Consider the following 71,714-nt stretch of genomic DNA (forward strand, 5'->3'; position numbering starts at 1 on the left):
ACACTTGTAATAAACCAGAAATATTCTATTCACTGATGTTTGATGTTGGTGTGAAAAATTTCTCAGGCAACTTCATTCCTGGGCCTCTTCCCTGGAGAACTTCAGAACTTTAACCTTTCTACAACACAGTTTAAGCCCCCGTTCACACTGAGGCGACCTGTCAGGCGACCTGCATAGACTTCAATGTTATGAAGTCCGTGCCGGCCACTCCGAGGTCGCGGTGCGAGCAGCGCGCCGCGACCTGTGAGGGCGCCCCGGGAAGTAGCGTCGCCCCAGTGTGAACGGGGCCTAAAACCACTTGAAGACCCGGCCTTTTCTGGCATTTTTTGTTTAAAAGTTGAAATCAGTATTTTTTGCTAGAAAATTGCTTATAACCCCCCAACATTATATATATATATATATATATATATATATACACATACATACATATACACAGGGCTGCTGTAAGAAATCACAGGGCTCCGTACAGCCTACCTGGCAGCCCCCCCAAATATTTTAAGACGCTATTTTCAATAAAAATACATTATTATTGGCTGACGCAAACATAACAGAGAACCTGTGTGAATTAACCCTTTTTAATTATTTCTTACTTAATAAAAAAAAAAATAATATATATTTTTTTAAATGTTGAAAATGTTTACAATTATTTTATTTTACGATTTTTAAAAATTATTTATTACAATGTTTAATTATAATTTATTTTTTTTTTAAAGGGCAGGGAAGCCTGCAGCGCTGTGGGGGGTGGGGGTGGGAGGGTACAGTGAAAGGGGGTCACACGGGGAGGGAGAGGGGATCAGAAGTAGGCAGGGAAGGGGGATCGGTGTCGGAGAACCAATTACAGGAATGATGACCTGTGTCTGTGTTTCTCCCAGCAGCAGCTGAAAGTCGGTAGGAGGGGGAGAAACTGGCTTTCGGTTGCTGCAGAGAGCAACACAGGGATTCCTTCTATACTTGCCCCCCCCCCCCCCCGCCCGACCGCACTGATTTCCCTTGTTGTTGGGGCCCCCCTATGTGCCCGGGCCCTCTATAGGAGGACTGGTGGTTCCCCCGATCAGTGGCCCTATATATATATATATATATATATATATATATACAGTATCTCACAGAAGTGAGTACACCCCTCACATTTCTGTAAATATTTTATTCTATCTTTTCATGTGACAACACTGAAGAAATGACACTTTGCTACAATGTAAAGTAGTGAGTGTACAGCTTGTATAACAGTGTAAATTTGCTGTCCCCTCAAAATAACTCAACACAGCCATTAATGTCTAAACTGCTGGCAACAAAAGTGAGTACACCCCTACGTGAAAATGTCCAAATTGGGCCCAAAGTCTCAATATTTTGTGTGGCCACCATTATTTTCCAGCACTGCCTTAACCCTCTTTGGCATGGAGTTCACCAGAGATTCTCAGGTTGTCACTGGAGTCCTCTTCCCCTCCTCCATGGTGACATCACAGAGCTGGTGGATGTTAGAGACCTTGCGCTCCTCCTCCTTCCATTTGAGGATGCCCTACAGATGCTCAATAGGCTTTAGGTCTGGAGACATGCTTGGCCAGTCCATCACCTTTACCCTCAGCTTCATTAGCAAGGCAGTGGTTAATCCATGTCCTTAGTCTGCTTGTCTTGAGCAAACTGTTTGTGGGCTTTCTTGTCCATCATCTTTAGAAGAGACTTCCTTCTGGAATGACAGCCATGCAGACCAATTTGATGCAGTGTGCGGTGTATGGTCTGAGCACTGACAGGCTGACCCCCACCCCTTCAACCTCTGCAGCAATGCTGGCAGCACTCATACGTCTATTTCCCAAAGACAACCTCTGGATGTGATGCTGAGCACGTGCACTCAGCTTCTTTGGTCGACCATGGCGAGGTCTGATCTGAGTGGAACCTGTCCTGTTAAACCGCTGTATGGTCTTGGCCACCGTGCTGCAGCTCAGTTTCAGGGTCTTGGCAATCTTTTTATAGCCTAGGCCGTCTTTATGTAGAGCAAAAATTCTTTTTTTTCAGATCCTCAGAGAGTTCTTTGCCATGAGGTGCCATGTTGAACTTCCAGTGACCAGTATGAGAGAGTGAGAGTGATAACACCAAATTTACCATACCTGCTTCCCATTTACACATGAGACCTTGTAACACTAACGAGTAGTGATCAACCGATATCGGTTTTTCGTTGCCGATACCAATATTTTGGCCATTGCATATCGGTATCGGCTGATATTGGCTGATACTGTATTTTCGTACTTAAAAAAAAATGTTGGTTTTATTACTTGACAGGTACTGTTGTGGAGGGATCTGGGAGTCTAAAAGACCCCAAACCCCTCCTCTGCACTTAAAGGCTTTAAAAAAAACACAAAGTTTGGTTTGAATGCTGTCATTTTTTAAAATCTGGCGCTGAGTACATGGAGACTCAATCAGAGCCGAATGCGGCTTTGATCGGGTCTTCGGCGTTCGTGCAGGCTGGTTGCCCGGGTCCCCCTGTGGGACAGGAGACCCAGGCGAGCCGCGGAAGGCAGCAGGGGTGGGGGTGCGCTCCTTGCAATGACAGCCGAGCAGTTTCTCAGCTGCATCGGTTGTCATTACAACAGCCGACCGTTGGCTATGGACGCCGGTACCGGGGTGATGCCTCTAGCTGCAGGCATCACTCCGGTACAAGCACTTTCCCTAAATAGCGGCAATATCGGTAACCTCTGGGGCCGACACCGATATATCAGGAAAAGTGTCCCCAGTACAATTTTCCTCAGGTCAGCCTGTCCCCCAGACAGTACAGTATCCCCCCCCGAGTCAGCCTGTCCCCCAGTAGAATATCCCCCTAGTCAGTCTGCAGTGCTGTATTTTGGCCTAGGCCGACAAGGCCCAGGCCTAGGGCGGCACTTTGCAGGGGGGCGGCAAAAAAGCTACCCCCCTCCACCTGAGATTCTATTGGCCACTGGTTGCTAGAGCCACCACCCCCCTCTCCCTCTCTCACTCACTCACCCCCCTCTCTCTCTTTCACTGTCACCCCCCCTCTCTCTCTCACCCCCCTCTCTCTCACCCCCGCTCTCTCTCTGCCTCCCTCACCCACCCCCCCCCCCCTCTCTCTCCCACCCCTCTCCTGAGATCTCAGGGGTTCATGCTGGGACTTGTAGTCCTTCAATTTTGGAGGGAGTCACATCCGTTAAAAAGGAAGGGGTGGGGCAAATCTACTTAGGAGGGGGAGGGGGGGGTGCCCATTTTTAGTCTTGCCTAGGGCAGCACAAAACCAAAATACACCACTGTCAGTCTGTCTCCCAGTACAATATCTCCCAGGTTAGTCGGTCTCCAGTACAATATTCCCGTGAGTCAGTCTGTCTCCCTGTACAATATCCCCCAGGTCAGTCTGTCCCCTGTACCCAGGGCTGCTGTTAGAAATCGCGGGGCCCCCTACAGACTACCTGGCAGGGCCCCTCCAAGAAAATATTAAAAGATATATTTAGCTAAAATTACAACAAAATCACTATTATCAGACACAAATATAACATAACTCACATAATTCCTGCTAAATCTAAAAAAAAAAAAAACTATGTTAAATAAAAAAGAAGGTGAGAAAAACATACAGGCTGGGCAGTTGGAGCTCAGTGATCAGAGAGACAGAGAGAGAGAAACAAAGTTACAATTTACAAATAAACTCAGGAGCAGAGATAAGTGCTGGGAGGGGGGCCCTCACAGGGAGGGGGATTAGTGAGGGACGACTGTCTCTTTCTCAGCAGATAAAAGCTGATAGCAGGGAGAGGGACAGATCAGATTCAGGTGCTGGAGGAAGATTTCTGTATTTGTTGTCCATCACTAATCCCCCTCTCTGTGTGGGCCCCACTGTGTGCTCAGGCCCCCTACAAGAGGGTTGGTGGTCCCCCCCTATCAGCTGCCCTGCCTGTACCATATCCCCCCTTGGTCAATATGTCTCTCAGTAAATGTTCCCCCGGGTTGGTCTGTCCCCCAGATCAGTCTGTCCCCCAGTACAATTGTCCCCCCAGGTCAGGGATCCAGTGCACTGCTCATCCACATGTCAGAGAGGAGCATCGCTGGGAGCCAAGTCTGTCAATCTGTGTAGAAAGAAGCTGACAGCATAGGGAGCTTGAAGATGATTTACGTGGAGCTGGCTTGCAGATATTACATTACAAGTTCTCCAGACCTGTTACTTTGTAAGTTGCCATTTGTATTTGCAATTTTAAAATAAATGTGTCTTTATTACTGCACTTAGATTGCACCCTCTCATGTTTGCTTTACTTTATTTCTAATACCATTTATTAAAAGTGTTAAAAACTATGTGATAGAAAAAACTCATATTTAGTGGTGCGTCCGGTTCTGGCTCCCTGGATGTAAACTGAAACACAAAAGTAACATTGTTTCATGCACTCTCCAGAATCAGGATGCAAACGTGTATACCTTTCAACAAAGGTGATGTATACATGAGACTGAAAAGACGAAAAAACAGTGATTACAGAAAAATGTATTTTATTTTTACAATAACAATTTACCCATCACCTTTATTATAATATGACACAAACACATTAGTTGTATAAATGGAGACTTAAGTAAGCTCTCACTATATTAAGATACATGACCAACACTTTCTAGGTAATAATGTTTAACCACCTTCCACCCAGCCCTATAATATTACGGATAGGCAGATGTAATACTATATTGGGTGGACATCATATGAAGTCCTGCCAGTCGCACGCCTTGTGCGTGCCCTAGGGGGCTGAGCAGCAAGCGATCTGTGACCCGCTGTGTCCAGGATTGTATGACCAATCACAGTTGTAAACAATGGCTCGTCACCATACTATTTTTGTACCGTTTAAAACCCAGTAACATTTTAATTAAAAAAAAAAAAAAAAAAAAAAAAACAACAATCATGCATAGCAATTGTGCATGATAGTGAGGATCTCTGTGATTGGACACAGTGATCATATGGTACAGGGCCAATCCCAACGGACCTGTGCCATGTGATAGTTGTGGCCAATCACAGCTATCACAATAGTACACAACAGCACATGAATGGACGCCATTCACAAAGTAAAAATGATTGCTTATACAGTGATTACCACTGCAATAAGTAATCACAGTGTAAAAAAAAAAATATCCTGATCACTTCCCCAGAGCAGTACGGTGTCACTGTGGTGACAGTACGTAAAATAAATTATAAAAAAAGAAAAATAAGTTAAAAAATGTAAAAAAAAGTACAAATTATTATTTTTTTTACATACTATCACCAGTCAGTGTTCCTGATGACTGCCATACCAGACATATGGTGACACTGTACTACTCTGATGACAGTATGTAAAATAAATTATAAAAAAGAAAAATAAGTTAAAAAAATGTAACAAAAAGTACAAATTAATTTTTTTTTTATTTTTTTACATACTATCACCAGTCAGTGTTCCTGATAACTGCCATACCAGTCATATGGGGACACTGTACTACTCTGATGACAGTATGTAAAAACAAGATTGTAAAAAAAAAAATATATATATATATATATATAAAACAGGTACATATGTATTTTTTTTTCGGGGGGGGGGGGGGGTGCTAAAAGAGGTGATATGATAGAGGGGAGAAGAGATTTGTAATAGGAGGGGAAATGTTTGGGGGGGGGGGTGATTTGCGCTAGTAGGGATGTGAGGGAGAGGGGGATTTGGAGTGTGGGGGGGGGTGCTAGATGAGGTGATATGATAGAGGGGAGAAGAGATTTGTAATAGGAGGGGAAATGTTTGGAGGGGGGGGGGGTGATTTGCGCTAGTAGGAATGTGGGGGGATTTGGAGTGGGGGGGGACATTTGAGGGGCAGAGTATTTGTGCTAGGAATATTATTTTTTCTTGGGTGGGGTTGTTGGGATTTGAGGAGATAGAGGATTTGAGCTGAGACAGGGAATGGGGGGGGGGGGGTGTCAAGGATTTGTGCTGGAAGGGGAAATTTTTAGCAAAGGGTAGATTTGTTCTGGGAGGAGGGACAATTATGTTTAGAGGGTAAGTATGCATTGGTGCTCAATTTGTTTTTTTGGAGGGGTTTGCTCATACATCTTGAGGGGGGGGGCGAAGTTTGGTATGTAGGCCCTGGGCTCTAGCTGACCTTGTCCTGGCACTGGCTATCAGATTTAGGCTCCTTTCACACTTGTGCGACTTGGGACTGCAAAGTCACATGGCAAGTCGTACTACTTGGGGGGGGGGTTTGCTGATACATAATGCTCATACATCTGGGGGGGGGGGGGGGACAAGTTTGCTATGTAGGCCCTGGGCTCTAGCTGACCTTGTCCTGGCACCGACTATCAGATTTAGGCCCCTTTCGCACTTGTGCGACTTGGGACTGCAAAGTCGCATGGCAAGTCGTACTCCTTGATTTCCAATGCGTCGCAGCGACTTCAAAGTAGTCCCTTCACTACTTGGTCCGACTTTGAGGAGCATAGACCTCAAGATTACAAAGGCATTGCTTCAAATCCAGTCCAAATCGTGCAACTTTTAGGTTGCACAAGTGTGAATGGGGCCTTGGGTGAACTGATAAAACTGTCACTGACTTCAGAGAATGAAACATAGAGCACAATATATTCCTAATTATTATTATTAAGGATTTCTATAGCGCCAGCAATTTACGCAGCGCTTTACAATGATAGAGGGAGACAATACAATAAAATACAAGAGGATTTAGAGCCCATTCAGACTAGCGCGACTTGTCAGCCTGACAAGTCGCGCTCGGTCGCGGTCCATTGAATAGTACAGGACCCGTTCTAATAGGAGCGACACAAGTCGCTCCGACTTAGAAAAAGGGTCCTGTACTACTTTGGGGCGACCTCGGAGCAACTTGCATAGACTTCCATTATGTGAAGTCCCTGCAAGTCGCTCCGAAGTCGTGGTGCACGGGACTGATAAGTCGCCTCCCCAAGTCGTGTCGTGCTAGTCTGAATGGGCTCTTAGAGGGAAGAGCTTACAATCTAATTCCTAATTGGTAATAGTCATTGCTCCATCCCACAGACAGATCACAAAATCTAGGGGCTTGGTGAAGGTGGTGGTGAAGGTGTGGAGGTGTCTGATTGGGTCGCTTAGCTCATAAAAGGAGATCCGCCCGGCCTTATAATCCAGATAGATCCTGAAGTTATGGCCGGTTGGCGTGTGAGGAAATGGTATAAATGTATGTTCATATACTAAATTATAATCATCGCCGTCCCTTCGCAAACACCAGGAATTTTTACTATTCCCAATAAGTGCTCCCTTGTCCATACTGGGATAACACAGCCCGACTCTCCATCCAGTGGAATTACTGGTGTCCACCTCCCAGCAATGCCGCCCTGAAGAAAAACTTCTCCTGCATTGAACCTGATAGTGAATAAATCTTTTGTAAGATTGTGGATAATTTAATGTTACTTCTGAAAAAGTTGCTGTTTTTAAATCACCTGAAATCTGAATATCATTAGCGGCCGTTTCCTCATCAAGGGAAACACCTTCAGGTTTCTGTATACAGATGGGAATATCTTTTATAAAGTCAGATAATTCGTGTAATCTGTCTGTGATGGAACCCTCATAGAAATCACCTTCACTTAGAATCTTTGCGTCCATATTATCCTCCTGCCCGGTATGACAGATCTCCTCTCCTGAGTTCTGATCCTCCAGGACGGTCATTGGGTCGGTGGCGTTACACAATTCCTCAATGTGACTCATCTTCCTGGACAGCTCGTCCTTCTGTATCTCCAGCTGTTGGATTAGATTGGACACCGATTGTGAGATCTTTTCTGTCTGCATGGAAATTTCACCAAGTACTCGCTTCTTTAGTTCTTCCAGCTCTCTCCTGATATCTGCAAACATGGCAGTGACTCTCTCTGTTACACCGGCTGCTTTTATTTCTACGTCTGCCCTTCGTTCCTCCAGACTCCGGACTTGTTTCTCAGCCCATGCTTTATTTGAGGTCACCATCTCCAGATCTTTCCTCAACTTCACTTTCTTCTTCTCAGAGGCCTCATCCAGTGACTCCACCTGGTGTCCTTTGTGTTCTCCAAAAGCAATACAGTATACACAGATACAAACCCTATCCTTGGTGCAGTAATATTCCACAATCTTTTTATGGATGGAGCATATTCTGTTCTCGGGGAAGTTGCTGGGATCGAATAAGAGGTGTCCTGGTGACCTGACATGGACTCTCAAATGTTTGCCACATAGAGAACTTTCACAGTGCAGGCAGGATTTTATAGCCGGTACTGGAGAGTCTACACAGTAAGTACAATAGATTCCTGTATCTTCCCGATGTGGCTCAGAAATGAACAACTTCTCTGCTATGTTACGTAGAGCTCTGGCGTTATACGGTATAGGTCGCACCCAGAACTTCTCTCTGCACTCCGGACAGGAATAAAGTCCAAACTCCTCCTGAGTGTCCAGAGCATGGTCAATACATTCCCGGCAGAAGTTGTGTCCACATTTCAGCGATACCGGGTCCGTATAAATGTTCAGACAGATAGGGCAGCTCAGATCCCCTCTCACATCTGCAGATGCCATGGTAGCCATCACAAATTTTAACAGAAAGATTGTCCAATTTCTGGTAAGCAAGATGAGTAGAATATTGTAGGAGAAGAGTCACCTGGGCTTCACTTGTCCAGCTCACGTTTCAAAGAACCAGTCCATGCACACACTCCAAGATCTCAAATGTTTGAAGAGTTTAGAGAAGTTTGCAGATCTGATCTCACTTTGCAGCAACTCTTGATGGATTTACCGCACTCCAAGGTTGTCAACACGTCTACAAGTCCCCAAATAATAATTTCCTTTGTATCAGTTCAAACAATGATCTCACTTCTCTTTGGGTCATTCCTTGTCTTCTTCAGATCTAGCTCTATTCTCAAAGGGCTCCGCAGGGTTGAATCTTCAACTTCAACTGCTTCCAACCATGATGCAACCTTCCTCTCTGCAGTCAGAAATAGTTTGAATTCCCAGTCATGTGACTGGCGTCCCACCCACAGAGGGAATACTATTACAATCAAGGCTTTATTTCTCAGAGAATAGGTCCATATATTAACATTTTCATTGAAAGCACCCATGCCCCCCACTGCTCCCTGTCCTTGGGAAAGAGAAGCAAAATGGCGGGTGTGACCAGAGCTCAGATCCGCATATCACACAAGTTGCAAGGGGGGGGGGGGGGGTTGGGGGGCTCAGGGCTTTTCTCCCAACTCATTACCCCTCCCAGTATGGAGCTGTTCCCTCACCCCCCCCCCCCCTACAGAGCTATATGCCTTAAAGCGGAGTTCCGGCCAGAAAAATCGATAAAATCGATTTTGGTCCATCTGCATGCTAAGGGGAATCTGAAAAAGAAATGGATAGTGCCGATTTTTTTTTTTTTTTGGTCACTTACCTTATTATAGAAGAAAATATACTCACCTTCCTTCCACTTCCTCCCTCTGCGGCCCGCGCCGTCACTACCGGTTTGCGATGATTCCTGGGAGCTGAACGTCATCGCTCCCAGGAATCAATGCGCCTGCACTGGCCCCGCACGTCACTTCCGGTGCAGGCACGGCATTCCCTGCTAAACAGCTTCTGGGCATGCCCAGAAGCTGTGCAGGGATGCCGTGCCTGCACCGGTGTTCCGTGAAAAAAACATAGCCGTAAAAAATCCATTCCCTCGTCTCTTCCGGTGCACCTACGTCAGCACCTACGTCATTGAACAGCTGAGGGCCTGACAAGTGCGCATGCTCGGAGGGTATGGATTTATCACGGTAGTGTGTGCAACGTTACACTTGCGGCGGTTACATTAAAACAGCTGGGCTGCAACATGAGTCCTCTCCGCTCCTATCCCTGTCACTTCCCTGATCTCAGCTAATAAATATAAAAGCGGATCATGGAGCCGAGATCTCCGTCACTTACATGTCATACAACCCCCCCCCCCCCCCCGCCGCTTTTACATTTACTAGCCGAGATCAGGGAAGGGACAGGCATAGGAGCGGAGATGACACATATTGCAGCCCAGCTGTTTTAATGTAACCGCCGCAAGTGTAACGTTACACACACTACCGTGAAAAATCCATACCCTCTGTGCATGCGCACTTGTCAGCTCCTCAGCTGTTCAATGACGTATCCGGGGCTGTGAGCATGCGCACTGCTACGCTGCTCAGCTGTTCCTGACAGGAAGTGACGTGGGTATGGATTTCTCACGGGGTATGGTTTTCTAACGTTACACCGGAAGTGACGAGTCGGGCCGGTGCAGTGCATTGTGGGACTCCGACGTCACGGAAGAGGACGCGAAGAGGGACACTGCGGCTTCAGCTGCCCACACCTGAGATGACAGTGCTGGAGAAGAACTTTTCAAGGTAAGTATTTCTTCTTACAGGAAAGTGCGACCCGGGACAGTTTAGAGGCTAGCCATTATGGAATGTACTAGCCCGGGGGGTATTTTTTGCTCAAATTGACCCCCGAGGTCGGAACTTTACTTTCTCAATCAACTTTGACGATTCGTAATCCTTATCCTGCTAGCATTAGTAAATAGATAGGAAACCAGATCATATTTACTTGTTTTAACTTTTTTTTTTTACATTTCTTTAGTTACTTCCTGGTTTCCATGCCTAGGCAAATTTTTGTTTTTTTATTATAAATATTTATTGGTTTTGCAAAACAGTGTAATTAACCACTTCAATACAGGACACTTTCACCCCCTTCCTGCCCAGGCCAATTTTCAGTTTTCAGAGCTGTCACACTTTGAGGCTCGGGTCACACTATTGCGATGCGGGAAGGCTGCGAATTCGCAGCCTTTTCCTGCATCGCACACGCACCCCCGGCAGTTCACACTGCCATATGCGATACGCTGGGGGTGTCAATGTAATCTTAACGACACCCCCAGTTTGATCGCATATCGCAGTGCGATCGTGCAGTTCGCACAGGATGGGATCGCACAAGTGTGAACCGCTGTGCGATCCGATCCTGATGCGGCTGCAAAAATGCCTCCTGTGCGTGTTTGCACCGGGTGCGATGCGAATTTAGCCATACAAACTGTATGGCTAAACTCGCACCGCACAGCTGATCGCATGTAATGTCGGAGCAGTGCGCTCCGACATTACATGCGAACCCGGCACTCGCATCAGTGTGAACCAGGTCTGAATGACAATTGCGCGGTCATGCTACACTGTACCCATATGACATTTTTATCATTTTTTTCCCCACACAAATAGAGCTTTCTTTTGGTGGCATTTAATCACTGCTGGATGTTTATTTTTTACAAAAAAAATAAAAAAAATAATGACAGAAAATTTTGAAATCCCCTGAAATCTGTATATTATTAGCAGCCGTTTCCTCATCAAGTAAAACACATTTTGGTTTCTGTATACAGATGGGAATATCTTTTATAAACTCAGATAATTTGTGTAATCTGTCTTTGATGAGATCCTCATAGAAATCACCTTCACTGGGAATCATTGTCTCCATATTATCCTCCTGTCAGGTATGACAGATGTCCTCTCCTGAGTTCTGATCCTCCAGGACGGTCATTGGGTCGGTGGTTTTACACAATTCCTCAATGTGACTCATCTTCCTGGACATCTCCTCCTTCTGTATCTCCAGCTGTTGGATCCGATTGGACAGAGACAGTGAAATGTTTTCCTCCTGGCTGGAAATCTCACTCAGGACTCTCTTCTCAAGTTCTTCCAGCTCTCTCCTGATATCTCTGAACAGGGCAGTGACTCTCTCTATTACGCCGGCTGATTTTTCTTGTACGTCTGTCCTGCGTTTTTGCAGACTCCGGACTTGTTTCTCAGCCCATGCTTTATTTGAGGTCATCATCTCCAGATCTTTCCTCAACTTCTCTTTCTTCTTCTCAGAGGCCTCATCCAGCTTCTCAACCTGGTGTCCTTTGTGTTCTCCCTCAGCAATACAGTATACACAGATACAAGCCCTTTCCTTGGCGCAGTAATATTCCACAATCTTTTTATGGATGGAGCATATTCTGTTCCCGGGGGAGTTGGTGGGATCAGATAAGACGTGAATTTATGGCTGGTCGGCTTGTGAAGAAGGGGTCCACGTTTATTTTCATGCACCTTATTATACTCATCATTATGCTTCTGCAAACACCAGGAATCCTTATTACCACCAATAAATGAATTCCTGCTCATACTGGGGTAACACAACCCGACTCTCCAGGTCTTCGAATTCCTCGTGTCCACCTCCCAGCAATGTCTCCCCGAAGAAAAGCTTCTCCTGCTTTGAACCTGATAACACTTGAATCTTTTTGGAGTTTCTGGGCGATTTAATGCGACGATAACCTGGATGCGGTTTTAAAGTCCCCTGAAATCTGTAGGTTATTAGAAGCGGTTTCCTCATTGAGTAAAACGTTGTCTGCTCGTTGTATCCAGATGGGAATAGCTTATATGAGGTCAGATAATTTGTGTAATCTGTCTGTGATGGGACCCTCGTGGAAATCACCTTCACATGGAATCTTTGCCTCCATATCCTCCTGCTCGGTATGACAGATGTCCTCTCCTGAGTTCTGATCCTGCAGGATGGTCATTGGGTCGGTGGTGTCACACAATTCCTCAATGTGACTCATCCTCCTGGACAGCTCGTCCTTCTGTATCTCCAGCTGTTGGATTCGATTGGATACAGATTGTGAGATCTTCTTCTCCTGCTTGGAAATCTCACTTGGGATTTTCTGCTCAACTTCTTCCAGCGCTCTCCTGACATTTCGGAGCTGGGAAGTGACTCTCTGTAACACCGGCTGCTTTTTCTTCCATAGCGGTCCTTCGTTCCTCCAGACTCTGGACTTGTTGCTCATCCCAAAGCTTGATCTGAGGTCAACATCTCCAGATCTTTCCTCAACTTCTTCTCAGAGGTCTCATCCAGCGACTCCACCTGGTGTCCTTTGTGTTCTCCCTCAGCAATACAGTATACACAGATAGGAACCCTTTCCTTGGTGCAGTAATATTCCATAATCTTATTATGGATGGAGCATTTTCTGTTCCCCGGGGTGTTGGTGGGATCAGATAAGACGTGTTCTGATGACTTGGCGTGAACTCTCAGATGTTTGCCACATAGAGAAATTTCACAGAGTAGGCAGGATTTTATAGCCGGTACAGGAGAGTCCACACAGTAAGTACAATAGATTCCCGGCTGAGAATTGGGGAACGTCTTTGCTATGTTGTGTATGGCTCTACTGTAATACGGTACAGGTCGCTCCTGGAACTCCTCTCTGCACTCCGGACAGGTATAAACCCCAGACGCCTCCTGAGTGTCCAGCACACGGTCAATACAGACCTGGCAGAAGCTGTGTCCACATTTCAGGGATACCGGATCTCTATAAACGTTCAGACAGATGGTACAGCTCAGATCATCTCTCAGATCAGCAGATGCCATTGTAGCCTGCAGGAGGAGAAAACTGAAAATTTGTTAAATTTTATTGACCAGTTCCCTACCGGGCCAATTCTGACATTTCTCTCCTACAAAGAGAAACAAAAAAAACAAAACACAACACCCCACAATCCACACAGTATTTATTTATTTTGTTAGAAAAAAAAATAAAAAAAATATATGACTCAAAACATTACAGTAAACCCCCTTCCATTGCGGGGGTTACGCTCCGGACCCAGCCGCGAAAAGTGAAAATCCGCAAAATAGATTAACCCTATTAAAATGCATTGTAGGCATGATTTTTTTACTGTCACTGTACGTGTAAAAGCATTTTAAGGTCTTTAAACACACTTTTAAAACAATAGAAACTCATTTAAACACATAAAAGATACTGAGAGACAGAGCAAGAGCTATGGAAAACACAAAAATATTTCATTTGTAATGATTTATATAGTAAAATAACATTACAAAAAAAAAAAAAACGCAATATACCGGGACTGCAAAAACTGAACCGCGATGGAGCGGGGGTTTACTGTATATATGTTTTTTTGTTTTTTTTTTCTTTGTAGGAGAGAAAACAACACCCCCACAATCCACACAGTATTTCTTTTTTTTTTTTTTTGCTAGAAAAAAAAAAAAAAATTACCAAAACATGTTTTTTTTTTTTTTAATTTTTTTTTTAATTCTCGAAAGAGACCTTCGAGAATAAAATGGCAATTGTTGCAATTTGTTATGTCACACTGTATTTGCACAGCAATTTTTCAAACACAATTAGTTTGCAAAACTACACTTTGGTAAATGAAAAAAAGAAAACAAATAAATAAAAAAACCCACACACAATTTTTTTTGTATAAAAATGTAAATAGTATAAAAAGGTAGGTTAGGTTAGGCCAATCAAATGGATTCTTGATTTAGAATCGCGAGCACCCGTGGACTGGCGCCAAACTACGGTACTTAATACTTAAAAAACTCCATAGAAGACGCTTTTAAAATGTTTACGGGTTACCAGTTTAGAGTTGCAGAGGAGGTCTAGCGCTAGAATTATTATTTTTCAAATGCAATTAGAAAAAAATACACTTTGATTTTAATGCAGAAAACAAAACACACTATATAACCCATTTTTTGGTAAAATATAAAAGATGATGTTACACCGAGTAAATAGATTAAATAGATACCTTTTAATAAAACAATATTTTAGGTATCGATTTACTCGGCGTAACATCTTTTATATTTTACAAAAGAGAGTTAGAGAGGAGAATTATTGCTTTTGTTCTGATGTCCGTGGCAATACCTCACATGTGTGGTGCGCACTCTGTTTACCTATGCGGGCGCGAGCTACGGATGCCTTTTTTTCTGCATATGGGCATGAGGGGACAGGGACCCTTTTTTTTTTTTTTTTGGATCACTTGTATTCCTATTACAAGGAATGTAAATAACCCGTGCAATAGAAATAAGGCGTGGCAGATCCTCCTAATGGAGAGGTCTGGGGTCTAGAAGACCCCAGATAATAATAATATAATTTAGGATTTATATAGCACCAACAGTTTATGCATCACTTTACAATATAAAAAGGGAGACAGTACATTTACAATAAAATACAAGAGGGCTCTGCTCATAAGGGCAGCAATCTATCCTCTAATCTGGAAAGCATAAACGGAAAGAAAAAAAAAAAAACACATTTTTTTTTTTTTTTAATCACTTGTATTAATATTACAAAGAATGTAAATATCCCTTGTGATAGAAATAAGGCGTGACAGATCCTCCTAATGGAGAGATCTGGGGTCTCTCATGCCTTTTTTCTAGCGCAAGGGATATTTACACAGGAATACAAGTGATTAAAAAAAAAAAAAAAATAATGAAAAGGGACAGTTTAAAAAAAAATAAAATAAAAGTGTTTTTTTTTTTTTTTTTCGTTCACGCTTTCCAGATTAGAGGATAGATTGCTGCCCTTATGAGCAGAGCCCTCTTGTATTTTATTGTAAATGTACGGTCTCCCTTTTTATATTGTAAAGTGGTGCTGTTGGCGCTATATAAATCCGAAATAATATTTATTATTATTATCTGGGGTCTTATAGACCCCAGATCTCTCCATAAGTGCCGGTTCACACTAGGGCGACCTGTGAGGCGACCTGGTCGCCTCACAGGTCGCCGCAGGTCGCCTCCCATAGGGAAGCTGCGGACCCGTTCTAATAGTCGCTCCGACCTAGAAAAAGGGTCCGGAGCTTCTTTGGGGCGACCAGGAGGCGACCGCCATAGACTTCAATGTTATGAAGTCCGTGGCGGCCGCTCCGAGGTCGCGGCGGGCTGCTCGCACCGCGATCTCGGAGGTCGCCCCTGCAAGTAGCGTCGCGGTAATGTGAACCGGCGCTTAGGAGGATCTGTCATACCTTATTTCTATCGTAAGGGATATTTACATTCCTAATAGGAATACAATAAATAAATAAATAAATAAAACAAAATAAATAAAACAAATATAAAATGAAAGGGACAGAAAAATGTTATTTTTTTTTTTTCTTCGTTCATGTTTTCCAGATTAGATTGCAAGCTCTTATGAGCAGAGCCCTCTTGTATTTTATTCTAAATGTACTGTCTCCCTTTTTATATTGTAAAAGTGCTGCATAAACTGTTGGCGCTATATAAATCCTGAGTGATATTATTATTAATGATTTATATAGCGCCAACAATTTACACAGCACTTTACAATATAAAAAGGGCAGTATATTTACAATAAAAGACAAGAGGGCTCTGCTCACAAGAGCTTGCAATCTAACCTGGAAAGCATGAACGAAACAAAAGAAAAAAAAAAAAAAAAACCACACACACACACACACACACACACACACACACACACACACACACACACACCTCAGCTTTCTAGGGGAAAAACAGTGTTTATATCTGCCGTATGCCAGAAATTACATCATGACGTTGCTTCTGGCCTCCCAGGGTCATAGAGATGGCCGGGGACCATCAGCCAGCCAGCATTGTGGTTGTGAATCCGTCACCAGAATGCTGGCTGGAGGAGCTGATGGTCCCCGAACATCAGATCTCCGGTGTTCCGATCGCAAGGGAGAGCCCAGAGAGGCACGGTGGCGGGACGCCCCCTTCCACTGCCTGTAAAAGCAATCCAGCGGCTACTAAGCTGCTAGGATGGCTTTTACATTCCGGCTGAAAAAAAAAAAATAAAATAAAAAAATAATGATATCTGGAAGATGCTTGTAGCTGCAGTCATCATCCAGAGATCTCCATTCAAAGCCTGAAACGTCATGCAGGCAGGAAGTCCTATGACGCATACAGGAGAAGAGTCACCGAAGCTCCACTTGCCCAGCTCACCTTTCAAAGAACCAATCCTCTCACTGCAAGATTTCAAATGTTTGAAGATTCTGCAGATCTCAGTATCAGCTCTGGGTGGAATAGCACGCTCCGAGGTTGTTAAGACGTCTGCGATTCCTCAAAACGATCGCTCCCTTTATATCAGCTCAATCAATAATCGCACCCCTTGTTTTGGGTCATTGATCGCTCTTTTCAGATCTTTTTACTCAGAGACTCTGCAGAGCTGAATCATCAACTTCATCTGTTTCCAACAATGATCAGAGACACCTCACCTGCCCCATCATGTGACCGCTGTCCACCCACAGGGGCAATTAATGCATAGCCTAAGAATTAAAGTGACAGTGACGCAGTATTATAATGTGAATATCTATAGTAATATACAGCTGCTGTATAGAAAGAATATTGATCAGCCACAGATCTGCACACATTGGATTGGATCCGTATCACTCAGCCCGCCTTCAATATTCTTTGACAAAGCAGAGGTAGTAAAGCCACACAGGGGCTGAGATTGCATGCTGTTAACCACTTCTGGACCGGAAGGATTTTCCCCCTTAATGACCAGGCCATTAAGGCACTGCGTTATTTTAACGGACAATTGCGCGGTCGTGCCCCGCTGTACCCAAATAAAATTGATGTCCTTTTTTTCCCCACAAGTAGAGTTTTCTTTTGGTGGTATTTGATCACCTCTGCGATTTTTATTTATTGCGCTATAAACAAAAAAAACAGCGACAATTTTGAAAAATATTTTCTTTAGTTTCAGCTATAAAACATTCCCAATAAAATTTTTTTTTTAAAAAATCCTAATTTCTAATTTCTAATACTCTGCTACATAAAAAAATCCCAAAAAGCGTATTTTAACCACTTCTGGACCACAAAGATTTTCCCCCTTAATGTCCAGACCATTTTTTGCGATTCGGCACTGCGTTATTTTAACGGACAATTGCGCCGTCGTGCGATGCTGTACCCAAATAAAATTGATACCACCAAATAGAACTTTCTTTTGGTGGTATTTGATCATCTGTGCGATTTTTATTTTATGCGATATAAACAAAAAAAGAGCGACAATTCTGAAAAAGAAAAAAATATATATATTTTTCACATTCTGCTATATAACATTATCAAAAAAAAAAGTAAAAATCAGAATTTTAGGCCAATTTGTATTCTGCTACATATTTTTGGTAAAAAAAAATCGCAATAAGCGTATTTGGATTGGTTTGCACAAAAGTTATCACGACTACAAATTAGGGGAAAGATTTTTGTCATTTTTATTGTTTTTTTTTTTCCCTAGTAATGGCGGCAATCTGCAATTTTTAGCGGGACTGCAACATTGCGGTGGACAGATCGGACCCCTAACTGATATTTTTGACACTTTTGGGGGACCAGTGACATTACTACAGTAATCGGTGCTAAAATAATACACTGTTACTGTAAAAATGACACTGGCAGGGAAGGGGTTAACACTGTGGGTGATCAAGGGGTTAAATGTGAGCCTAGGGGCGTGTTTATAAATTTATGGAGGTGTGGCTTCTTGTGAAATGACCATAGAGACATGTGATCCTATATAGAAGGATCACAGGCGCTCTGTGATCATTGCAGGGAGAAGAACGGTCAGATGTGTTTACAACAGCCGACCGTTCTTCTCTATCAGCGGGGAACGATCGCGGGTGTCAGGCGGCAATCTGAGCCGCCTGCCCGGTTCATCTGAGTCCCTGCTGCCAAGTGGGGGAGGAAGCGCGCCGCCGGCGGCGCGCGCTCACCCCCCTAGCTGCAGGCGCGCGACAGATATAGGTCTACATCGGTTTGGAGGGCCGCAGTAAATAGGCGGCGGGCGGTCGAGAAGACATTAAACTCACCATGCAAAAAAAAAAATTGCAGTAAGTGTATTTTGATTGGTTTGCGCAAAATTTATCGTGTCTACTAACTACGGGTAAGATTTATGTCATTTTTTTTTTACTAGTAATGGCGGCGTTCTGCGATTTTTAGTGGGACTGCGACATTGCGGCGGACAGATGGGACCCTTGACTGACATTTTTGACACTTTTGGGGGGGTCCAGTGACATTACTGCAGTAATCAGTGCTAAAAATATGCACTGTTACTGTAATAATAACACTGGCAGGGAAGGGGTTAACCCAGGGGCGATCAAAAATGTGAAATGATCATAGAGATCTGTGATCCTATATATATCATTCCAGAGAGAAGAACGGTCAGCTGTGTTTACAACATCCGACTGTCCTTCTCTCTCAGCGGGGAGCGATCGGAGCCGCCTGCCCCGTGCATCGGAGTCACTGCTGCTGAGTGGGGGTGGGAGCGCGCCGCCCCCTAGCTGCAGGCACGCGACCGATATATACCTACGGCTGTTTGCGCAGGAGGGCCAGCCTGCCACAGTATTTCTGCGGCAGGCGGTCCGAAAGTGGTTAATGGCATCCCAGTCTTAGTCCGTAGGGTTCAATATTGAGTTGGCCCACCCTTTGCAGCTATAACAGCTTCAACTCTTCTGGGAAGGCTGTCCACAAGATTTAGGAGTGTCTATGGGAATGTTTGACCATTCTTCCAGAAGCGCATTTGTGAGGTCAGGCACTGATGTTGGACGAGAAGGCCTGGCTTGCAGTCTCTGCTCTGATTCATCCCAAAGGTGTTCTATCGGGTTGAGGTCAGGACTCTGTGCAGGCCAGTCAAGTTCCTCCACCCCAAACTCGCTCTTCCTTGTCTTTATGGACCTAAAAGCATTTAAAATACCATGATTGATGGTTTAAAATGCTTTTGATGTTTGGAAATGGTGCAGTTGACATCCAGGTAAACGGAAGTGATGTCAGCTCATGGCTTCTGGGTTACCATAGCCTAGAGCAGGGGGTGTCAAACTCAATTTCATTGCGGGCCGCATCAGCATTGTGATCGCCCTCAGAGGGCCGGTTTAATCTGTAGCCCACCACTATCAGAAGTCAAGAGTCCCCCCACCCTCCCTTACATTACAGTGCATCCCCCTCACCATGTGCTGGTTTTGGGAAGAAGCTGGAGGCGGAGCTGCGACGCAAAAACTGAAGGGTCTGGAGGTGGACCAGAGGAGGGGTGGAGTCAGCTGCTGGATTTTGCTGAATGCTGAGACCTGTCGAGGTGGAGACAAGGGGGTGTTGTGGCTGCACAGAGATGTAGGATCTGTAGGAGGAGTTGTGTCCTTCTCTCTGCTGTCAATTGCTGAGATGGGGGGTGGTACAGACAAGTTCTATGCAGCTGCACAGAGGTGTAGGATCTGTAGGAGGAGTTGTGTCCTCCTCTCTGCTGCCAACTGCTGAGATGGGGGGTGGTAGAGACAAGTTCTATGCACAGGGAAGCACAGGATCTGGCAGAGGAGTTCTGTCCTCTCTCCTTCCAACTGCTGAGATTGGGGGGGGTAGAGACTAGTTCTATGGGGCTGCACGGGGAAGCACAGGATCTGGCAGAGGAGTTCTGTCCTCTCTGCTGCTGTCTTCGGAGACAAGCTGGGTACAGAGATGAGGGAGGTGCAGCACCTGAAGTAGAGGTGCAAGGGCCACATGAAATGGCCTGGATTTGGCCCGCGAGCCTTGTGTTTGACATAGGTGGCCTAGAGCCAATCAAAGTTGATCCCAACTTTGTTCAGCTGTCCGATCAGCCGGTGAAAGCTCAGGTCTTCTGGTGGGACGGGAGAGTCCAAGAAAGCCGCAGAAGGCAGTGGGAAGGAGGGGGGAGGGGAGGGGAAATCCACTCCAGCTGCTTGTAAAAGCAATCCAGCAGCTGGTTAGACACTAGGATTGCTGTTACAAGAGAAAAAACAGTACCACTGGTATAACCACTTGCAATCCAGTGATGTACAGGTACATTGCTGGTCCACAAGTGGGTATAACACAAGAAAAAGGGGGACTGTTATGGTTTTAACCAAACTTCACAGCAGACAGAGGCAGAAAGTAATCTCTAGACCTCATGTGTCAAACACAAGGCCCGCAGGCTGAATCCTCCAGGTCATTTCATGTGGCCCTCGCACACCTCCTGCAGCTGCGGAAACCCACCTCATCTTCAACCCCACCTTGCCTCAGCAGTCGTCAGCAGAGAACTCCTCCTACAGATCCTGTGCTTCTCCATGCAGTAGAGGCGAGGCTCGTCTCCACCCTTCTGTCTCAGCAGCAGAAAGGACAGAACTCATCCTACAGATCCTGCGCCTCTCTCTGCAGCCGCAGCACTCCCTCCTCTCTGCCATCCCTGGTCTTAACATTCAGCAGACTCAGCCAGGAGACTCCAGCCCCCCTCTGGTCCTCCTCCAGACCCTGCACTCTCTGCTTTCCAGCCCCACCCCCAGGTTCTGACCAGCAGCAGCACATGGTAAGAGGGGGGGGGGTGTACTGTGATGATGTATAGGGTAGGGGGGACTCTTGACATCCGATGTAAAGGGGGGCTTTTGATATCTGATGTAAAGGGGGGTGGGGGGGGGGGGAGGGATGGTGTGCTCTGAACATCTTGTCTTACAAATACAACCGGCCCTTCAAGGATTCCTCCCAACTTTTTGAGATGGGTACGAGGGACACCTATAAGCAACAGTATGTGGGCATAGGACACACCCCCTGCCACGCCCCTTAAAGGAGAATTATACCAAAAAAATTATTAGTTAAACCCACAAATAATTTTTTTTTACGACTAATATTCCTTTATTTTGGCTTCTGAAATGTACAAATGCAGCAGTTTAGAAATTGGATGAAAGGTTTAGCGGTTTCGAACACAAGGCTCGCAGGCCGAGACCTTAAGGTCATTTCATGTGGCCCTCGCACACCTTCTGCAGCTGCTGAAACCCCCTGATCTTCACCCCCATCTTGTCTCAGCAGTCGGCAGCAGAGAGGAGGACAGACTTCCTACTACAGATCCTGTGCTACTCCATGTAATAGAGGCGAGGCTCATCTCAGCAGTTGGCAGCAGAAAGAATAGAACTCATCCTACAGATCCTGTGCTTCTCTGTGCAGCCGCAGCACTCCCTCCTCTGCCATCCCTGGTCTCAGCATTCAGCAGACTCCAGCCCTCCTCTGGTCCTCCTCCAGACACTGCACTCTCTGCTTTCCAGCTCCACCCCCAACTTCTTCCCATCAGCAGCACCTGGAAAGGTGGGTGCACTGTGATGATGTGGTAGGTGGGGGACTTTTGACATCTGATGTAAAGGGGGGGGGGGCGGTGTGCTCTGATCATCTAGTCTTACAAATACAACCGGCCTTTTGGGCATTCCTCCCAACTTTTTGAGATGGGAACGAGGGACCCCTATAAGCAAAAGTAGGTAGGCATAGGACACACCCCCTGCCACGCCCCTTAATGGAGACATACAAAAAAAATGATTAGTTAAACCCACAAATATTTTTTTTTACCACTAATATTCCTTTATATTGGGGGGTCCACCTGAAAAAATGTCAGCCGCCCATAGAGAACAATGGGTGGTCCGATGGGGTCCACCTGAAAAACTGTCCTCCGCCTCATAAAGAACAATGGGTGGTCCAATCTGGTCCACCTAAAAAACTGTCCGCCGCTCTATAGAGAACAATGGGTGGTCCTTTGGGGTCACTCTGAAAAAACGTCCGCCGCCCCATAAAGAACAATGGGTGGTCCGATGGGGTCCACCTGAAAAAAATGTCCATTGCCCCATAAAGAACAATGGGTGGTCCAATCAGGTCCACCTAAAAAAACTGTCTGCCCCTCTATAGAGAACAATGGGTGGTCCTTTGGGTACACCTGAAAAAATGTCCACCGCCCCATAAAGAACAATGGGTGGTCCAATTGGGTCCACCTAAAAAACTGTCCGCCGCTCTATAGAGAACAATGGGTGGTCCGATGGGGTCCACCTGAAAAAATGTCCGCCGCCCCATAGAGAACAATGGGTGGTCCGATGGGGTCCACCTGAAAAACTGTCCGCTGCCCCATAGGGAACAATGGGTGGTCCGATGGGGTCCACCTGAAAAAATTTCCACCGCCCATCAAGAACAATGGGTGGTCCGATGGGGTCCACCTAGAAAACTGTCCGCCGCCCCATAAAGAACAATAGGTGGTCCGATCAGGTCCACCTAAAAAACTCTCCGCCCCTCTATAGAGAACAATGGGTGGTCCTTTGGGGTCACCCTGAAAAAATGTCCACCGCCCCATAAAGAACAATGGGTGGTCCAATCGGGTCCACCTAGAAAACTCTCCGCCCCTCTATAGAGAACAATGGGTGGTCCACACGGGTCCACCTGAAAAAATGTCCATGAACCCATAAAGAACAATGGGTGGTCCGATGGGGTCCACCTAAAAAAATGTCCGCCGCCCCATTAAGAACAATGGGTGGTCCGACCTGGTCCACCTGACCGGTGGACCTGATTGATCGACTCGTGTGAAAGGGGCTTAAAGTCTTCTCTCCACTCAATGTTCCCTTTCTAGGCATACGCTTTAACATTTCCTATCATGCAACATGGAATAAAAACACACACAGAGTTATTAACATAAAGATTATTTATTAGAAAATGTGTGCTTTGTATTACTAATACACTTACAGCCCATTCATAAAATGTACGCCACAGCATGGAGCCTGCGGTGTTCTACGGAGTTCTCAGAAAGGAACTCCATGATTGGAGGACAGCTGGCCACATGGCTTTGACAGATCATGTGACCGGCTACTTCCTGTTTTTTTTTCTCCAATTTGTTTGTTGTATCAGTGCTCGGCCGGTGTTCTGCCGAAATCTCCAACCACGTCACATCCGGTGACCCCCACAGCAGGAACAATTGCAGATTTCCACCACTTGGAACACCGGTAATCAATACACTCCAGTAGACGCTATAATGAGTGGACATTGTTAGTCCACCCGCTGGTTGTCACTGCCTTGGAGGCGGCCATTTTGTTGGTTATTAGCGGGCGGATTAAAAATGTCCACTCATAGCGTGTACCGGAGTGTATACGCTGCCCCTGGTGGTCGAAATCTCCAATCATTCCTGCTGCAGAGTCACCAGAAGTGACGTGGTTGGAGATTTTGGCAAGTTGGAGTTTTCGGCAGAACTCCCTGCACCGGGACCTGGAAGATGGCACTTTCATACTGATCTCTGCACATGCGATTTTACAGCGTTTGCGGTGCAGTTTTTTAAACCTTTGACTCAAAAAAATACAACAAAAACTTGATTTTGCCGTGTTTTTACCGCATTTCCCATTGCTTTCAATGGGAAGGTGCTTTTGGTACAGTTTTTTTTTAGCTCCCGAAAGATGCTGCAAGCAGGTTTTTTTCACAGCAACATAAAACGCACAGCCCCAGTGTGAGCACATTCAGACTGCATTCACACCTCTGCGTTTTGATCGCAGGGCAGATTTGCGCAGTTATGCAGGCTGCAGTCGCCCACGATTTCAAAGTGCCGAGGTGTGAATGACAAATCGCCGAACGCACATTTCAGATGCCATTCAGTGCGGTTCTACCGCCATAAACCCAGCTGCAGTCGTGGCAACCCTCATTATGTGGGTTGCCGTGAGTGCAGTGCGATTTATCATGGCGGAACAGCACTGCGATTTTAGGTGGCATTCATCTCAAATTTGAGTTCTGTGATTTGCCATTCATACCTCTGCATTTTGAATCGCGGGGCAGATTTGCCGCGATTCTGCTTACGATTTCAAAGAGCCGAGGTATGAATGACAAATCGCAGAATGCACATTTGAGATGCCATTCAGTGCGGTTCTACCGCCATAAACCCAGCTGCAGTCGTGGCAACCCTCATTACGTGGGTTGCCGTGAGTGCAGTGTGATTTATCATGGCAGAACAGCACTGCAATTTTAGGTGCCATTCATCTCAAATTTGCGTTCTGCGATTTGTCATTCAAACCTCTGCATTTTGATTTGCTGCGATTCTGCTTACGATTTCAAAGCGCTGAGGAGTGAATGACAAATCGCAGAAGGCACATTTGAGATGCCATTCGGTGCGGTTCTGCCGCCATAAAATGGGCTGCAGCCTCGTTAACCCACATCATGTAAAGCTTGTCGCCCAAAAAAATTTTAGGCGCTACTTTTGCTTGATGCGACATTGGTTGCCGTGAGTGCAGTGCGATTTATCATGGCTGAACAGCACTGCGATTTTAGGTGCTTCTCATCTCAAATTTGCGTTCTGCGATTTGCCATTCACACCTCTACGTTCTAAATTCGCAGGGCAGATTTGCCGCGATTCTGCCCACGTTTTCAAAGCGCCGGGGTGTGAGCGACAAAAAAAAAAAAAAAAAAAAAAAAAAAAAAAAAAAAAAAAAATCGCAGAACGCACATTTTAGATGCCATTCGGCACAGTTCTGCCGGCTGCAGTCGCCCATGATTTCAAATCGCTCGAGGTGTGAATGTCAAAATCGCAGAACGCAAATTTGAGATGCCATTCGGTGCGGTTCTGCCGCCATAAACCGGGCTGCAGCCGCGGCAACCCGCATCACATGAAGCTCGTCACCCGAAAAAAGTTCAGTTGCTTATTTTGCTTCACGCGACGTTGGTTGCCGTGAGTGCAGTGCGATATATCGTGGCAGAACAGAACTGCGATTTTAGGTGCCATTCATCTCAAATTTGCGTTCTGCGATTTGCCATTCACTCCTCGGCGCTATGAAATTGTGGGCAGAATCGCATTCAAAATGCAGAGGTGGGAATGCAATCTCAATGATTTTAAAGAGAAGCGTTTTTCTTGAGCTTTTTAGGTGCTTTTTTTTTTTTTTACGCAAAAGTGCTTGAAAAAAATTTCTCAGTGTGAAAGCAGCCGTATTGTAGTATCTGTGACTACTACAGGGATTGTCAGCTTGCTGGACCAATGTAAGTATGCAATAAATATACCTGGAGTAGCTCTATAAATATAATAAATTTGATCGTATGCTGAACACGGAACACGCGGCTCCCTACAGTGTGAGCACCACAGGCAGCGATCAATCACACCCCATTGTGATCATGTGAGATTGATCGCTACTATATATATATATATTTTTTTCTTTCCTTTCCTTTTTTAAATGACTTTATTGGGAAAAAATAATAATACAAGAATACTGTCATCATTTTTTTTTTTTTTTTTTTAAGTTTACACAATAGGGTGACATCTTCTCTGTATGATTTAGAAGTGCAGAGATACAAAAAGATACAAAAAATTAATCGTGTAGCTTTAGCCAAAATGTTGTTCAAATCCATAGACAGTCTGGTGGGCCGAAGACCCCCCCTGGTGTTAGAGATCTCTTAACCGCTTGCCGACCGCCCGCCGCATATATACCACGGCAGACTGGCTCGGCTGTGCGAATCGCCGTACCTGTGGGCTACTACAGTGATTATACGTTTAACCACTTCTGGACCGGAAGGATTTTCCCCCCTTAATGACCAGGCCATATTTTTTTGCGATTCGGCACTGCGTTACTTTAACTGACATTTGCGCGGTCGTGCGACGCTGTACCCAAATAAAATTGATGCCCTTTTTTCCCCACAAACAGAGCTTTCTTTTGGTGGTATTTGATCACCTGTGCGATTTTTATTTTTTGAGCTATAAACAAAAAAATAGCGACAATTCTGGAAAAAAAAAAATAAATAATTTTCACATTCCGCTATATGACATTCCCCAAAAAAATAAATAAATTTAAATTTAACATTTTAGGCCGATTTGTTTTCTGCTACATATTTTTGGTAAGCAAAATCACAATAAGCGTATTTTGATTGGTCTGCGCAAAAGTTATTGCGTTTACAAACTAGGGGAAAGATTTATGTCATTTTTTTATTGTTTTTTTTTTTATACTAGTAATGGCGGCGATCTGCGATTTTTAGCGGGACTGCGACATTGCGGCGGACAGATCGGACCCCTAACTGACATTTTTGACACTTTTGGGGGGACCAGTGACATTACTACAGTAATCAGTGCTAAAAATATACACTGTTACTGTAATAATGACATCAGAGTTTTTTTTTTTTTTTGGGGTCAATTTGAGTTATAGACTAAAGAAGGAAGGGTGGGAGGAGTACTGCTGGAATTAGTGGTAGAATAAATAGAAGATGTAGGAACTAAGTGTTTAAGGGATATGCTGTTCAAATTGTTTTGAGGTTCTTATGTTTTCTTCCTTTGCTGGAATAGGTTATCTCACCCGAAAAACTTCAATAAAAATTATATTTGAAAAAAAAAAAAAATAATGACACTGGCAGGGAAGGGGTTAACATTGTGGGTGGTTAAGGGGTTAAATGTCAGTTAGGGATCCGATCTGTGTTCTGCAGTGTCGCAGTCCCAAAAAAAAAAAAAAACCTGATTGCCGCCAATACTAGTAAAAATAAATAAATAAAAATGACAAATCTTTTCCCTAGTTTGTAGACGCGATAACTTTTGTGCAAACCAATCAATATACACTTTTTGGGATTTTTTTTTTTTACCAAAAATATGTAGCAGAATACAAATTTTTTTTTTTATTGGGAATGTTATATAGCAGAAGGTAAAAGATATATATATATATATATATATATATATATATATATATATAAATAATTTTTTTTTCAGGATTTGTTTATAGCGCAAAAAAAAAAAAAAAAAAAAAAAAAAAAAAAAAAAAAAAAAAAATCGCACAGGTGATCAAATACCATTAAAAGAAAGCTCTGTTTGTGGGGAAAAAAGGACATCAATTTTATTTAGGTACAGCGTCGCACGACCGCGCAATTGTCCATTAAAGTAACGCAGTGCCGTATCGCAAAAAAATGGCCTGGTCATTAAGGGGGTAAAACCTTCCGGTCCAGGAGTGGTTAAAGTGCATTCAGATTGCATGCACAGATTTCGCCATCTAGTCCAATGGCGTTCGTTCACACACCAGTGCAGTCCGGTGCTTTCATCAAAAAGTTTAACCTGCTCCAATTTTTTTCATCTGGAACGCATCAGAAGGAGTGTAAATGCACCGGACTGCACATTTTCATAATGCAACGTGTCAAAAAAATAAAAATAAAAAAAAGAGGAAAGACAAGTGGAGGGGGGGGGGGGGGAGGGAGTGCTAGACCTGTTATTTACGCACCTTTGATGAATACAAGAATGTTTCGGTTTGTTTTGGCATTTACGCTACTTTTGTATTGTCTGGAATGTCTTCCTTTCCCTGCCTCAATAAAAACTTATATTTGAAAAAAAAAAAAAGGAGGTAAAAAAAAATGCATTGAAAACGCTTTAAAGAAGCTTCAAAAACACGAATATGCCTATGCAAAAACGCATTAGAAACACTGAGATTGTGGTGTGAATAAACTCTAAAGCTGAACTCCAGGTAGAATCTTTATTACTTCTATTGGTAAAGTTTGCCACAATATAAGTAAGCAGAGCTCATACCTGCGGGGCAGCGGAGGAAGCAGACAGTCAGTGTAGTAGTCAGCGCTACTACAGTGATAGCCATCATTTTCTGGGTCCTGTGCCCAGCGACTTCCCTACTGCTTGCTTAGCACTCCCGCCATCCACAGAATGCCTTGGTATCTTTTTCATTGAACACAAGGTGCTCTCTGATTGGATAAGGTGTAAAGGAGAGGAGGGTCGGTGACTTCACAATCCCCATCTTGTCCAATCAGAGAATGCCTTGTATTCAATGGAAACAAAAATAGAAGTCGTTCTGTTAATGTGTACATGAAGTGTCAGATTGCCGCCGCACTATCGCAGTTAAGGTGCTCTCTGATTGGACAAGGTGGAAAGGAGAGGAGGGTCGGTACTTCACAATCCCCATCTTGTCCAATCGGAGAATGCCTTGTATTCAATGGAAACAAAAATAGAAGTCGTTCTGTTAATGTGTACATGAAGTGTCAGATTTCCGCCGCACTATCGCAGTCAAGGTGCTCTCTGATTGGACAATATAAGGTGTTCTCTGATTGGACAAGGTGGAAAGGAGAGGTGGGTTGGTACTTCACAATCCCCATCTTATCCAATCAGAGAATGCCTTGTATTCAATGGAAACAAAAATAGAAGTCGTTCTGTTAATGTGTACATGAAGTGTCAGATTTCCGCCGCACTATCGCAAGTCAAGGTGCTCTCCGATTGGACAATATAAGCTGCTCTCTGATTGGATAAAGGTAGAAAGGAGAGGAGGGTCGGTGGCTTCACAATCCCAATCTTGTCCAATCAGAGAATGCCTTGTATTCAATGGAAACAAAAATACAAGTCGTTCTGTTCATGTGTACAAAAGGTGTCAGATTGCCGCCGCACTATCGCAGTCAAGGTGCTCTCTGATTGGACAATATAAGGTGCTCTCTGATTGGACAAGGTGGAAAGGAGAGGAGGGTCGGTACTTCACAATCCCAATCTTGTCCAATCAGAGAATGTATTAGATGGAAAAAAAAAATACAAGTTGTTCTGTGAATGGTGGCAGCACTGAGCGAGCGGCCCCTCTTGTATGACCTGGACCAATTGCAAGTAGGCAACAAAGACCATACCTGGAGTTCAGCTTTAATTCCTTATCCACCAGAAATGAAGTCAAACTGAACAGAATGAAACATGCGGAAAAAACCTATTCCTAGTTTATAATGGTTATTGATCCTTTCCAAACAGAAATGGCAGCATGGAGGGGCTCGGTGAAGGTGGTGGTGAAGGTGTGGAGGTGTCTGATTGGGTCGCTCAGCTCATAAAAGGAGATCCGCCCGGCTTCGTAATCCAGAAAGATCCTGAATTTATGGCTGGTCGGCTTGTGATGAAATGGAATGCGAATACATTCATGCACCTTATTATACTCATCATGGTTACACCGCTGCAAACACCAGGAATCCTTATTGTCCCCAATAAAGGATTTCCTGCCCATACTGGGATAACACAACCCGACTCTCCAGCTGTTGGAATAAGTCGTGTCCACCTCCCAGCAATGCCGCCCTGAAGAAAAACTTCTCCTGCTCAGAACCTGAAAGTTCCGAAATCTTTTGGGCGTTTCGGGACGATCCAATTTGACGGTTATCCAAGATGCGGTTTTCAAATCCCTCGAGATCAGAATGTCATTGGCGGCCGTTTCCTCATCAAGTAAGACCCCTTCTGGTTGCTGTATACAGATGTGAATATTTTTGATTATGTCAGATAATTTGTGTAATCGGTCTTTGATGAGATCCTCAAAGAAATTGCCTTCACTGGGAATCATTGTGTCCATATTGTCCTCCTGCCCGGTATGACAGATGTCCTCTCCGTCTGGGTTTGGATCCTTCAGGACGCTCATTGGGTCGGTGGTTTTACACAATTCCTCGATGTGACTCATCTTCCTGGACAACTCGTCCTTCTGTATCTCCAGCCGTTGGATCAGAATGGTCACCGACTCCGAGATCTTCTCCGCCTGTTTGGAAATCTCGTTTAGGACTCTCTGCTCAACTTCTTCCAGCTCTCTCCGGACATCTTGAAACAGGACAGCGACTCTCTGAGTCACATGAGCGGCTTTTATTTGTACGTCTGTCCTGCGTTCCTCCAGACTCCGGACTTGTTGCTCAGCCCATGCTTTATTTAGGGTCAACATCTCCAGATCTTTCCTCCATTTCTCTTTCTTCTTCTTAGGGGCCTCATCCAGTTTCTCCACCGGGTGTCCTTTGTGTTCTCCAACGGCAATACAGTAAACGCAGATACAAACCCCTTCCGTGGGGCAGTAATATTCCACAATCTTATTATGGATGGGGCATTTTCTGTTCCATGGGGTGTTGGTGGGATCAGATAAGACGTGTTCTGGTGACTTGGCATGGACTCTCAGATGTTTGCCACATAAGGAACTTTCACAGAGCAGGCAGGACTTTACAGCCGGTACAGGAAAGTCCACACAGTAAGTACAATAGACTCCTGTATCTTCCGGAACGGGCTGAGAAATGAGGAACTTCTCCGCTATGTTGCGTAGAACTCTAGCGCTGGACAGCTCAGGGCGTTCCTTGAACTCCTCTCTGCACTCCGGACAGGTATAAAGTCCAGACGCCTTCTGAGAATCCAAAACACTGTCAATACATTCCCGGCAGAAGTTGTGTCCACATTTCAGCGTTACCGGATCCATATAAACGCTCAGACAGATGGAGCAGCTCAGCTCGTCTATCAGATCGGCGGACGCCATTTGTAGCCTGTGGGAGGAGAAATGAAAGGGAGAGTCGGTTCAATTTCCGTTAAAACGAGACGCACAAAACAATATACAGGAAGAGTCACCAGAGCTTCGCTTGTGCCGCTCACCTTTCAAAGAACCAAATCCACGTACAAAGTCCAAGATCTCAAATGTTTACAGATATCGGATCCTTGTTACCTTGGTAGCAGCTCTGGGTGGATTTCACACATTCCAAGGTTGTGAAAACGTCTGCGATTTCCTTGTTATCGGTTCAAACAACGATCTCACCGCTCTGGGAACATTCGTTGTCTCCTTCAGATCTTTTTCTCTTTTGTTTAAAGACTTTGCAGAGCTTCAGCTGCTTCCAGCAATGTTCCCGCACGCTGCACAGTAACTGATTCTTTATATGTTCCAGCTAGGACCTTCCAGTCATGTGACCTCTGTCCCGCCCACAGAGGGAATTAAAGGTACAGAGCTCTAGCTAGGAATTAACCACTTCCATACCTGGCTTTTTCTGGCATTCCTCTCCTACATGTTAGGCCCCATGCACACAGGACGTTTTTACAGCTGCTTTTAGGCGTTTTTTGTTTTTTTTTTTCAGCTTAAAATCACAACTCCGTGTTATTCTATGGTCTCATGCACACACAGGCTTTTAAGCCTCGTACACACGCAATGAATTTCCGCCGACCGGTCGTCCGTCTTTTGTCCAGAGTGGTGTCTTTTCCCGCACGACAGAATTCTACTTCAGAAGTGATGTCATGTGTCGGATTGCTTTCTATGTGTTCTTTCATCTCTGAGCATGCCCAGTCTTAAGCCCCGTACACACGTACCGATCGTCGGCCGAACGATCGGCCGTCTTTTGTCCAGGGCTGTCGTGTCTGTTGAAAACTGCAAAAGATTGCACATGAATTTTGTCGGCCAACAGCAGCCGACTGCAGAAGTGATGTCATGTGATGGTTAACTTTCCCTGTGTTTTTTCTTTTCTGAACATGCCCAGTCTTGCAAATCTGCTGATTGTCGGCCGAATTCTGTACTGACTGGCGAACAATCGGCCGTTCTGTTGTTGGCCAACAAAAATTTTATAGCATGCACACCAGATTTTTTTTGGCCGAAAATTCGCAGTTGGTTGTCGGAAGCATCATACTAACAAGCCTACAATCGGCCGATCGGACGTTGGCCTACAATTTACGGCCAACAATCTGTGCGTGTGTACGGGGCTTTACTCATAAGATTTTTCTCCATCGAAATCTGTACTAATGAGACGAAAATCGGACGTGTTTTGATGGTCGACAAACATTATATAGCCTGCGCACCAGGATTTTTTCGGCCGAAAAGTCGGAGTCGGTTGTCGGAAGCATCATACTAACGAGCCAAAAATCGGCAGATCGGTCGTCGGACGAAAATTCCCGGACGAATTTCGACTGGTGTGTACGGGGCTTTAGGAGCTGTAAGTGGCATAGGACTCTTTAAGCACTTGCCGACCGCCCCACGCAGATATACAAAAAAAAAAACGCTCACACTCCGCTTACAGCTGGCCATACAGACAGCAATTTTCAGTCGATTTTCAACCACTTAAGCCCTGGAGGATTTGGCTGCTCAAAGACCAGGGCCTATTTTGCGATTCGGCACTGTGCAACTTTAACTGACAATTGCGCGGTCATGCGACGCCGTACCCAAACAAAATTTATGTCCTTTTTTTCCCACAAACAGAGCTTTCTTTTGGTGGTATTCGATCACCTCTGCACTTTTCAATTTTTGCGATATCAATAAAAAAATGCGACAATTTTGAAAAAATAACAATATTTTTCTACTTTGACAGTTAAAAATTATCCAATATATTAAATGTTTGTCATATATGTAGGCTAAAATGTATTTAGCTACATGTCTTTGACAAAAAATTCTCAATGAGCGTATTTTTAACCGATTTAAGACCGGAAGATTTTACCCCATTCCTGACCAGGCCATATTTTGCGATTCGGCACTGTGTGAATTTAACGGACAATTGCGCGGTTGTGCGACACTGTACCTAAACGAATTTGACGTCCTTTTTTTCCCACAAACAGAGCTTTCTTTTGGTGGTATTTGATCACCTGTGCGATTTCGATTTTTTGATCATGCGCTATAAACAAAAAAAGAGCGTCAATTTTGCAAAAATAACAATATTTTTCACATTTTTTTTATATGAAATTCCCCCCCCCCCCCCAAAAAAAATGTTAAAATCAAAATTTTTTAACATTTTCGGTCAATTTGTTTTATGCTACATATGTAGCGATTTCCTTGACTTGCAATGGCCTCCCACCTGTGCGATTCCCGTGACTTGCAATGGCACCCCAAACCCAGCGCCATTGTGCCGCGATTGTACTTCTATTGGGCGACAGGTGTCCCGCGATTCTGTTTTTGCGCGATTTTACCGCGATTAGTCGGGTGACAATTGTGGCAAAATCTCGCCGCGTTTGGGGTGCCATTGCAAGTCACGGGAACCGCACGCGACTTGCAATGGTTCGGGACTGCGGGCAGAATTGAGGCAATTCTGCCCAACGATCCGAAACGCCTGTATGTTAATGTAATCCTCATGCCGTCAGCATTAGTAAATAGATAGAAAGGTATATCATATTGACTTATTTTAAGCCTTTTTTCTTACATTTCTTCGGTTACTTCCTGGTTTCATGCCTAGGCAAATTATGTCATACATCCCAGGAGACTTCAGGAGGAGAGAAGGAGGAGGAGGGGTTTTCTCAGCTAAGCACACTCTTATGCATGCATGCTTGAGCTCAGGGCAGATGGATTCAAGGAAGTAAATGCTACATCAACCATTTGCCCTTACTCAAAATGGCCACGGCTAGAAATGCTAGGGGAGGGGGGAAGCGATTTTTCCACAAAATATAGCATGGAGATTTGGATGGATAGGGACGTTTGCTTTAAATATTAAAAATGAATTAAATAGTGTTTATGGTTTGTGGTGCTCAGATACAGTGACGATTCGCTTTAAGGGCCCTTTCACACTTGTGCGACATGTCCTGCGATTTGGGACTGCAAAGTCGCATTGCAAGTCGTACTCTGTGATTACCAATGAGTACCGTTCATATCTGTATGACTTCAAGTCACAATGACTTCAGAGTAGTCCCTGCACTATTTCGGGCCGATTTTAATGGGCCAACTGCTGCCATAACCCCGGTATTTAACGTCAAAGTACCGGCGTAAATACACGGTGGAAGTGTATTAAAGACATAAAAAAAATTCCAAAACATGAAAAAACAGCAATAAATTGAAGGTAGCATTCCCTCATAAACTATGTGCTACAGTTCAAACAGAAAAAAAAAACAAGCGTCAGTGTTTAGGGCCCTTCACCCTTAAAAACGATTCGTGCTTCACTGAATAAAATCTTCCAAATAGTCTGCAGTTTATATCCAAAAAATGAATAAAAAGGTGCAAGTGTTGAGGGCTCTTCACCCTTATAAACTATGTGCTTCACTGGCACACAGGAGCTCCAGATGGACATATGAGAGGAGGGATGCAGCCAGGTGGAGGGGGGGTGGAGCCAGGTGGGTGGACAGAGGAGAGGAGGAATGCAGCCTGGTGGAGGGGAGGACGGAGAAAGGTGTACAGAGGAGAGGGGGATGCAGCCAGGTAGAGGGGTGGACAGAGCCAGAGGACATATGAGAGGGGGGTGCAGCCAGGTGGGGGGGGGCAGAACCAGGTGGACAGAGGAGAGGAGGGATGCAGCCAGGTGGAGGGGGGGCGGAGCCAGGTGGAAAGAGGAGAGGGGAGATGCAGCCAGGTGGAGGGGAGGAGGGAGACAGGTGGACAGAGGAGAGGAGGGATGCAGCCAGGTGGAGGGGAGGACAGAGCCAGGTGGACAGAGGAGAGGGGGGATGCAGCCAGGTGGAGGGGAGGACAGAGCCAGGTGGACAGAGGAGAGGGAAGATGCAGCCTGGTGGAGGGGAGGACGGAGACAGGTGGACAGAGGAGAGGAGGGATGCAGCCAGGTGGAGGGGAGGACAGAGCCAGGTGGACAGAGGAGAGGGAAGATGCAGCCTGGTGGAGGGGAGGACGGAGACAGGTGGACATAGGAGAGGGGGGATGCAGCCAGGTGGAGAGGAGGACGGAGAAAGGTGTACAGAGGAGAGGGGGATGCAGCCAGGTAGAGGGGTGGACAGAGCCAGGTGGACAGAGGAGAGGAGGGATGCAGCCAGGTGGGGGGGGGGCAGAACCAGGTGGACAGAGGAGAGGAGGGATGCAGCCTGGTGGAGGGGAGGACAGAGCCAGGTGGACAGAGGAGAGGGGGGATGCAGCCAGGTGGAGGGGGGATGTAGCCAGGTGGACATAGGAGAGGAGAGATGCAGCCAGGTGGAGGGGAGGACAGAGCCAGGTGGACAGAGGAGAGTAGGGATGCAGCCAGATGGAGGGGAGGACAAACCCAGGTGGACAGAGGAGAGGGGGATGCAGCCAGGTGGGGGGGGGGGCAGAACCAGGTGGACAGAGGAGAGGAGGGATGCAGCCAGGTGGAGGGGAGGACAGAGCCAGGTGGACAGAGGAGAGGAGGGATGCAGCCAGGTGGAGGGGAGGACAGACCCAGGTGGACAGCGGAGAGGAGGATGCAGCCAGGTGGAGGGGAGGGCAGAGCCAGGGGGACCTAGGAGAGGGGGGATGCAGCCAGGTGGAGGGGAGGACAGAGCCAGGTGGACAGAGGAGAGGAGGGATGCAGCCAGGTGGAGGGGAGGACAGACCCAGGTGGACAGCGGAGAGGAGGATGCAGCCAGGTGGAGGGGAGGGCAGAGCCAGGGGGACCTAGGAGAGGGGGGATGCAGCCAGGTGGAGGGGAGGACAGAGCTAGGTGGACAGAGGAGAGGGGGCACCCCCCAGAAGGCACTTTTCTAGTCGTGTGTCATATGCCTCATATAAAGTCCCAATCCCCTCTCTTTTTGATTGAGCAATAATTAACCCTAACATTGCACAATAATTAACCCCCAGCACTGCACAATAATTGACTCCAACCTTGCACAATAATTAATGCCCAGTTTTTTTACAAAATTAACCCCCAGCACTGCACAATAACTATCTCCCAACATTGAACAACAGTTAACCTCAACATTACATAATACACGTAATTAACCTTCAGTCCATTACTGTGGTGGTCAGTGTACCAATTACATTGGTGGTCAGAGTGCCCCTTATGATCTGTTTTAAGTTATTTCTTATGCATGGACATACCTCCTTAAGTCCTCGGTCCATCCAGCCAACTTAATCATCTGTTAATCTCCCTCCAAAGCAGGGGCTGACTGGCAACTTTGGCCCAGGGGGCAAGTACAAACCAGAGGCCCATGGTGCAGCGACTCGGCCCCCCCTCACACTCTCCCTCCTCTGGCATCCTCGTGACCCTCATTCTAGGCTGAAGCTCCGCTCCAGGTACTCTCTACTCACCTGCCGAATCCGGGTTCCCGACATGGCCAGCTGGGGGCAGTTGGGGGGAGCTGGGACAGCTTAGTCGGGGCTGGACAGGGGAGGAGAGTCTCCAGTGGCGCATGGAACCGGCCTCTGCTCAGACGCAGTTTATACCATCCATGCTGGGGGAGGTGGCCTGTCCTAGTTTTCAACCCGCACTCAGCAGTGGGGACTAGGTCAGTGGTGGGGACTTTTTACTTCTCTTCACCAGCAATTTTTTAGGCATGTCTGTGGCAGAAGAGGTGCAGCATTTTTTATGGGGCATAGGAGCGGCCCGGGGGGCAATTTTCCCCCTGCCCCCTGGCCCAGTCCTCCCTTGCTCCAAAGACAGCTCAACTCTCCAATAAGACACAGCAGTTTAATCCAAAGTAGTTTTACTTGTCAAAATGCAATACATGGATGTTACCCGGTCACATCAAAGTGTAAATGGACGATACTCTTCTATACATTGTGCCCACTGTGAAGGCTGGAAACTCACTAAGGGAACAATAAGAAGAAGGGAGTGGTCTAGCTAAGGACAAATCAAACTAATGCAGACATGCAGGTATACTGGATTGTACCATTTTACAGATATTACATGTTGTAGTTGCACTGAAGCTCTGAGGAAGGGGGCATGTCCCCCGCAACGCGTCAACCTTTCCAACTATGTGATATATGGTCAGATGACATCACCTACGGCTGGAGTTGATATGTGATACACCTGTTGTTCTTCATGTTTGTGAGTATACAATCCTTTTTTTTTATTTAATAAAGTTGCATAATGGTAATGCACAAGGTGTTTGCACCCTCCTGTTGTGTTTTTGCAATTGTCCTTAGTGTGCTTTCTGGAATCTTCTTGTTCTGCTGAGATAAAACAAGCTGGATTGTTACTTTGCTAGGGCAGCTGCTTCCTCCTTTTCCATTTGAAGAATCTTTGAGCTTTCATCCTTGTGCCTCTTGATTCCACCCGTTTCTGCTTCTTTTTTTTTTAGCAAAGGAGTTTTGTATTTTAGTTGCTCCTGCATTTGCGTGGGACTCTAAAAACGTATCACATAATGATGACCTCCTAGAAAGGAGAATCTAAGAGATTGTGCTCTGAGTTTAGCTGATATGAATGTATGGGATCTGGTTTCTTGGATGTACAGGATCTGCAGTTGTATGCACATGGATGTTAACCGTCTATATCAAAGTGTAAATGGACAATGATCTTCTATGCCTTGTGCCCACTATTATTATTATTATACAGGATTTATATAGCGCCAACAGTTTTAACAGCGCTTTACAATATGAGGGAAGACAATACAGTTACAATACAATTCAATACTGGAGGAATTGGAGGGCCCTGCTCGTTAGAGCTTACAATCTAGAAGGGAGGGTCAAGGGAAACAAAAGGCAATAACTGTGGGGGATGAGCTAATGGAGAAAATGGAAGAATGGTTGTTAGGTGTGGGTAGGATAGGCTTCTCGAAAGAGGAGGGTTTTCAGGGATCGTCTAAAGGCTAATAGAGAAGGAGATAATCGGACAGATTGGGGTAAAGAGTTCCATAGGATTGGAGAGGCTCTGGAAAAGTCCTGGAGGCGAGTATGGTAGGAGGGGACGAGGGAGCTGGAGATCAGGAGGTCTTGAGAGGAACGAAGAGAGTGATTAGGTTGGTATTTTGAGACTAGGCTAGTGATGTAGCTGGGGGCTAAACCGTGGATGGCTTTGTAAGAAGTTGTTAGCATTTTGAATTGAATTAGTTGGGTGAGCGGAAGCCACCCTATGAAAGGGAGGGGTACAGCTAAGGACTAAACCAACTAATGCAGACATGCAGGTAAACTGGATTGTACCACTTTACAGACATTACAACTTATAGTTGCACAAAATTACCACTAGATATTTGCATGAGAGTATGGCTGAGATCGTAATTGGTTTCCATGGGTCACAGACTGACCAGGGGAATATTGTACTGGGGTATCCCCCAGTAAACTCCCCCCACCAAGTCAGTCTGTCCCCCAGTTCACCCCCCCCCCCCAAGTCAGTCTGTCTCCCAGTACAATAATCCTCTAGCTCGGACTGTCCCCAGCACGGTTCCCTCCCAGGTCAGTCTGACTGACATGGGGGTTATACTGGGGGACAGACTGATCTGGGGGGGTTGAACTAGGGAATGACGGAACTGGTGGACAATTTACTGGGGGGACAGACTGACTTCTGTGGGATTTTACTGGGGACAAACTGACCTGGGGGGGGGGGTGAATTGGGGACAGACTGGACTGGGGGCTTGTACTGAAGGCTAATGTTTTAGTGGAAGGGATTCTTCCATCCACCTAATTTTGTGGATAGAGGAATCTTTTAGTTTTTTCATTCAGCCCGCTGGCTGAACAAGATAAAACTAGCTGTCTATGGCCAGTTTAACATACTCCATACCATACATGCCCTATATACACTATATTGTACATTACACACTTCTGCACTATATACACCACATTGTACATTACACACTCCTACACTATATACTCTATATTGTACATTACATACTCCTGAACTATATATACACTATATTGTACATTGCATACTCCTGCACTATACACACCACATTGTACATTACACACTCCTACACTATATACGCTATATTGTATATTACACACTCCTGCACTATATACATTACATTGTATATTACACACTCCTGCACTATATACGCTATATTGTACATCAATACTCCTGTACTATATACGCTATTTTGTACATTACATAACCCTGCCCTATATACACTACATTGTACATTACACACTCCTGCACTATATACGCTATATTGGATATTACACACTCCTGCACTATATGCGATATATTGTACATCAATACTCCTGCACTATATATGCTATTTTGTACATTACACACTCCTGCACTATATACACTACATTGTACATTACATACTCCTGCACCATATATGCTATATTGTACATTACATAACCCTGCCCTATATACACTAAATTGTACATTACATAACCCTGCCCTATATACACTACATTGTACAATACACACTCCTGCCCTGTATACATTACATTGTACATGACACATTCCTGCACTATATACACTACATTGTATATTACACACTCCTGCACTATATATGCTATATTGTACATCAATACTCCTGCACTATATACACTATTTTGTACATTACACACTCCTGCACTATATACACTACATTGTACATTACATACAGTACTCCTGCACTATATAAGCTATATATATATATTACATAACCCTGCCCTATATACATTACATTGTACATTACACACTCCTGCACTATATACACTACATTGTACAGTGTGGATGGCCGGCGGCTTCAGAGTACTTGTCCATTCCTCTGACGCTGACAAGCAGAGAAGCCTTGCGTGACGTCAAGAGGTCCAGCAGCCAATCGCACTACGCGTTTCAGAGCATGTGCAGGAGCCTCCTAGGGCATGCGCGATGCCACTGCACTTGAGAAAAGAGTGTGCACGCCCTAGGAGGCTCCTGTGCATGCTCTGAAACGCGTAGTGCGATTGGCTGCTGGACCTGTTGACGTCACGCAATCAGAGAATGCCTTGTATTCATTGAAAAAATAGAAGGCATTCTGAGAATGGAGGCAATGCCAAGCAAGCAGCCCCATCTGGTATGGAATATATATATATACCTACATTGGTCCAAGCTGGACCAATGCAAGTATGAAACAAAGATCATACCTGGAGTTCAGCTTCAATTCCTTTGCATCCATCAGACATTAATTAAAACTAATTCAGATTTGCATGGACTGGACAGAATGAAACTTTCAGTAAAATGTATCCCTAATTTATAATGGTTATGGATCCTTTCCAAACAGAAATGGCAGCATGGAGGGGCTCGGTGAAGGTGGTGGTGAAGGTGTGGAGGTGTCTAATGGGGTCGCTCAGCTCATAAAAGGAGATCCGCCCGGCTTCATAATCCAGATAGATCCTGAATTTATCGCTGGTCGGCTTGTGTTGAAATGGAATACGTTTGCATTCGTGCACCTTATTATACTCATCATGGTTACATCTTTGCAAACACCAGGAATCCTTATTGTCCCCAATATACGATTTCCTGTCCATACTGGGATAACACAACCCGACTCTCCAACTACTTGAATAACTCGTGTCCACCTCCCAGGAATGCCGCCCCGAAGAAAAAAATCTCTTGCTTAGAACCTGATAGTATTTAAATCTTCTGGGAGATTCTGGACGATTTAGTTTTACTCCTACTAAAGACGCCGTTTTTAAATCCCCTGAAATCTTGATATCATTAGCGGCCGTTTCCTCATCAAGTAAAACACCTTCTGGTTGCTGTATACAGATGGGAATATCTTTTATTAGGTCAGATAATTTGTGTAATCTGTCTTTGATGAGATCCTCGTGGAAATCACCTTCACTCGGAATCATTGTCTCCATATTATCCTCCTGCTCGGTATGATAGATGTCCTCTCCGTCTGAGTTCTGATCCTTCAGGACGGTCATTGGGTCGGTGGTTTTACACAATTCCTCAATGTGTCTCATCTTCCTGGACAACTCGTCCTTCTGTATCTCCAGCTGTTGGATCAAATTGGTGGCAAATTGTGAGACGTTCTCTGCCTGCATGGAAATCTCACTCAGGACTCTCTTCTCAAGTTCTTCCAGCTCTCTCCTGATATCTCTGAACAGGGCAGTGACTCTCTTTGTTACACCGGCTGCTTTTTCTTGTATGTTTGCCCTGCGTTCCTCCAGACTCTGGACTTGTTTCTCAGCCCATGCTTTATTTGAAGCCATCATCTCCAGATCTTTCCTCAACTTTGCTTTCTTTTTCTCAAAGGCTCCATCCAGTGACTCCACCTGGTGTCCCTTATGTATTCCAACAGCAATACAGTATACACAGATACAAACCCTTTCCTTGGTGCAGTAATACTCCACAATCTTTTTATGCATTGAGCATTTTCTGTTCCCCGGGGAGGTGGTGGGATTGGATAAGACGTGTTCTGGTGACCTGATATGGACTCTCAAATGGTTGTCACACAGAGAACTTTCACAGTGCAGGCAGGATTTTATAGCCGGTACAGGAGAGTCCAAACAGTAAGTACAATAGATTCCGGTATCTTCCGGAACGGGCTGAGAAATTAGGAACTTCTCCGATATGTTTCGTAGAGTTCTAGCACTAGACAGTACAGGCCGCTCCCGGAACCTCTCTCTGCACTCCGGACAGGTATAACGTCCAGACGCCTCCTGAGTATCCAACAAACAGTCAATACAGACCCGGCAGAAATTGTGCCCACATCTCAGCGTTACGGGATCCGTATAAATGTTCAGGCAGATGGAGCAGCGAAGCTCGTCTACTAGATCGGCAGATGCCATTATAGCCAGCAGGAGGACAAATAAAACTGTTTGTTCTATTTTTGTTAAATTCAACGTATAGGATAATATATGCAAAGAGTCACAAGAGCTTCATTTGTTCAGCTCACTTTTCAAAGAAGAAGTCTACGCGCACACTCCAAGATCTCAATTGTTGTAAATACAGTGTGCAGATCTCTGATCCTCGTTACATTGTTGCAGCTCTGAATGGATTAAACGCATTCCAAGGTTGTGAACACGTCTGCAATTCCCCAAATGATAATTTCCTTTGCATCAGTTCAAACAACGATCTCACCGCTCTTCGGATCATTCATTGTCTTCTTCAAATCCCTCTTTGGTTTACAGATTTTGCAGAGCTTCAGCTGCTTTTGGTGCGGTTCCAGCGTTGCATTGCGGTTTACATTTTGATACGTTCCAGATAGGACTTTCTAGTCATGTGGCCTCTGCCCTACCCACAGAAGGAATTAAAGGTACAGAGTAGTAGCTAGGAAATAATGAGAGGGGAGGATGTAATGGCTTTGGCCAAACTTCACAGCAGATGGAGGTAGTAATGATAATCCCACACAGGAGCTGATGGTTTACTGAAAGGTCACATTGAAATTGAAACGGGGAAAAAACATGCCATCTGTGCAATTTAGACTATATATCTTTTAATTCGATTGCAACCACCATTTTATGACTTCCACTGCTTTGAAATTCCAATAAAAGATAAAATAAAAAGTGTGCTTGTTCTATTAAATTGCCCATGGCTTATTGAATACTTGCTGCCAGCCTGTTCATAAAGAAATCTGGTCAGACCTGGATTATACAGACCCTAAAGACAGATTATAGACTTTCTTAACCGTTAGTGCTGGTTCACACATATGCGATGCAGGAACTCTGGAAATCCACTGCATTGCACTCAATTTGCAGGCAGTTCACACTGCCATATGCGAATCGCTGGGGGCAGGGGAGGACTGGGCCAGGGAGGCAATTGCCCCCTGGGCCACTCTGATCCCCTGTAAAAAGGCTGCACCGCGCAAGCTCCCCCCCCCCCTCCCCCAGCATGGTGTAAACTGTGTCTAAGCAGAGGCCAGTTTATTGCCCCACTGGAGATTCTCCTCCCCCGGCCAGCCCCAACCAAGCTGTCCCAGTTACCCCCAATTGCCCCTTGCTGGCAAGGTTGGGAACCGGGATTCAGCCAGTGGGTTGAGAGTACCGGGAGCGGAGCTTCAGCCTGGAATGAGGGTCAGGAGGAGGACAGAAAGAGGAAGCGGGGCTGAGTCGCTGCACCATGGGCCTCTGGTTTGTACTTGCCCCCTGGGCTGAAAGTTGCCAGTCTGCCCCTGGCTGGGGGTGTCAATACAAATTTAATGACACCCCCAGATCAGTTTGCATATCACAGTGGGAACTGTCAGTTCGGACATGAATCAGATCGCATAGGTGTGAACACCCATGCGAGCCGATTCTGGTGTGGCCCAAAAAAGGGTCCTGTGCGACTTTAGTCTGAATGCGATGCAAATTCAGCCATACAATCTGCGCGCGCCGCCGGACCCACATGCACTCCATTCGCGTAGTACTAGGTGACTGGACACAGCCGAGCCGCCCTGCCGCAGTAAAAAGCCGGTGGGTGGTCGGCAAGTGGTTAAAATTCCCATCACAATTCCCTGCAATTCTAAAGTAACAAATGTGCTCAGGTGTGACCAATAGAAAAAAAATTTAATATGTAAATATAAATAAAGTGCAAGGTGTAAATAAGTAAGATAAAACCTAATTATACTATCTGACTACCTTGCACTTTATTTATATTACATTTTTTGTATGGTCACACCTGAGCACATTTGACACTTTATTTACATGTCATGTTACCAGATATTTTTTCACATAAGTTTGTTGCTTTCATCCTACCTACCTTCATGTCTGTGAATGTGTCTTCACTCTCCAGGGGACCTTCTCTGCTCTGCTGTGCCTTTAATTTAAAAATGGCGCCAGGCAGCGCCATTATGTAACTGCGCATGCGCTCGCCCGGCTGAGCTTGTACAAGCTTTCCTGAAGCCGGCAGGCGTTGGAATGGTGCATGCGCAGTTACGATGTCGGCCTGCAACCATTTTTTTTGACGGGCACCGGCTGCTCGTAATAGCCATTTACGGGCAGCACGATTAACGACCGCTTGCCGGGACAATGTAAATTAACCGGGACATGCTCCTATTTGCTGGGACTGTCCCAGCAAAAACGGGACAGTTGGCAAGTATGTACAAAGTACATAATAAGTCACAGCATTCAGATTGCAACAGTCAGGATTATGCACAAACAGTGTACATTACATTCCTGACCATACTCTCTGTGCTGTGCTATGTGATACATACATTACTCTTATATCCTATATGTTTATGGCCACTAAAGTCTGTACCCTGGACTGTACATTACATACTCTTTATGACTGCATTCTGTATGCTGGGGTGTACATGACATACATCAGATCACTGCACTCGTATCGTATTTCCCTGAAAATAAGACCGGGTCTCATATTAATTTTGGCTACAAAAAAACACACTAGGGCTTATTTTCAGGGGAGATCTTATTTATTTATGGTATATGCAATAATTTACATTTATTCAAAAACAGTCATGTCATCTGTCAACGAGTCTGAGGTAGTGAGCCCTTATAGATCCCCAGCTCAGGATTCCCCAGGGCGCGGAGTCTAAGCCCCAGCCTGCTTCTTCACCAGGGCCCCTGATGGTGGGGATGGACTTGCAGCAGACTGGAACCAGGTCGCGGCCCCTAGGTAGGCCCAGCTGAGGATGTGGAGACCGCTGGTGTGTGCAGAGTAAACAGGAGACTAGAAGGAGATCCAAGAGACAAGCCGAGGTCAGGACAGGCAGCAGATGAACATAGACGGAGAAACGAAGCCGGGTCGGTACACAGGAGATCAGATACAATAGCCAAGGGGTACACGGATGGGAGCTCAGAGAACAGTGATGTTGCTCAAGCAAGGAGCAGTGCACTGAGCATGTGTATATATAGGGAAGCACACAGGGAGGTGACCCAGGAAGTAATCGACAGGAACAGGATATAACCCACAGTGGAGCAGGCGACGCTCATAGGAGAACAGAGAGAGAAGCCAAACACCACATGTGAAGGGAGGCAAGATAGAGGCAATAGCAGTAAGGAGGTAAGAGATACAAACAAAACTACAGGCTAACTTGTGACATCATCATAACTATTTTAAAGTGGTTGTAACCCTAACAAAAAAAAAATCCTGATCTTTTAAGGCATGATAGACAAGCACAGTGCTTGTACTGTGTAATTTACCCCTCTCTTTGTTCTAAAAAAAACTGAAATAAAGCAATAAAATGTTTTTTTAAAAAGTTCCTGTGTCCCCCGTCTCCTCTCCCACTGTCAGCTCAGGAGTCAGCATTAGGGCATTCTGTAATCCCAATAAATAAACCTTGGTTAAAGGCATTATATAATGATGTAATCCGTTTTGTAAAATGATTATAGAATGTGCAGTGCGTCTCCTTTTGTAACTTTGTAGTGAAAAATACCTTATTTACAGAGCCATTGGGTGCTCACATGACCCACCGGAGCTCTTCTTCCCTGCTTTGAGCACTGCAGAGTGAGGGGGCGCTGACGTCATCCGGGAGGAGAGGAGAAGATCTATGGCAGGTCATGTGAGCGCCCAGCGATGCTGTAAATAAGGTATTTTCCACAATAAAGTTACAAAAGGAGACACACTGCACATCATATAATCTTTTTACATCAACAATAAGGCCCCTTTCACATGGGACAGACTTTTCTTTGCTCAGAAGGGGATCTGTCTGCTGACCCCCCCTGAGCAGAGCAGGAGGTTAACAGATCCACATTTTTTCCCATAGACACTCCTAAACCTTGTGGACAGCCTTCCCAGAAGAGTTGAAGCTGTTATAGCTGCAAAGGGTGGGCCAACTCAATATTGAACTAAGACTGGGATTCCATTATAGTTCATGTGTGTGTAAAGGCAGGCGTCCCAATACTTGGGTGAGAACCTCCTTCCCTCAGCCAGGGCAATGAAAATGGGTCGTGGATGGGTATTCCAGCATAACAATGACCCAAAATACACGGCCAATGCAGCAAAGAAGTGGCTCAAGAAGAAGCACATTAAGGTCCTGGAGTGGCCTAGCCAAACTCCAGACCTTAATCCCACAGAAAATATGTGGAGGGAGCTGAAGGTTTGAGTTATCAAACATCAGCCTCGAAACCTTAACCACTTAAGCCCCGGAGGATTTGGCTGCTCAAAGACCAGGGCCTATTTTGCAATTCGGCACTGCGTGACTTTAATGGACAATTGCGCGGTTGTGCGATGCTGTACCCAAATTAAATTGACGTCCTTTTTTTCCCACAAACAGAGCTTTCTTTTGGTGGTATTTGATCACCTGTGCGATTTTTACTTTTTGCGCTATAAACAAAAAAAGAGCGACAATTTTGAAAAAATAACAATATTTTTCACATTTTTTTATATGAAATTCCCCAAAAAAAAAAAAAAAAAACGTAAAAATCTTAATTTTTTAACATTTTACTCCAATTAGTTTTTGCTACATATTTTTGGTAAAAAAAAATTGCAATAAGCGTTTTTGGATTGGTTTGCGCAAAAGTTATTGCGTTTACTAACTACGGGAAAGATTTATGTCATTTTTATTGTTTTTTTTTTTTTTTTAAACTAGTAATGGCGGCAATCTGCAATTTTTTTGCGGGACTGCGACATTGCGACGGACAGATCAGACCCTTGACAAACATTTTTGACACTTTTGGGGGTACCAGTGACATTACTACAGTAATCAGTGCTATACATATGCACTGTTACTGTACAAATGACACTGGCAGGGAAGGGGTTAACTTTATTAGTGATCAAGGGGTTAAGTGTGTCCCTAGGGACGTGATTCTAACTGTCAAGGGGCGTGGCTTGTGATGTAACCACATAGACATGCGATCCTACATAGCAGGATCGTATGATCTCTGCAGTTACACCAGGGAGAATGACAGACGGCTTTGTTTACATCAGCCACCTGCCTATCTCCCGCTCCAGCGGGAGATCGCGAGTGGCCGGCAGACTTCGGAGCCACCGGTCACTCGCACGGGGATGTCAGGGAAGGAGCGGGGGCGAGAGCGCGCCGCCCCTAGAGGCTCATGGGCGAGTGACGTACCGGTACGTCACTTTGCTCAGGAGGGGCTGACCGCCACAGTATATAGTCGTGCGACGGTCGGCAAGTGTTTAATGACTTGAAGAGGATCTGCAAAGAGGAGTGAGACAAAATCTCTCCTGAGATAAATGCAAACCTGGTGGCCAACTACAAGAAACGTCTGACCTCTGTGATTGTCAACCAGGGTTGCTCTACCAAGTACAAAGTCATGTTTTATGAAGGGGTCAGATGGCTTTTTTTATCAGAGAACTGTCACCTTCTGAGTCACCCTTCGTCTTTGCCCCCCTACCCACCTTTGAGCAGGGTCCCTAGGTTTCACCCCCTACCCACCTTCCAGTACAGCCCCTTTTAGAGAATGCAGAACAAAGTATCATTTTGTGCTACTAAGTATTTTGTATGGAATTCGATAGACCCCAGCAACAGTAAACCCCCCTCCAGCAACAATAGACTCTCCTGCAGCAATAGACCCCCACAACAAAATACCACCCTAGCAAGAATAGACCCCCATCAGCAACAAAAGATTTCCCAGTAGCTAGCATCAATAGACCCTCCAACAGCCAGCAACAATAAACCTCTCCCAGCAACATTTTACCCCCTAACAACATAAGACCCCCCCACCAGCCACAATAGACATACCTGGCAACAGTAGACCCCTACACAAAGATAGATCCCAACCAGCGACAATAGATCCCCCAGCATCGATAGACCTTCAGGCACACCCCAGCACTCCTTGCTATAAAATACATTCAGTGCTAGAGGTGCCGGAACTGCGTTCCCCCGCGTTCCTGCTGGAAAAGAAGTCCTCACTCATTAAAATGCAAATCAATTTATAAAACTTTTATGAAATGCGTTTTTCTGGATATTTTTATTGTTATTCTGTCTCTCACTGTTCAAATAAACCAACCATTATTAAAAATTATAGACTCGTCATTTCTTTGTCAGTGGGCAAATCTACAAAATCAGCAGGGGGGATCAAATACTTTTTTCCCTCACTGTATACGTTTATACGATGGCATCAAAGAGAAGCTGAGCATGTGTCCACCAACCATAATGAATACCCAGACAGGTAATAAAGAGAAGTTCTAGCTCAGGGATCTCCAAACTACGGCCCTCCAGCTGTTGCGGAACTATACGTCCCATGAGGCATTGCAAAACTCTGACATTCACAGACATGACTAGGCATGATGGGAATTGTAGTTCATAAACAACTGGAGGGCCATAGTTTGGAGACCCCTGTTCTAGCTGTTTATTCTCAACCAGGCATTACTTAGTAGGAACCCAAGATGGAGGGGCTCAGTGAATGTGGGGGTGAAGGTGTGGAGGTGTCTAATTGGCTCGCATAGCTCATAAAAGGATAAGAAGCCTCCTACGTAATCTAGATAGATTCTGAACCTCAGAGTGGAAAATTTATCAGGTAAAACAATATCTTTGCTGTTATGTATCACTGAACATTGATTATTACACCGACGTAAGCACCAGGATTTGTCGTTGTCTCCAATGACGGAGTGCTGCCCTCTCCGGTCCATGCTAGGGTACGCCATTCCTAACCTCCAGTTTCCGGATTCGCTGGTCTCCACGTCCCAGGAGTGCTGCCCTGATGAGAAGCTCCTGGTGCTCAGAACCTGATTATACTGGAACCTCGCTGGTGTCTCCAAGCGGTTCTGGTTGACTGCAGACCAAGTTGCAGTTTTAAGGTCCTTGGACACAATTATTTTACTACCGGCAGTGTTAATGTCAAGAAGTACGGTGGACCCTTTAACTGAATGGCAGGCTTTCTTGACATGGGTTACAATATCTGCTATACCTGAGAGTAATGTCTCTGAAATCAGAGCCTCATTCAGTTCTCCCATCTCTCGGATTTGATCATTTTCTTCCTCCGTGTCCACCTTACCTCCTGTCTCAAAGTCCTCCCTCTCCGATTCCTTACATTTGGAAGGATTGGGAAACAGAGATTTCGGGCACAAGAGTTTTGTTAAAAAGATTTCTTTTATTCAACACAAAACTAAATATTTTAAAATCATAGAAAAATACAGGCAAATAATTGTGTATTAAGGACACAGTGAGACCACACAACAATGGTCTATGTTGTACAATATCTCAGTGCATAGAACTTATAAAAGTCGATTTACATACAGTTCCAAGTACAAGATCATTAGTAGTCATATAATCCTTGGAAACGTATTGCTTGATATCAGAAGAACCGCCCACGGACACCCAAACAGTATGGTGCCGGTCAGCGGGGTCGACTGAAAATATAAGTTAACATTCACCATGTAATATATGACCTTTCTCCGATTCCTTGTCTTGTAGGACAGTCAGTGGGTCGGTGGTGTTACATAGATCCTCGATGTGAAACATTTTCCCGGTCAGTGCGTCCTTCTTCATTTCTAGCTGCTGGATTAGATCACAGATGGACAATGAGATCTTCTCTTCTTGCCTGGTGATCTCATCTAGGACTCTTTTCTCCAGATCTTCCAGGTGTCTCCTGATGTCTCTAAACAGGGCAGTGACACTTTCTGTTACCCCGGCTGCTTTTTCCGGTACTTCGCTCCTACGTTTCTGCAGAGCCTTGATGACTTTTTCAGCCTCTTCCGTGTTTGAGGTCAGTCTCTCCAGAACCGTTCTCAGTTTCTCCTTCTTCTTTTCAAATGCGTCATTGAGCAACGCTACCTGGTGTCCTCTGTGGTCTCCAAAGGCTAAACAGGACACACAAATACAAGCAGAATCTTCACAGCAGACATACCTCAACAGTTCCTTATGAAAGGGACATTTTCTGCTGTCTAGGGAAGCACCGATATCGGTTAGAACATGTTCTGGAGACTTGCTGTGAACCCCCAAGTGTCCATCACATAGAAACGATTCGCAGAGTAGACACAACTTAACAGCAGGTATGGAGGACTGAATGCAGTAGGTGCAGAAGGATGGAGAGTCCTCCTGGACTAAGGTTACGGACAGAAGCCCCTCTGTTATGTTGGGTAGAGTTGTATACTTTATGGAGTCCTGACGTTCATGAAACTCCTCTTTGCACTCCGGACAGGTATAAACTCCTGACGCCTCCGGAGTATCCAGCACATTGTCTATACAGACCCAGCAGAAGTTGTGTCCACATCTCAGAGTTACGGGATCTGTATAAACCTTCAGACAGATGGAACAGTTGGACCCATTTGTCAGATCAGCAGAGGCCATGGCAGCCAGCAGGAGGAAGAAGAAGTTATAGTCCGTGATTTCCTCATGCAGAAGAATGAGGAAAATTTGTCCTGTACGATTCACCTTTGCTTAGTTCACATTTTCTATAAAACCAGGGCTGGTCTGATCAGATAACAGTACAAAGTTCTGATTGGTTGGAAAATAATGACACAATGACACTTGTACTCTGGAGAGATAAGAAGCCAACACTAGAATGTATACAGGTTGTAAAGATAAATCAGTACAGAGGTAAAGTTATTCATTGTGCAGCACTGAGGTCATGGGATCAGTCCACAGATAAAATGAAAGCGGAGTTTGGGAAGCAGAACATATAGCAGGACAACGGCTACAAAATGATGTGAAAAAATGAAAGCTCAGGAAGGTTTACCCCCCTTTATGACCAGGCCATTTTTTGCTATTTAGCACTGTGATAATTTAAAGAGGTTGTAAACCCATTACAAGTTTTTTTTTTTTCAACCTGAAAGAGAAACACATAATGAGCTAGTATGCATCGCATACTAGCTCATTATGTAATACTTACCTTAGAACGAGCCCCCGCCGTGCTGTCCGCTCACCTCTATGACGGGCGACATGTTTAGTCGCCCGTCTTCCGGGATCGCCGCATCCGGCCATCTGATTGGCTGGAGCCGCGGTGACGTCACTCCCGCGCACGTGGGCGGGAGCCGACGGTCACGGCACGGGGCTCTGAAGGAAAGGCACCAGCGGCCCTTCCTTCAGAGCGCATGGGCCAGTGATGTCACTGGCTGCATGTAAGGTAAATATCTCCTAAACTGTGCAAGTTTAGGAGATATTTATAGCACCCAGGCCCGGACTGGGACAAAAAATAGGCCCGGGCATTTTGGACTGAGCAGCCCAGGAGGGGGGCGTGGCGGGGGCGTGACGGGGGCGTGACGGGGGGCGTGACGTTCGTCGGGATGGTTGATGACAGGATTTAATGTTCCAGGATGTGTGGATTCGATTACGGTACCTTTTTTTTAGTTTAATCTGACAGACTGGGTCCAATTTAGATCAGAGCTGCCATATGATGCTGTTTTTTTTGTCTTACTTTAAATCCTGTTTTGATGGTTGAGTCCTAAAAATATTATGAAGCAGCGCAAGATGAGGGTTACTCTAATCAAGGGGTAGACAACCTTTTTGGGCACAGTGTGCCGAAAAATGTTATCAAAGAAATTAGGAGTGCCAGATACATAAAAAACAACTGTCAACGTCATATAAAGTAACTGCTGTAAACCGCTTGAATAATAGTAAGAAATCAAGTGAGCTTTGCACCTTCACACATCAGATCACCCCAATTCCTGCACCTTCACACATCAGATCACCCCAATTCCTGCACCTTCACACCTCAGATCACCCTAATTCCTGCACCTTCACACATCAGATCACCCCAATTCCTGCACCTTCACACCTCAGATCACCCTAATTCCTGCACCTTCACACATCAGATCACCCCAATTCCTGCACCTTCACACCTCAGATCACCCTAATTCCTGCACCTTCACACATCAGATCACCCCAATTCCTGAAACTTCACACCTCAGATCACCCCAATTCCTGCACCTTCACACCTCAGATCACCCCAATTCCTGCACCTTCACACCTCAGATCACCCCAATTCCTGCACCTTCACACATCAGATCACCCCAATTCCTGCACCTTCACACCTCAGATCACCCCAATTCCTGCACCTTCACACCTCAGATCACCCCAATTCCTGCACCTTCCACCTCAGATCACCCCAATTCCTGCACTATCACACCTCAGATCACCCCAATTCCTGCACCTTCACACCTCAGATCAGCCCCAATTCCTGCACCTTCACACCTCAGATCACCCCAATTCCTGCACCTTCCACCTCAGATCACCCCAATTCCTGCACTATCACACCTCAGATCACCCCAATTCCTGCACTATCACACCTCAGATCACCCCAATTCCTGCACCTTCACACCTCAGATCACCCCAATTCCTGCACCTTCCACCTCAGATCACCCCAATTCCTGCACTATCACACCTCAGATCACCCCAATTCCTGCACTATCACACCTCAGATCACCCCAATTCCTGCACCTTCACACCTCAGATCACCCCAATTCCTGCACTATCACACCTCAGATCACCCCAATTCCTGCACCTTCACACCTCAGATCACCCCAATTCCTGCACCTTCACACCTCAGATCACCCCAATTCCTGCACCTTCACACCTCAGATCACCCCAATTGCTGCACCTTCACACCTCAGATCACCCCAATTCCTGCACTATCACACCTCAGATCACCCCAATTCCTGCACTATCACACCTCAGATCACCCCAATTCCTGCACCTTCACACCTCAGATCACCCCAATTCCTGCACCTTCCCACCTCAGATCACCCCAATTCCTGCACCTTCACACCTCAGATCACCCCAATTCCTGCACTATCACACCTCAGATCACCCCAATTCCTGCACCTTCACACCTCAGATCACCCCAATTCCTGCACCTTCACACCTCAGATCACCCCAATTCCTGCACCTTCACACCTGTTTTAATGTACCCGCCGCAAGTATAACATTTCACACCGTGCCATGATTATTTCATGCCCTCCGAGCATGCGCACTTGTCAAATTCTTTGATGTTCAATTAGGTATCCGGGGCTCTGAGCATGCGCACCGCTGCGCTGCTCAGATGTTTCATACAGGAAGTGACGAGGGTATGGTTTCTTCACGGGGTATGGTTTTTTAACGTTACACCGGCAGAGGATCAGATCAGATCGGTCAGCAAAGATACCTGGAGATGACAGGGAAGTGAAGGGCTCAGTTTTTACACATAGTAGCGGTCATACATTTTTGGCATCTTTAACTTCTTATCGGCAGAAATGGGATAGGCTAATTTTTGGCCGAAAATATTGGTTGCCAAAATTTCGGTGCATCTCTACTTACATGGCACATGTTCTAGCAGTGACCGTGTGTAGCGGTTTTGAAAACAGCTAAACACACACTGTCACTGGCTGCTGCTAGAAAACATGTGCCATGCGGCATGCCAGTTTGCTTGTTACATGTGATGTGACAGCCAGGTGCACATTTTCAAGTTGAAAATATGCACCTGGCTGTCACATCACATGTAACAAGCAAACTGGCATGGCACATGTTTTCTAGCAGCAGCCAGTGACAGTGTGTGTGTAGCGGTTTTGAAAACCGCTACACACGGTCACTGCTAGAACATGTGCCATGTAAGGAAAGGGCACAAAAACAAACACGACAACAATGCTGGGATTTGTGGTTCTGGCCTCTGGCAGAGCATGGTTCACTTCTGATTTAGCAGCAGGCAGGCCGCAAGTGTAAAAAACAGATAACAGTCAGCTACAACACTGTGACTGCTTGAAAACATGTGCCATGCCAGTTTGCTTGTTACATGTGATGTGACAGCCAGGTGCACATTTTCAACTTGAAAATGTGCACCTGGCTGTCACATCACATGTAACAAGCAAACTGGCATGGCACATGTTTTCTAGCAGTGCAGTGATCTGTTTTTTACACCTGTGGGCTGCCTGCTGCTAAGCCAGAAGTTCCAGACCAGAACCCTGCTCTGCCGGAGGCCACCCAGAACCACAAATCCCAGCGGTGACAGTGGTGTGTGGTCTGTGGTGTTGTAAATTGTGCTGCTGGCCTGCTGCCATTCTTTCCTTACCTATTGAGGCCTTGGCTCCTGTCCTGGTCGTGGGTGGTGCAGTGCTGGTGGTGTTAATGCAGCTCCTCCAGGGCAGGCAGGCACTAGACTTGAAATTTGACGACTCCTCCACAGGACTCCACACTCGTCTCTGACTCACTGTCTCTCACTCTCACTCTCAGACTGAGACAGACTCACTCACTCAGACACACTGTCAGTGTCTGTCTGTGCGGCGCCGGTCACTTCCCGCTTCTTCCTGTGAAAAGGCAGCATGGGGTCCCCGCCGGCCTCTAGCTCCACCCCCGGCCTTAGTCACATGACGGTCGGTCACACCGTCACACGGTCCACCCACCGACTCCACCCCCTCCTGAGCTACGCTGGAGCCTGGATGCCGCTGCGGAGCCGGCTGCCAGGCCAGCTGAGCTGAGCAAGGAGTGGGGACTGGAGTCGGGGATAGCGGGCGGCCAGATTGCCATAATGCGGGGTCGGGGGCAGTGGCGGGCGGCCAGATTGCGGTAATGCGGCGGCCGCGGCAATCAGACTCCGCGGAATCGGCCGCGGAGAGGCAAGCAACGGCCGGACTCTAGTGTCACTGTCTCTTGTCTCTTCCATTAGAAATTACAATACCCTCGGCGGCCCACCGGGCATATGCCCGCTGTGCCCGATGCTCAGTCCGGCCCTGATAGCACCTATAGGTAAGTCTTATCATAGGATCACCTATAGGTAAAAGTTGCAGAGGAGGGTTTACTTCCTATTTAACTGGTAATTGCACAGTCATGCAACGCTGTACCCAAATTAAATATTTATCAATTTTTTCACACACATAGAGCTTTCTATTGGTGGTATTTGATCACCACTGGGTGTTTTTTTCCCCGCAATTTTAATGAAAAAATAAATATTTTGAAAAAAAAAAAACATTATTTTTTACTTTGTGCTATAAAACATATCCAATAAAAAAGTATTCTTCATAAATATAGGCCAAAATGTATTCTGCTACATGAATTTGGTGAAAAAAAACCCCAATAAGTGTAAATCGATTGGTTTGCGTGAAAGTTATAGCATCTACAAACTATGGTATATTAATATATATATATATATATATATATACACACACACACACACACATATATATATATACAGTATATATATATATATATATACACACACACACACACACACACACACACACACGTAATAACATAAGAACTAATCTATACACACAAAAAGATGTGCATTGAATAAACAAAATCCCCGGATCAATAAATGTATATCTATATACAGTGCCTTGCGAAAGTATTCGGCCCCCTTGAACTTTGCGACCTTTTGCCACATTTCAGGCTTCAAACATAAAGATATAAAACTGTAATTTTTTGTGAAGAATCAACAACAAGTGGGACACAATCATGAAGTGGAACGAAATTTATTGGATATTTCAAACTTTGGAGATACTTACTCCTTACTTCTGGGGTTGAGCACCCCACCCTCCCACACTTATACTCGATCAGTGTCCACTAGCAAGTAGATATAGGAGGAGTCCCTTATAGTGCAGTTGCACATCTCTCCCAGTAAGGAGTAAGTATCTCCAATGGTTTAGAGAGGCTGGATTCATTCTTTTTATGGATAGTGTAGGACCCACTGATAATGGGATACTTTGACGTAGTGGTGGGCTTGAGCACGATATGGCCATATGGTGGGACCAAATCCCCATTTTTATTTATTGATTGCCTTTATATTTTATAGTCATTTCTTTTGCATGTGTGCGCTATTCTCTGTAAAAGTGGAGTTACGCTTTAACTTTTTTTTCATATGTAATAGTTCAGTTCTTGACTATCACCGGTTTGGCGCCAACACACACCTACTAGGTAAAGGAACGAAGGATGTTTGTCCTCTACATTTCATCTTGCTAACTTTTTTTTTTTTTTTTTTAAATAAAACTGGAGCTGGTCTGATGATATAAGAGCACAAAGCTCTGATTGGTTGGACAATAATGTGACGCAGAAACTTGTACTGTGGAGAGATAAGAAGCCAGGGAATAAAACGTGCACAGGTTAGATAATCAGTACAAACGTAACGTTATACAATATGCAGCACTGAGCCAGGCAGTGTCCCTGATCACTAGCCAACCCAGTAAAGTGGGGGGAAAAAAAAGAAGGTACAATGCCTGGATGACAAGTGCTTAAAGAATGAACCTCTTAGTAAGAAAATATGGACATCGCCATTGAAACTTGTTTTTTTAGGTGCAGACTGTGGCTGCCATGCTGGCGAATCCCTGATCTGGAACAAGCATGCAGCAGGTGAAGTTAAGATTTCCATCCTGATGGCTTGTTCCAGATCAGTAACTGGCTTGTCAGTAGCGAAGCCAGGATGAAAAGTCAGCAGTATTGGTTTTTATATATCAAGCTTGATAAAATCCCTTTACCATCCTATTCTCTTGCCTCGAAAGCTAACTCCGGGCACTACAATACCGCTGCAGTGCCCCCCCACCTTCCTTCCCTGCAATGGTTAAATGCTTGCTATGTCTAGGAGTGCTGGAAAAGAGAGAAATACTTACCTTATAGCATAATCCCTGCTCCATCCCTGCCACCGGTCTCCCTCCATGTACAATGAAAGGTTAATAGTGCAGCATTGTATGTCATGACATTGAGGGACCATCAACAAACTGGAGCTTTGGGGAGAGGAGATGAGAAGGCCAGAGGCCAGTCTAACTGCGGGGGGGCGCTAAGGAAAGTAATGATGCCGGTTTCTCTTATATCCAGGGGCTGACTGGCAACTTTGAGCCCAGGGGGCAAGTACAAACTAGAGGCCCATGGTGCAGCGACTCGGCCCCCTCCCACTCTCCCTCTTCCTCCCTTTCTCCCATTCCAGGCTAAAGCTTTGTTCCACGTACTCTCTTCTCACCAGCTAAATCCGGGTTCCCGACCTGGCCAGCAGGGGGCAGTTGGGGGGAGCTGGGACAGCTCCGTTGGGGCAGCCTGAGGGAGGAGCGTCTCCAGTGGGGCATGGAACGGGCCTCTGCTCAGACACAGTTTACACCATCCATGCTGGTGGGGAGGTCTGCGCTCTGTCCTTGTCTTCATCCCGCACTCAGTAGGTCAGCTGTGGGAACTTTTTACTTCTCTTCACCAGGAATCCTTTAGGCATGTCTGTGGCAGAAGCAGTGCAGCCTTTTTTGGGGGGAATCAGAGCGGCCCGGGGGGGCAATTGCCCACCAGCCCCCTGGCCCAGTCCTCCCCTGCTAATATCTATATATATGATATATGTATACAACATACCTTTGGGTACTCCCCAAACAGCACAAAAATAATGAGCCTGACATGCCAAATCTTTATAGAATAATGTATACAGTCTCCCTTTAGAGTGTTTGTCAGACAGTGCAATCACCATCCTTGTTAAAAGAATGCTGAGATAAAATACGTTAAGGAAAAAAAACCAAAAAAAAAAAAAACACACACACACACACACACAGAACATATTCTAAGGCTGGAAATGGGAAACTATGAAATTTAATATACTATGAAATTTAATACAGATATGAAAATAGAATTTACAGCATCAAAAAATATGTATTTTATCACTATGGTTAATAGGAATGGCATATACAATAATTTCTAATAAAGTCATCATATTTACACACTTTAAGCGGATATTCACCCACTTGTGTTCCTTTGCAACCATATATCGCTTTATTTTTTATTATTTTTTTTTCAAATTTTGCTTCGACCTGAACCCCCCCCCCCCGTCATTCGCCTAGGCAAATTATGTTAGTGCCCTTGGCATCAGGAGCCCTGAACATCATCCTATTCACTAATAGAGGATGGGCCGAGCCTAGTAGCGCATCATTGGTAGGCTGCTCCAGAACTCGGAAGAGCTGGCACAGCCTCCCAATCATGTCACAATGGAACATGGCGGCATGGGACCCAGTGGCGGCTGCAGAGAAGAGGATTTTAGAAGGACAACCCTTGATTCTGTGTGGGGGAGTATCTAAACTGGGGCCATCTCAGCATCACGTAAGCGGAGAAGAAGAAATGGGGGAGGGTGTGTGACGAACGCCCATTTGCTGGGACGTTCGCCACGGGCTACTGGAGGAGGGTGGAGGCCAGCCTCCTGCCCACGGACTACGGGCCCTGGCTTGTAGGGGAGTGCACCTTTGTGTGGGGGTATATGGTGGAGCACCATGGGAGTAGTGTTGCTTTGGACTCAAATCCATGTCACCCCAAGATACAGACTCAGACTGGGATCAATGTTACAGGCCTAAAGCTACCTGTTGCAGCAGAGGACTTCTCCACACATTTAGAGACTAAAGAGATGCTAATGACGTCTACTGTGGGGATGTGAATTGACACTTAAGTTATAATAAGGTGTGTTGAAAATGGAGATGGGCAGTCTGAGAGCCTATGTCTTCTGCTTTCATCTGTTTAGAGGTGAAGTGTGTTCACACTTCCAGAAAATGTGTATTCGGCTATGTTTGGGCTGGTTGTTTGTGGAGTCAATTATGATAATGCTAATACTGTCTGAGCCTGCATTGTCATTCACCTGTGTCTGTCCAGATGGCCAGGTATGTTAATTATGTTCTGTATACAATACATTTGCATGATGTAATCAAGCACCTAAAACTGTATATATTGAAAGTGAGTTGTGGAATAAAGTGTCTTTTGTTTTACCCTTCATTGAGCTCAGGCTAATGTTTGGGATGGAATTGAGGGGCCAGGTCACTGCCTCACTGGAGATTCTGGGGACTTAAGACAGAAATACTTGGTCCAAGTATTGGGGAATCTGTTACAGGGTGAAACTCATCATTCTTGTGGTCTCTACTGATACAAAGGGGTAGCAAAGAACAAGAGCATCCAACAAGGCAGAGCAGAGGGGTCTGAGCAAAGGCAGTGTCACGCTTACCCCTAACACAGGTGGTCAGACACTATAGCTAGCTTCTGTGTTCTCCACCTATAGCAGCCCCCTTTCCCATAAGGCAAGAAGGCCTTGCGGTACTCAGTTGCCCCCAGGTCTTATACACAATGATATAGTGCCCGCCGGGGCAGCGCAAACTGAGCACAGGTACTTGCGGTTGGCAGACAGGTTCAATGAAAGTCCAGCTACAAGGCAGGCAAGGTTCAGATTAGTCAGGGTCAATCCATAGTCAAAAGGCAGGAAGAGCTCAGAGACTAGTCCGATATCCATTTCGAGGTCATCAACAAGGGAATCCAAACAGCAGAGCAGGACAGACAAACAGGCAGCTTGAGCATATGTAACTGGCGCTATATCACAAGCATTTGACTGGCTGACTTAATCAGGTTTGGTCTCCACCCAGAGACTGTCCACTTCAATCACCTTGCAGGTGGACAGACAGACAGGGAGAATGCATCATAGCCCAAACCAGGATTCTAGAATGAGAACAGCAGCTGTCAAAGAACAGGTGCGTTTACACACTCCTGACAGGCAGATGGAAACTACAGAATGGACAGAGTCTGAATAGGGTGGTGAGAGGTTTGTAGGTCATGGAGGGTTTCCTTCTGCAGTCTCTGAGGCTGAACTATGATCTACAACACTTTGAACAGTATTGCATGACAGGTGAACAAGCTGAACACAGAGAAGAGATGGCATTCTTCCAATGATGGGGAAGGGTAAAGAAATCTTGTTCAGGGTCAAGAAATCTTGTTCAGGGTCCAGGTCTGCACAAGGGTCCTCTAAGGTCTACTGTATGTCTTTTTTGTAATCCATAATGTTCCTAAAACAGAAGTTCCTTTGTGGCTGAGGTCTCTTGGTGATTCCATTAAAGTCAATCATCAATCCTAGCATTTTGCATTTGGTGTGATGGGAACATTGGTCATTTTTTCTCATAACCAACCATTTTTACCCAGCTGTCTTTGTCAGGGTTGTTTCCACAAAGCCAGAATGCAAGATGAAGGGGCTCTGTAAAGCAGGCAGCGAAGGTGTGTAAGCGTCTAATTGGGTCACACAGCTCGTAGAACATCAACTTACCCTCATCGTAATTCAGAAAAATTTCTATATCATTGCATGAGGCTGGGTGTGATAATTTAGTTACTTTAAAGTCATGTATCACAGAATAGCGATTTTTCTCTCTGCATAAACACCAGGATTTCTTATTGTACCCAATAAGTGACTGATTCCCTTTTCTGTCCATACTGGCATAACACACTCCAATCCTCCAAAAGCTGGACTCACTGGACTTCACTCGCCAGGAATGTTGCCCCGTTGAATATTTCCTGATGCTTATAACCTGATTAGTCCTAAATCTGACTGCGGTTTCTGGGCGATTCTGGCTTTTCTCTGACCAGGAGGCAGTATAGAGGTCATCCGATATGTGTAGATAATTACCAGCCGAGCTTATATCCAACGATAGGTCGGCAGCCTCTTCTATTCTGATCTCTCGATGTACATCGTTTATAACATCGGATAAATAGCGTAGCCTTCCTATAATCAGACTCACACTGAAATCAGCAGTGTCCTGCATAAATGTATCTTCTCGGTTTTTGGCCTCTTCATCTGCCTCGGTATCGAAAAGGTTATCTTTGTAGGATTTCTGCTCTTGTATAACATTTAATGGATCGGTTGCGTTGCACAGATCCTCGATGTGACGCAGTGTCTTGGACAGCTCAGCTTTCTTTACGTCCAGCTGTCGGATCAAATCGTTGACTGGGTGTAACATCCGCTTTTCCTGTCTGGAGGTCTCAGCCAGGGCACTCTTCTCTACTTCTTCTAGCTGTCTTCTGATGTCTCTGAGTAGGGTAACCATCTTCTCTTTATCACCAACTACTTTTCCTTGCACTTCACCTTTTCGCTTCTGCAGTCTCTGAACTCTCTTTTCCATCTCTTCCTTCTTTAAGTCCAGTTTCTTCTGAAAATTTCGCAGTTTTGTCTTCTTCTTCCCAGAGGCCTCCTCCAGCGTCTCTACCTTGTGCGCCATATGTAATCCTTCAAGCTTGCAGGACACACAGATACAAGCAGATTCCTCAGTGCAGTAATACTCCAACATCTTCTTGTGGATAGAGCATTTTTTTTCTCTTACAGACCTTGTTGGCTGAAGTAATATATGGTCGACTGACTTGTTATGTTTCTTCAGGTGATTATCACACATAGAGGTCTCGCACTGTAGGCAGGATCGAACAGCCGCGACGGAAGAGTCACAGTAAGTACAAAAGATTTTGGTCACCTCGTGATCCAGCTGAGATTGCAGAAAAGACTCGGCTATATTGCGAAGTCTTGGGTTTGGCTTTAGCTCAGGTCTCGCCTTATATCGATGTTGGCATTCTGGACAATTACGTTCTCTTATGCTCTCCTGATGATCCCATGTTTTAGAGATACACACCCGGCAGAAGCTGTGTCCACACGGCAGGGTTACGGGGTCTTTATAAATATCCAGGCAGACAGAGCAGCGGAGCTCAGAACTCAGATCATTAGTCGCCATTGTTGCACCTGAAATCAGTCTGTCCTAGAGAAAACATTTACTTCTTAAATGATAATGCTGGAGGACTTTAACACACATTCCTTTATAAACTTTGAGACTTCCTTAATAAAATATTCTTTATCTTATCTTTAAAACTACATGTGTAAAAGATAATGCATCTGAACTTGAACCCTCTTTCGAGCAAGCTATATACGTTCAAATATTAATTTTCTTCAAGCTTTCTACTATACGAAGAACATGAAAAAAATGGGGGGGTCAATGTTATAGACATTTCACACCATGATCTAACATACAGTCAGACCAATATAACACCAACGCCAAGGAGGGAAGAAGTAAAAAGGGAAAGAAGGCCTTGTACTGCACTGGTTTCGGACTTTAGCAGAACCTTTCCCCCTGGGAACCATATACCCAACTATGTTTTCCTGGTGTCCAGCCCAAGCCTTAAGCCCCGTACACACGAGTAGAAATTTGGCCGGGAAATTTCGTCCGACGACCGATCTGCCGATTTTCGGCTTGTTAGTATGGTGCTTCCGACAACCGACTCCGACTTTTCGGCCGAAAAAAATCCTGGTGTGCAGGCTATAAAATTTTTGTCGACCGTCAAAAAACTTCCTATTTTCGTCTCATTAGTACAGATTTCAAAGGGGAAAAATCTTATGAGCAAGACTAGGCATGATCAGAGATGAAATAAGACAAAGAAAGCAATCTAACACATGACATCACTTCTGAAGTAGAATTCTGTCGTACGGGAAAATTCGTGTGCAGTCTAGAGCACATTCCAACCAACAGACACCACTCTGGACAAAAGACGGACGACCGGTCGGCGGAAATTCGTTGCGTGTGTACGAGGCTTTATCCGTCTCCCTCTGGCTATGTCGATTTCCCAATAGGAAGAAGCACCCCTCCAGGTGAGTAACAAGTAAACCCCTTCATAGTCTTCACATGCAGGTGCCCGTCTGGCTCATTACCGCAGACTGTGAAAAGAAGAGGAAGATGCCCACACAGCACAGCAGGACACTTTCCAGTAGCAAAAAGTTTATTCCAAACAGTATCGGCAAGACATGCAGCACAAGATACCAGAGATGTTGATGGGTTTCATATCACCAACTTTGACTAAGCACTTTGTTGTGTGAAACGCATCAATATCTCCTGTATCTTGTGTTGCATGTCTTGCCGATACTGTTTGGAATAAACTTTTTGCTATTGGAAAGTGTCCGCTGTGGTGTGCATCCACTCCTCTCCACTTTTCAATGTCGATTTCTCCTCTGCCAAAGCGGATACTTGGGCTACTATTTGTTCATTGTCTCCAGCCCTTATCCTATCTCTCCTATCGAAACATTGGAAACCACTTTGAGCTGTGTGTGTGCGCTCTTTCTGCGTCATCTTGTCATGTTTGGTGTTATTTCCATAGGGTGGCCAACAAAACGTTCTCTTCCAGCCAGTGGTGTATTTAGGTTTTGTGCTGCCCTAGGCCTGACTAAGTTTGTGCACCCCATAATTGAAATATGACCCACTCCTTCCTGTAAAGGCCACACCCCTTCCTGTTTATGACTCGCCTTGTCATCTGTACACCACAGACCACAACCACAGTCTTTCTGTGCCCATCAGCATAGCCTCATCAGTTCCCATAAGTTCAGCCTTATCAGTGCCGCCTCTTTACTGCCCATCAGTGCAGCCTTATCAGTGCAGCATATCAGTGTGGCCTCATCAGTGGCCACCAATGTAGCCTATCAGTGCCCATTAGTGCAGCCTATCATACCGGCAGGTAGCAGTGTGACTGCTTTATGGGGGTGCCAGACTGATTTGCCTCCTGGACCCTGCCCTCTGGCCCAATTCACCCCATAATAGTGGCACTAAACTAAAAGTGTAGCGCAAGCCGGCAGGGACCCTTTTCGTGTGGGAGCCAGGAGGAGGCTATTTTTTTTTATTGCAGTGTGCAGCTTTTTTGCTGCCCTCCTGTAAAGTGCCGCCCTAGGCCTGGGCATTGTCGGCCTAGGCCAAGATACAGGACTGCTTCCAGCTTAGACAGCAAAGGAGGGTTCTGGTTGAGGTAACTATTCCTAAAAAAAAAAAAAAAAAAAAAAACTTGCTCCTGTCTCTGAAGGCAACAGCTGACTGATGGAAGGATACTTCAAGAGTTAATGATGGTGAGGTCACCTAAAAATACACTGGTACAGATCAAATACATGTCAACTGCATTTGTTTTCAAGACTTTTTTGTCCTATAAAATGCATATAAAAGTGACATCTCTTTCCATGAATTTTCCATAACACTACTTAGTACATCTGGTAAAATCCACGATTCGTCTTTTTCCATATATTCAATAGAAAATAAGTCTGTATGTATCTAGGAACGTCCAAAAAAAGCTCCTCAGGGAAATCAGCCATTATTTCCAACCACTTGCAGAGCAGGAATGTAAGGACTTCAGAGATATCAATGCAGAACGTCCATTTGTTCTATGTGGTTGTCTGTTCCTAGTTAAATAAAAAGACTGAATTATTAAAAACGGTCCTGAAGAGGCAGACCCGTTATGAAAAAGTATATCTAGTATTAAAACCCAACAAGTAAAAATTATTATCAACCAAAACATTGCTCACCTGCTTTTCCCATTTACTCAAACAGACAGATGGAATCGGACTAAATAAATTGCTATATAAGGAACAGCAGTGACAGTGGAATTCTCATATTACTAGATCTGTGCTCTCCATACTGTGGCTTGAGGGCTGGGTGCAGCCCTTTTCTAGCCTTTATTTGACCCTTGGGGCACTATTCCTTCCAATGGCACCATTCCTCCCACTGATACCAACAGTGGGATATAATTCCTGCCACTGACACCAATTATGGGACACTAATCCTTCCACCTGACACCAGCAATGAGGCACTATTTCTTCTACTGATACCAGTGATGGGGCACTATTCCTTCCACTGACACTAACAATGGGGCACTATTCCTCCTACTGGCACCAATGATGGGGATTTGTTCCTCCTACCGGCACCAATGACGAGGCACTATTCCTTCCGCTGACACTATTTTTCCCACTGACACCAACAATGGGGCACTATTCCTTCCAATGATATCAATGATGGGGCACTATTCCTCCCCCTGACACTGGCGATAGGGCACTATTTCTCCCACTAACACCAACAATAGGGCACTATTCTTCGAACTAATACCAATGATGGGGCACCATTCCTATCACTGACATCAATGATAGGCCACTATTCTTCCCACTGATTCCAACAATAGGGCACTATTTCTACCACTGACATGGCACTATTCCTCCCATTGGCACCATTTATGGGGCACTATTCCTCTCCCTAACACCAATGATGGGGCACTACTCTGCCTACTGACTACCAATGTTGACTGAGCTTAGCCAATTTCAGCAGTACATAAGTGCCAGACTTGCATCATTCCAGTGTCCTGTACATGTAGTTCATTCTACTACCAATGCGTCTTTTCTGTGTTCCCATTGGAGAGTTTCCACACCACTTCCTATCCTAACAGGAAGTGAGGGGAAATATCCCCAACACCATCCTAAATAGTTAGTGAGGTTGAAAAAAGACATCAGTCCATCCAGTTCAACCTATGATGTGTTTGTGAGTTTGCTGTTAACCATACATTGTATACCCCTGTATGTTGTACATTGTATACCCCTGTATGTTGTGGTCTTTAAGGTGCCCATCTAATATAGTTACATAGTTAGTGAGGTTGAAAAAAGAATGTAATACCCGAGAGAGGCACTATTCCTCCTACATTGTGTACGAGACGTGACAATTAAATTCCTGGAATGCCCACGGTGTAGCACTATGGTGGTGAGTCGCACAGCCATTCGTACTCAAGTGTGTTCTGATCTTGTCTAAATTTCACTCTCCTGGGTCGCAGATCAGTGGACTCAGGCTTTACGGAGTAGTAGAAGACATAACACATGTGCGGAAACTGAGTGACAGGAATCTAGAGGAGCAGATTAATAGCAAATTTTGTGTGAAATTTGGCAAAAGTGTGAATGAATGTTCAGCTCTGTTTAGCTGTTACAACAGGCGTATGGGGAACATGCCATGAAGAAATCAAGTATTTTAGAATGACATAGGGGGGCAAGTAGGGGCGGGAGGATGTCCACAATGACGCAAGAAGTGGGCAGTTCAAAATTGCAAAGGACAGATTCAAATGTGGAGTGTGAACCCTCATGCGCTTGTGCTGGTGTGGTGGATTTCCACCATGACAATGCGCCTGCGCAAAGTTTTTTTTTTTATGGTCCATTCTGGGAAATAAATCGTCACACCTCGCACAATGTCGTTTAGGTTTACCAAAACTAGGTAATGTTAGGACCTGCCTATTCATTCCACTGAGTCTGTAAGTATGCAGGCAGGTACTACATAGATGTTGGTAGATCTGAAGGAGATTCTACAGACTGTTACACGTACTTTTCTGGTTGAAAACATCTTTGTTTATGATAAAAAAAAAAAAAAATCAAACTTTGGTTCTTCTACCTCAGATGACGGTTTTGCAGTGTTGGGGCCATGATGTTCTCATCTCCTTGTTGAAGTAGATATACAGCCAGGTTATGAAGGGGAGGATTGAAATGGAGACGGCGGTTAGGAGCCTCAGGCCACCCACGGACTGCCTGTAAGACATCTGGTGTGAAATAGGAATGTACTCAGCAGACAGGACCTCCAAAGTCATGAAGGCCATAAAACAGACACTCACCTCCCAGAATTCCGGCAGAGAAGAAGCCACAAAACAATAATGGCCAATCCAGAGAGCTCCCTGGGGAGACAAAATCCAAATCAGCTGACTGGTGACACAACCTGGTTATATAAATACCGCAGGAAGATGCCAGGCTCTGGAGGACCTACCTGCCCTCCTCCTCGTGCAGTATATTTTTCTTGCCATATAAAAGCCAAGAGGCAAACAGACAGAAAGCTCCAACCAGACACGCTAAGGAATGGAGATCCGATAGCGTCTTCCAGATCACATGACCTGCACAACAAATAAGAATAATATCAAGTTAGAATGTGGGAAGAATCTACAACAGAAGACCCAGTGATGATGGACTTTATCCTCTGCTGCTTCTCACCAGCCTCAATCACATTTAGAACACTGAAACGCATCTCAGGGCATTTGCTGTTTGTCATCTAAAAGCTAAAGAGCTAAAAGCATCGTACCTAGAGCCATAACTTTCTAAACTTATGTTTTGGACCCCTGGTCAAGCTTTTTTGGTTTTGCCGTCTGTGTCACATAGGGGAGAGTTTCTGTCCTCGAGATACTACAGAAAGTAAGAGGAAATCTCTGCAAAGTGAGAGGAAATCCCGACTTGGACAGTTGTCACCTGAACAGGTGTCTCCATTGGTGGATTTCCCCTCATGTCCTTTTCCTGTGATCACTTTCTTTCTTGGTGTCGCAGAACGCATAATTTCCCCAGTGGGGACACAGACAGCAGTAGTATCCTGATGGGGGGGGGGGGGGGATTGGTCTTTCTTCCACATTCCATCCAAAACTAGGAAAAACAAGTTTTGGCTTTAGATAATGCACCTGCGGTTCACAAGATATTATTTCCAATGTGGCCCACATGAACCATCATAGTAAGACACATCTCCAGAATACTTCTACACAGCCTAACCCCAGCTAAAACTTTAGGCAATATAACATATAACCGCCGATCTCAGAATTGAACTATTGCTTCAAGTCACTCATTTCCCACCAGACTCTGCTCCTCTTCTGATGCGTTTCACTCTCCTTAAGTTTTAGTTAGAACTCTATACCTCCCGCCATACGCAACCTCCCGCCATACGCTAGCTCCCAACATACGCTAGCTCCCGCCATACGCTACCTTCCGCCATACGCTACCTTTCGCCATACGCTACCTCTCCACAAACGTTACCTCCCGCCATACGCTACCTCCCGCCATACGCTACCTCCCGCCATACGCTACCTCCCGCCATACGCTACCTCCGGCCATACGCTACCTCCGGCCATACGCTACCTCCCGCCATACGCTACCTCTCCACAAACGTTACCTCTCGTCAAACGCTACCTCTCCACAAATGTTACCTATCGCCATACGCTACCTTCCGCCATACTCTACCTTTCGCCATACGCTACCTCTCCACAAACGTTACCTCCCGCCATACGCTACCTCCCGCCATACGCTACCTCCCGCCATACGCTACCTCCCGCCATACGCTACCTCCCGCCATACGCTACCTCCCGCCATACGCTACCTCCCGCCATACGCTACCTCTCCACAAACGTTACCTCTCGTGAAACGCTACCTCTCCACAAATGTTACCTATCGCCATACGCTACCTTCCGCCATACTCTACCTTTCGCCATACGCTACCTCTCCACAAACGTTACCTCCCGCCATACGCTACCTCCCGCCATACGCTACCTCCCGCCATACGCTACCTCCCGCCATACGCTACCTCCCGGCCATACGCTACTTCCGGCCATACTCTACTTCCGGCCATACTCTACTTCCGGCCATACTCTACTTCCGGCCATACTCTACTTCCGGCCATACTCTACTTCCGGCCATACTCTACCTCCGGCCATACGCTACCTCTCCACAAACGTTACCTCTCGTGAAACGCTACCTCTCCACAAATGTTACCTATCGCCATACGCTACCTCTCGCCATACTCTACCTCCCGCCATACTCTACCTCCCGCCATACTCTACCTCCCGCCATACTCTACCTCCCGCCATACTCTACCTCCCGCCATACTCTACCTCCCGCCATACTCTACCTCCCGCCATACTCTACATCTCCACAAACCTTACCTCCCGCCATACGCTACCTCCCGCCATACGCTACTTCCCGCCATACGCTACTTCCCGCCATACGCTACTTCCCGCCATACGCTACTTCCCGCCATACGCTACTTCCCGCCATACTCTACTTCCCGCCATACTCTACTTCCCGCCATACTCTACCTCCCGCCATACGCTACATCTCCACAAACGTTACCTCTCGCCAAATGTTACCTCTCGCCATGCGCTACCTCTCGCCATACGCTACCTCTCGCCAAATGTTACCTCTCGTCAAACGCTACCTCTCGCCATATGCTACCTCTCGCCATACGCTACCTCTCGCCATACGCTACCTCTCCACAAATTATATTTCTAGTCTACAGATGGCCATAAAGGTTTTTTTCTGTTCATCAGGAATCGTCTGAAATTCACTCCATGCATGGCCATTTTAACCTCTACTCGTAATCTAGTCTCCATCTCCAGTCTACCTCCACTTTCACAAGAGATTATTTCCAACATGGCCCACATGAAGCATAGCAAGGCACAAAGGCCAGCATGCATGTAACGCTATAGCTTAATGCTGGTCATGCATCTCCAGAATACTTATATACAGCCTAACTCCAGCCAACATTTTGAGCAATATATAGAATACAACTACTGATCTAAAAATGGAACTTTATTGATTCAATTCACTCTAATTTCTGCCAGAATCTGCTCCTCTTCTGATGTGTTACACCCTTCTTAACCACTCTGGAAGGGTTTACCCCCTTTATGACTAGGCCGTTTTTTGCGATTTGGCACTGCGTTACTTTAACAGAGAATTGCGCAGTTGTGAGACCCCACCTCTAGTTCATCTCTAGTCCAACCCCACCTCTACCCCAACCATGCCTCTACTCCAACCATGCCTCTACCCCAACCATGCCTCTACCCCAACCATGCCTCTACCCCAACCATGCCTCTACCCCAACCCTGCCTCTACCCCAACCCTGCCTCTACCCCAACCCTGCCTCTACCCCAACCCCGCCTCTACCCCAACCCCGCCTCTACCCCAACCCCGCCTCTACCCCAACCCCGCCTCTACCCCAACCCCGCCTCTACCCCAACCATGCCTCTACCCCAACCATGCCTCTACCCCAACCATGCCTCTACCCCAACCATGCCTCTACCCCAACCATGCCTCTCCTAAAACCCTGCCTCTACTAAAACCCTGCCTCTACTCCAACCACGCCTCTACTCCAACCACGCCTCTAGTCCATCTTTACCAAAGCCCCAAGGTAGGGTAAATGGCATTGTGTGAGGAGCAGAGTCTGCTGGAAGAGGTGATAGACTTGTAACAATAAGGTTTGTTTGATTTTGAGATTGAAGGTTGTGTGGACTGAGTTTTGAGTTACTGGAAGATTTTAGGAAGAAGATGGGTCTCTTTAACATCCATAGCACCCACGGTTGGCTAAGGGAGCCAAAATATGCCAGGAGCGATGATACTTTGTTCTCCCAGCTAAAGATTTCCTTTGGATCGGGAGGGGGAAGTGATAATTGTATCCTTCTGTCTGTGTCACTGGGACAGGAAGTGAGGGGAAATATACTCATTGGGGACACAAATGTTAACAGAAGCTGACAGAAGTTCCTCACCTTCCCCACCCATCCAAAACTGGCCGGAGTTGGGCTGTGCTTGTAAATACATTATTATTTATGAATCCTTCCTATGATTGGATGGGATGTGGGATGGAGTTCAGTGAGCGTCTCTTACCCGTTATGTCTGGATTTATGCTGAGCAGAAGAATGAGACTGGCCGGGATCAGATAGATCACCTGCAATGAGGAGAGCAGAAGACTTGTTTAGTGCCATTCAGGGTGGAGCTAATAGTGGAGTATTTAGCGGTTTGCCTGGGGTTCCGCTGTGTTATACGTTACATACTCCAGCCTGCTGAATTCTGCACACTGTGTTGTCCTTTAAATTCCCAAGAACAACTGCACTATATACACTGTGCTATACATTACTGTACATTCTCCAGGCTGCTAAACTCTGCACAATGTCATTCATTACATTCTCCAGACTGCTATACTGTCAGTGCTGTGCTATACATTACATACTCCAAACTTCTATTCTGTGTATGCTGTGCTATACATTACATTCTCCAGGCTGCTGAGCTTTGTATGCTGTGCTATACACTCCATTCTCCAGACTGCAGAACTGTGTATGCTGTGCTATACATTCCATTCTCCAGACTGCAGAACTGTGTATGCTGTGCTATACATTCCATTCTCCAGACTGCAGAACTGTGTATGCTGTGCTATACATTACATTCTCCAGGCTGCTATACTGTCAGTGCTGTGCTATACATTCCATTCCCCAGACTGTTGAACTTTGTATGCTGTGCTATACATTACATTCTCCAGACTGCTGAACTTTGTCCGCTGTGCTATACATGAAATTTTTCAGATTTATGCATTCATACTACTAGTAACCTTCATTAGAAATGTGATATTTCCTCCCATAGAACATACAGGAACACTTTGTTTAGTTTATAAATCGGGTTCTGCAGATTCACTTACAATCCACATGGCGGCGTCGGGATCATTGATCTGTGGAAGAAGATACAAGGCGCTGGCGGTTAGGAGAGTGCGATGTATAACATAATACATAAATCCACAATATGGAATGTTATTGGAAGGATACAGACCGGAGACGTACAATCTGGGCACACACTGGGCTAGACATATTGTAGCCAATCAAATAATTGGAGCAATCACAGAATTTATCTGTAGCCAATCAGCTGGTCACAGGAAGGATAATGGGAGGCGGTTCATTGCTGCACAATGGAGGAATGGTCACGTAATCGTCGTGTGAGTGTATGGTGGACCGTCGCGTGAGTGTATGGTGGATCGTCCTGTGAGTGTATGGTGAATTGTAGTGCGAGTGTACGGTGGATCGTACTGGGAGTGTACGGTGGATCGTACTGGGAGTGTACGGTGGATCGTACTGGGAGTGTACGGTGGATCGTACTGGGAGTGTACGGTGGATCGTACTGGGAGTGTACGGTGGATCGTACTGGGAGTGTATGGTGGATCGTAGTGTGCCAGCTTTTTTTTGTTTTGAATAGAAAGGTCTGACGGGTTTTACACGATCGGCCCGATCGGATCCGCCTGTCCGTTTCTCAGGCAGACCGGATTGGGCCACCAGTTTTCCTTTATGGGGAGGCGGATGTGTCCGCGGACACCCACCTGACATCCGATCCGACAAGATCCACTGAAAACAGACGGATGTCGATACGTTCAGCGGGTCGGATCGGATTGGATGAAAACAAACATGCTGCCTGTTTTCATCCGATCTCCCATAGAGGAGAGCGGGGATCTGATCGGTCCTTCTATGCACAGTGGGCAGAGATGGAGCTGTCATCCACCTGCTCAGCGGGGATCAATGGAGCGGTCCCCGCTGAGCTAGCAGAGTCCGCCCCGTGTGAAAGGGGCCTTACGGATAATCAATAATCCATTCAATCAATATGCCACACACAGAGAAGTGGATTTTGATCGGTAGTGGGATGATACGATTGTAAGTTACCGATTGCATTTCTATACTCACCATGCAATCGCCTAATCCGATCGACTGACATATGATTGAATTCCTGAACAAAGTATCCCAATGCTGCCGAACGATGCAACGCAATCAATAAACTTCTGCCCTGGCTGATCGATAACTGATCAAATCTGATCGAAAATCAAAATCAGTTGGAAGGAAATGTATACCTATTCTGTTGTTTGACAATTTGATTGTTTAGATTGAATCACGCATCGATTGGATAATAGAATCAAAGTGTGTGCGGCCACCATTAGGCTATGTATACTCTATAACTTTGCTTGTTTAAAAAAAAAAAAATTATATAAATGTAATTTTCTAGCAAAAAAAAAAAAAAGTAGATTTTTACATACATGTGAGAAGCGGTCGGGGGCTGAAGTGGTTAAATTGTGACTTTGAACTTTGTTCAGATGTGAAGTTGGGAAAGTTCAGGTCGGACATTTTTACCCTCATAAAAAGGGGGACACTAATAATAGAATACATGGGTGCCAGGGGATGGGGGGGGGGGGGTGTATTTTTGCAGTATGTATGGATACAGATTT

At 45.5% G+C, this 71,714-nt stretch overlaps 6 protein-coding genes and 1 pseudogene across 8 annotated transcripts in view; all 7 read right to left on the reverse strand.

Annotated features, from left to right (window-relative positions):
* Positions 1–6,944: 6,944 nt before the first annotated feature.
* On the reverse strand, positions 6,945–8,489 carry LOC309566994 (E3 ubiquitin-protein ligase TRIM39-like; the record flags this gene model as incomplete). Its single annotated transcript, XM_082272313.1, has 1 exon — positions 6,945–8,489. The coding sequence occupies one exon, from the start codon at positions 8,487–8,489 to the stop codon at positions 6,945–6,947; it is 1,545 nt and encodes a 514-aa protein (XP_082128439.1).
* A 3,275-nt stretch (positions 8,490–11,764) lies between these two features.
* Positions 11,765–13,316, reverse strand: LOC309566995 (E3 ubiquitin/ISG15 ligase TRIM25-like; annotated as a pseudogene). Its single transcript has one exon. The product of its transcript is annotated as an E3 ubiquitin/ISG15 ligase TRIM25-like (transcript).
* Positions 13,317–29,047: 15,731 nt separating this feature from the next.
* LOC309567110 (E3 ubiquitin-protein ligase TRIM39-like) lies at positions 29,048–30,649 on the reverse strand (the record flags this gene model as incomplete). The annotated part of the gene is made up of 1 exon (XM_082272440.1): positions 29,048–30,649. The coding sequence occupies one exon, from the start codon at positions 30,647–30,649 to the stop codon at positions 29,099–29,101; it is 1,551 nt and encodes a 516-aa protein (XP_082128566.1). The 3' UTR covers positions 29,048–29,098.
* Positions 30,650–39,709: 9,060 nt separating this feature from the next.
* On the reverse strand, positions 39,710–41,436 carry LOC309567109 (E3 ubiquitin-protein ligase TRIM39-like). Its single transcript, XM_082272439.1, has one exon. The coding sequence runs from the start codon at positions 41,411–41,413 to the stop codon at positions 39,863–39,865; it is 1,551 nt and encodes a 516-aa protein (XP_082128565.1). The 5' UTR covers positions 41,414–41,436; the 3' UTR covers positions 39,710–39,862.
* Positions 41,437–47,804: 6,368 nt separating this feature from the next.
* On the reverse strand, positions 47,805–49,752 carry LOC309566996 (E3 ubiquitin/ISG15 ligase TRIM25-like; the record flags this gene model as incomplete). Its single annotated transcript, XM_082272314.1, has 2 exons — positions 47,805–48,370; positions 48,837–49,752. The coding sequence occupies 2 exons, from the start codon at positions 49,750–49,752 to the stop codon at positions 47,805–47,807; spliced, it is 1,482 nt and encodes a 493-aa protein (XP_082128440.1).
* Positions 49,753–59,121: 9,369 nt separating this feature from the next.
* On the reverse strand, positions 59,122–61,042 carry LOC309567103 (E3 ubiquitin/ISG15 ligase TRIM25-like). The gene has a single exon (XM_082272433.1). The coding sequence runs from the start codon at positions 60,843–60,845 to the stop codon at positions 59,244–59,246; it is 1,602 nt and encodes a 533-aa protein (XP_082128559.1). The 5' UTR covers positions 60,846–61,042; the 3' UTR covers positions 59,122–59,243.
* A 2,137-nt stretch (positions 61,043–63,179) lies between these two features.
* The window catches only part of TMEM220 (transmembrane protein 220), an 8,757-nt gene continuing 222 nt past the window's right edge, over positions 63,180–71,714 (reverse strand). Inside the window, exons 2-7 of one of the 2 annotated variants that reach the window (XM_082272464.1) lie at positions 70,152–70,181; positions 69,347–69,407; positions 65,703–65,826; positions 65,554–65,613; positions 65,337–65,470; positions 63,180–63,319 (exon numbers count right to left, since the gene is read on the reverse strand). In XM_082272464.1, coding sequence (XP_082128590.1) covers positions 65,338–65,470; positions 65,554–65,613; positions 65,703–65,826; positions 69,347–69,407; positions 70,152–70,181 — 408 coding nt within the window. In that variant the 3' untranslated portion in view covers positions 63,180–63,319; position 65,337. Of the gene's footprint in view, positions 63,320–65,322; positions 65,471–65,553; positions 65,614–65,702; positions 65,827–69,346; positions 69,408–70,151; positions 70,182–71,714 lie in introns of both variants that reach the window. The other variant, XM_082272465.1, reaches the window with a different exon arrangement.

Source organism: Pelophylax lessonae, assembly GCF_965119305.1.
Source record: "Pelophylax lessonae genome assembly, chromosome: 11".
NCBI lineage: Eukaryota > Metazoa > Chordata > Amphibia > Anura > Ranidae > Pelophylax > Pelophylax lessonae.

Coding starts and splice junctions, on each gene's coding strand:
- LOC309567103 (XM_082272433.1), bottom strand. CDS start 60,845: ATGGCGACTAATGATCTGAGTTCTGAGCTCCGCTGCTCTGTCTGCCTG.
- LOC309567109 (XM_082272439.1), bottom strand. CDS start 41,413: ATGGCATCTGCCGATCTAGTAGACGAGCTTCGCTGCTCCATCTGCCTG.